The following is a 68,276-nucleotide window of genomic DNA, read 5'->3' on the forward strand; positions in this document are numbered from 1 at the left end:
CACTGAGTGCCGGGCGGAGGGGGAGGGGGGACTGCGCCCCGGTTCCTAAGGCCTAGGGGAGCCGGGCGGGGGGAGTGAGCCGGGCGGGGGGGAGTGAGCCGGCCCGGGCGGGAGGGTGCCGGGGGGGGGGTGAGCCGACCCGGGCGGGGGGTTGCCGGGGGTGTGTGTGAGCCGGCCGGGGGGGGCCCGCGGGGGGGGGTGGGGCGGGCAGGGCGGGGCTACCGCTGGGGCCGGGCCGGGCCGGGCGCATGACTGGGCTGGGCACTGGCAGGAGGGCGCAGAACAGAGCGGGACAGGACGGACACACCGACGCCGGCCGGACAGAGGGACGCGGCCGGACACCGAGCCAGGGTCGGGAGGGGCGAGCCGAGCCGAGCTCGAGCCCAGCGGGGCCCCCCTGCGTCCCATGGGCGCGCCCCGCAGCCTCGTCTTCTGGAGCCTGCTGAGCGGTAAGGGCTGGCTGCGGGGGGAGGCGTCCCCCCCGGTCCCTCCTGCGTCTCCCACCCCTCGGCCCCCATCGCTCCTGCACCCCCAGATCCCCCGCGCTCTCCTGCGTCCCCCCTCCCCAGACCCCCGGTCCCTCCTGCGTCTCCCATCCCTCGGCCCCCATCGCTCCTGCACCCCCAGATCCCCCGCGCTCTCCTGCGTCTCCCATCCCCAGACCCCCGGTCCCTCCTGCGTCTCCCATCCCCAGACCCCCGGTCCCTCCTGCGTCTCCCATCCCTCGGCCCCCATCGCTCCTGCACCCCAGATCCCCCGCGCTCTCCTGCGTCCCCCCTCCCCAGACCCCCGGTCCCTCCTGCATCTCCCATCCCTCCTGCACCCCCAGATCCCCCGCGCTCTCCTGCGTCCCCCCTCCCCAGATATCCCGGTCCCTCCTGCGTCTCCCACCCCTCGGCCCCCATCGCTCCTGCACCCCCAGATCTCCCGGTCCCTCCTGCGCCCCCCCTCCCCAGACCCCCGGTCCCTCCTGCGTCTCCCATCCCTCGGCCCCCATCGCTCCTGCACCCCCAGATCCCCCGATCCCTCCTGCGCCGACCCCCACACTCGCTCCCGTCCCTGCATCTCCAACTTCAGGCTTTGCTATGCCCCCCCCCCCCCGTTCTGCCGCCTCACTCCTGTCCCGCGCCCCCCTCGGCCCTGCCCCCAACCCCGGCCCTTGGCCTCTGCCGCCCCCCCCCCGATAAACTTTCTCTGTTCCCAAGATGGCGAGGTTCAGGGAACCTGTTTCTCTGGCTGGGTGCCCGGAGGGGGGCGTAGCCTTCGGACTCTGCTCAACTGAAGTGTGTGTGTGGGGGGCAGTGCCTATTATTCCCCTTCCGCCCTAAGGAATGTGGGGAATTTCAGCCCGAAAGGGGGAAACCTCATTTACCCTGGCAGCTCCCCACACTGGAGCATGGGGGTGGGGACCTGCCCCCCCCCCCATTGTCCCGGGGTGCGTAGCTGCTGGGGGATGGGGTGAGGGTGCTTGTGTCTGTCCCAGACCCTGGCTGTTGTGTGGTTGCTGGGATATCGCGTCCCGCCCCCCTCCCCTGTGAAGTGCTTTACTCACAGCCCCGAACCAGGCCATAGGGGCAGGACAGCGGCTGATGGCGCAGGGGCCGGCTCCGCCTTGGCTCTGGGGGCTGGGTCCTGTGAGAACAGCTGTGTGAAGTCACCGGATCCCAGGCGAGCCCGGGGCGTTGGCGCAAGAGAAAAAAGGTATCGCAGAAACTGTGGATCTAGGGAAAAGTGAACTACCTGGAACCGAAACTGGCCAACAGGGAGTGACTCTGCTAAACTCACTCTGCTTTCATCTCCGTGTAAACACTAGGCTGGCAGAAGGCCCCTAAACCTGACACCGACCCCTCCCCCATGCTCCAGCTTGTAGTGGGACACCTGGGGCTGGGACACCTGGGGTCGGTTGTTCTGCCCCCTGTGACATAGGCCTTGTCCATATTAGAAGGTTTTGCCTCTGTCACTAAACTGGTCTAGCTAACATGGCAACCAGGATTGGCGATTCCTTGGCCCAGTCCTGCCCTGGGTGGGCCCCCATCCGTTCTGAGTGGGTCCCACATTCTGGGTAGAGCCTGATCCCTGTTCTGCTGGCCAAGGGACCCTGCAGTCCAGCTGTCTCGGACCCCAGAACCGGTGCCCCACCCCTCCGGAGCCTGCAGCTGCGTCAACAGGACCTGGGAGTTCTGTTATCCGTGGTATCAGCACTTCCTGTTCTGCGAAGCAGGAGCTCTGTGGGTGGCACCTTTATCCTGGTCTGTGTCCCTGCTAGGCCTTACCCCGGTGCAACTATTCAGACTGGAAATAAGGTGAACCTGTTCGCTGGGGGGAAGGGGACTAACCATTGCCTGGAGCAATTCACCAAGGAGTGTGGTGGGGTTTTAAATCAAGGTGGTGATTTTTAAATCTAGATGGGATTAAAAAATGACTGTACTTCAATCGGAATTATTGTGGGGCAGGTCTTTGGCCTGTGTCGTCCAGGAGGTTAGACCAGTTGATCCCAAGGGCCCTTCTCGCCTTGGGCTCTATTGTACCACTGGTTTCTAGTGGAGACCAGGTGTGTGCGTGTGTGTGCACACCACAGACTTCGGCCAGCACAGCTGTGCCACTCAGGGATGCAAAGGGGTCACTGTCCTGGTCCAGCCCACGCTGCCGCTCAATCAATGAAAGCTCTGCCTGTGTGTGCTGCAGTCACACCCAATTGCTGTGTAGACGCACCCCACGCCCGTGTCTCGGTTCCCCACCTGTAATATGGGGACGTGCTCTTTTCCCCAGCTCACGGGGCGTGGGGGATAAACATATGAGAAGCTCGGCTAGGACAGCAAAGGAGGCCATATAATGGCATAGCGCAGCCCTGTCCTTATTTCCTATAGGGCTGCTCTGCCATTTTAGCTAGAAACAAATCTTGCCTCTGAAGTATTTTTTTTCTTAGTCTAAACAGCCCCTCGGCTTTTCAAGGGAAACGGGAACTCCTGGGAAAATTTCATTTTCTTTGTGGGTTTTTGACAAAATGGATTGAAAATTTGCATTTTGTTTTGGATTTTTCTGGGTTGACCTGGAGGGAAAACAGCAAAACAACCCCACCACCATACACCCCAGGAAACTGGAATCTTAGCTTGGTTGGAAAATGCTTTAGAACATAAGAACCGCTGTACTGGGTCAGACCAAAAGTCCATCTAGCCCAGTGTCCTGTCTTCTGACAGTGGCCAGTGCCAGGTGCCCCAGAGGGAATGAACAGAACAGGGAATCATCAAGTGATCCATCCCCTGTCGCCCATTCCCAGCTTCTGGCAAACTGAGGCTAGAGACACCATCCCTGCCCAGCCTGGCTTTGTGGAATGAAAACTCCTGTTTTCCAGCACCCCCAGTTCCAGCACCTACGCATTGGTCTGACCCCGCTTGGCCGCCCCGAGCACCCCAGCTATTCTTGCGAGAGACGTGCGGGTCCTGGCATCGGTATGTCCCTCACTGCTGCTGGAAATGACTTCAATCGCTGAAAGGGAGGGAGGGGAAGCCAAATGTAACGGACTCGGGGGCTGAATTGTGTCATGTCCCCATCGCGCTGCCTGCCCCTGTGTGTACAGGGGATGTTAAAATGGACCCTACATGCACGTGGCTCCTTTCTGCAGCACCTGCATGCACTCCGCTTCAGTCCCGTGTGACTATTGGCCTGAGGCAGGTCTAGCAGAGAGAGGGCCCCTTGGCCGGTGACAGCCGGGCACACCCTACCCTGGACTGACCCTCTGCCAGCTGGCTGCCTGTCTCCCGGGTCTGGTGGCAGGCTGCTGGGTTGAGGGCCGGTACGGGTGCTGTCTAGGGACACTGGGCATACCCTCTGCACAGGGCAGTTCTGCAGGAGGGTGGGGGGCTTTTGCAATACACCCAGGTGCTCTAGATGTATCCTGCTGAGAGGAAGGCAGGGTGCGTGCGGTGTCTGTGGGCACAGGCCCTACTGGCGACTCCCAGTCACTGTGTGTACAGCTATGCTGTAGGGATACAGGTTGTGTCTGGAGGAGGGTGTGTAGGAATGTAGGGTGTGTACTGTTTGTATTGGGCACCGGGTGTGCCGGGGGGGGGGGGGGGGGCCTTGTGTCTAGGAAGTGCAGGTCTGCCTGCTCCAGGGGGTCCCCGTGTGCTCTAGCCCACAGGTTCCCAAACTTCTCTTGCCGCGCTCTCTTTTGGAGTTTGGTGTCCCATGAAGGCCCCCGTCCCGCTGGGGAGAGAATCCCGCTGGGGAGAGAAACACAGCCCTTGTGTGGAGGGGAGAGCTGGAAAAGGAGGACAGTCAGGTGGGGGAGGGGGACGGAGAGCAAGTCCCCACCCACCCACTACACCCACCAGGCAGCAGCTGCTCCAGTGGCCCACAGGGCTGGGCCCCACTGCTGGTCTGGGCTTTTGACCTGCTGGGCTCGGTTGCAGCACGGGTTTGGCACCATGACGGGGGCAGTTGGGCCAAACCCGAGCCATGCTGAGCCCTGCGTGCCAGCTTGTCCTTTTTAACCCAGGGCTCTGCCCAGCCCCAGTCTGGTCCCTGGAAACCTCAGGTGCTTTGGTCATTGAAAACCCAGCAGCCCCACTCCCCTCCCCCTGAGCCCAGCACACCCTGCCTGAGCCAGACATGCAGGCCCGGCATTAGCATGAGAAAGGCAGGCTCAGGGCCCAGCCTGGGAGCATTAACCCCTTCCTGTCCTGCAGGCCATGTGGCCCTGGGAAACCCCTGGACGCTCAGGGAATTGGAGCTCATGAAAAGCCCCTGGACTGCCCCCTCTGGGCTCCTGTGACAGCATTCATCCTGCTCCATGAATCACACCCCTCCACCCCCTCTGTTGGGGGGGCGGGGTTCTGTATGCACTGGTGCAAACACTAGAGTCTGTCCCAAAAGTAGCTGTTTTCCTTGGGAAATTTAGAAAATAAACCCCCTCCAAATGTCTTGTGAAAGTTTCCCCTGAAGAATGTTTGGGGTTTTGACAGAAAAATTAAATCTGTTTGGGAGGGATGGAGACTGGGCTCTGGGGCAGGGTTAAAGAGAAAGGGGCTTTCTGAAAATCAGTTTTTTTTCAATCTATTTTCGTCAAAAGTGGAGAGGAATTGGTCAAACCCAGACATCGCACTGGGCAGCTCCTTGTTTTTGACAAAGCTGGGTTTGCAAAAACCACGTTTCAATGGGAGAAGACTCGCAGCTGGCTCTAGTGGGGCAGGAATGGCGTGTCGACACCCCCGCCCCCAGTGCAGACTGGGTCAGAATCCCCATCAGGCGAAGGTCCAGGTTTCCCCCAGCGCTGCACTTCTGCCCCCTTCTGCCTGGGGTGACGGGGCCAATGTTCAGGCCGTGGTCTCCCTGCTGACGCCGCAGCCGGGCCGTAGAAGGGTCTGTGTCGTAGCTGCTGCACACCAGCATGTTGAGTTGGCGTGAATCCCGGAGGTCCTGTCCACTGGGCGGGATTTGAGCCTGGAGCATCCAGGCGCTTGCAAAGCTCCGTGGACTTGGCTGGCCTCCCTGCACCCCTGTGAGGTTGGGAACTGTCCCAATCCACAGATGGGGAAACAGAGGCACAGGGAGATTCAGTGACTTATACAAGGAGCTGAGACTAGACCCCAGGCTTGGCACCTCGCCTACGGGCAGAGCTGGTGAGCCTGGCGTCATTTGTATTGTGACAGCACCTGTCCACCCCCATTGTGCCGGGTGCTGCAGGGGTCCCGGGGGTGGTCTCTACCCAAAGAGTGCAGTCTGAATAGCCAGAGGGGATCGCCCTCCCCTCGCTGCCCGTGGGATCGGCGGCCCAGGAAGAGGCAGCGGCTGGCTGGTGACAGAGCTGGTATTTCACGGCCCAGACTGTACCAATAGTTAGAAGCCAGACACCAAAGAGACCACTGGTGCCAGGGACGGTGCTGGAGGCTGGGGAGGTTGCAGGGCCATGGCAGAGATGTTGCCTGCATTGGCCCCTTTGCGCTGGGGCCCTGCTGCATTGGGACACGCAGCCAATGCAAAGCCCATTGACTTTGTTTGCACTGGCCCAAGGGAGTGGGAGAGGCTGCAGGGAGCAGCTGCATCCCAGTACTGTCCATCCCTGGGTACAGCCCACTCCGTACTTCCCCCTGCTGCCGCCCTGTGCAGTGCACCCCCCTGCCCCTGCACCCCCCTCCCACTCTCTGCCTTTCAGCAGCCACTCCCCCGCCTCCTTGTTCCAGCCCTAATCCTAGCTCCGCCCTGCCTTTGTCTCCAATGCACCAACATTCCTGAGATACCCTGGCCAGGGGACAGCATGCCCACCGCCTGCATTAGTGGGGAATGGGGGCTGGGAGCCTGGACTCCTGGGTTCTGTCCCAGCTCTGGGAGGGGAGTAGGGTCTGGTGGGTTAGAGTGGGGGGCTGGGAGCCAGGACTCCTGGGTTCTCTCCCAGCTCTGGGAGGGGAGTGGGGGCTGGTGGGTTAAAGCGGGGGGCTGGGAGCCAGGACTCCTGGGTTCTGTCCCAGCTCTGGGAGGGGAGTAGGGTCTGGTGGGTTAGAGTGGGGGGCTGGGAGCCAGGACTCCTGGGTTCTCTCCCAGCTCTGGGAGGGGAGTGGGGGCTGGTGGGTTAGAGCGGGGGGCTGGGAGCCAGGACTCCTGGGTTCTGTCCCAGCTCTGGGAGGGGAGTAGGGTCTGGTGGGTTAGAGCAGGGGGGCTGGGAGCCCGGACTCCTGGCTTCTCTCAATGGGTTGGTGTTTAGAGCGGGGGTTGTGTTGTAGCTCTGTTTGCTGTGTCTGGCAGTGGCAGGCATACAGGCCCTGGTGTGGGGGAGGGAGAAGGAGCGGGTTCCTCGATAATGAACTGAAGAGATGAGCTGTGAAGCGCTGTCTCTGCTTGTTGAGATCTCCCTGAACTGCGTGGTCCCCCTGGGCCCTGCGGGACAAGGAGCGTAATCCTGGCGGACGTGCAACCCCCACCCCGCGCCTCAGCTGCGATGCTGCCTTCCTGGAAGTGTCTCTTGGACAGAGATGGGGGCTCGCTGCAGTGGCAAGGCAAGGGACATGGCTGCATAATGCTGGAGAGACTGCTCTGTCCTCTGCAGCGACAGTCCTGAGCCAGGACTCCTGGGTTCTCTCCCCAGCTCTGGGAAGGGAGCGGGGGCTGGTGGTTAGAGTGGGGGGGACTGAGAGCCAGGATGCCTGGGTTCTCTCCCTGGCTCTGGGAGGGCAGTGGGGGCTGGTGGGTTAGAGCAGGGGGTCTGGGAGCCAGGACTCCTGGGTTCTCGCCCCAGCTCTGGGAGGGTAGTGGGGTCTAGTGGTTAGAGTGGGGGGGGGGCTGAGAGCCAGGACTCCTGGGTTCTATCCCCAGCTCTGGGAGGGGAGTGGGGGCTGGTGGTTAGAGCAGGGGGGGCTGGGAGCCAGGACGCCTGGGTTCTCTCCCTGGCTCTGGGAGGCAGTGGGGGCTGGTGGGTTAGAGCAGGGGGTCTGGGAGCTAGGACTCCTGGGTTCTCTCCCCAGCTCTGGGAGGGGACTGGGGGCTGGTGGGTTAGAGCAGGGGACTGAGAGCCAGGACTCCTGGGTTCTCTCCCCAGCTCTGGCACTGTAAGGTTAGCCAAGTGTCCTTCCTGCTTGTCCCTCGGTTTCCTGTCTGTAAAATGGGGATACCCTCCCCCCTTGTCATTGGGCACCTGCCTCTCTGAAGTGCAGAGTTGCGTCTCATTGATCCTTCAGGGCTGGCCTTGGCGTGGCAGGGCTGTGACTGGCTTCCCAGGGAAGGGACTCAGGGAGCAGGGACAGGTCTGCCAGGGTGGTGGGTGCAGTCGTGGGGAGATTGCAGGGAGCCCCCCCTTCCGTTACTCTCTCAAGGGCTCCTCTGTCCCCCTGCTGACCTGCGGGCAGCTCCGCCTTCTCCCAGCCTATCACCTGCCCGCAACCTCTGGTCTGCCTTCCAGCAGGTTAGTTCTCTCCCCCACCCTGTCCGCAGTCTGGCACCAGGCAATTAGGTGAATGGATGTTGCTGCTGCCAGACCCCGCTCCATTGAAACCCTTTGTCTGCCTGCTGCGACTACATCAAACAGCACTTCCCTCTGCCCCGCTGCACTGCTCCGCCCTCCCCATGCAGGCAGCTTCCTGGTGGGTGACCTACTTCTCCCCTCCCCCATCATTTGCATGTATTTAAAAAACCAGGAAGAATCCAACTCCCCCCCTGCCCCAGGGGCCGCTTTCTGCATCTTGTGGGTTATATTTTATTAAGCCGAATCGATTGGCCTGGGACCCCCCCCCCCCCCTCCCCGGATTCCCCAGGGCTGCAGCCTCTTCTCCAGCCAATCGCGCAGGACTGGGTGGCCTTTATGGTTCAGACGCTGGGTTCAGCTGGGTTCTCTCCCAGCTCTGGGAGCGGAGTGGGGTCTAGTTAGGGTGACCAGACAGCAAGTGTGAAAAATTGGGACGGGGTGGCGGGTAATAGGTGCCTATATAAGACAAAGCCCAGAATATCGGGACTGTCCCTATGAAATCGGGACAGCTGATCCCCCTAGGTCTAGCGGTTAGGGGAGGGAGAGTCAGGAGCCAGGACTCCTGGTTTCTTTCCCAGCTTTGGGCCACTGGGTGGCCATGGGCAAGTCACAATCCTCAGGTGTATAAATAGGGGAGCTGAGAGGAGGAGCAGGGAGGCGATTTTACCTCTGTCTTGGTGAGAGGGATCCTGGAATCCTGCGTCCTGTTCTGGGGGCGCATGTGGAAAAGCTGAAGAAGGGACAGAGAAGAGCCCCAGAAACGATCTTTGGCTGGAGAAAAAGGTCTGATGGGGAGAGATGGACGCAGCCCAATCTCCTGAGCGTCTCAGATGCCGGTTGAGAGCTGACTTGGTTATGGGGTCTGAGCACCGTCCCGGGGAGAAATCCTGCGAGCTGAAGCCTCTGCGCTAGCAAAGAAAGGCGGAGGAGCCAGTGGCTGGCAGCTGCAGCCAGACAAATCCCAGCTGAGACAGGAGGCACCAGTCTGACACTGAGGGGGAGTCACTCAGGGAACAAACTCCCGAGGGCCGTGGCTCCATCTCGGACCCAGAACGGGGCCTTTCTGGAAGGGGCTTTCACCAAATGCGGTTATTGGTCTCAGTGCAGGGTCATTGGGTGAAACTCACTGGCCTGCGATGGCCTCTCTGGGGATGGGGAATGGCCCCTCTGGCCTCAAAATCTGTACAAATGACAGTTGCTGCCTCGCGTGGTTTCCCCACCTGTTGGATGTAAAGAATGTGGCTCAGGCTGGCGGCTTGACCCTCGAAACCTTTCCAGGATACATCTGGACATGAGCTGCCGGCGCGATGCTGTAGCTAATCATAGAATCGTAGGACTGGAAGGGACTTCGAGGTCCTCCAGTCCAGTCCCCTGCACTCAAGGCAGGATGAGATATTACCCAGACCATCCCTGACAGGTGTTTGTCTAACCTGCTCTTAAAAACCTCCAATGATGGAGATTCCACAACCTTCCTGGGCAATTTATTCCAGTGCTTAACCACCCTGACAGTTAGGACGTTTTTTCTAATGTCTAACCTAAACCGCCCTTGCTGCAAGTCCTTTGCTTCTTGTCCTATCCTGAGAGGTTATGGAGAATATCTTTTCTCCCTCCTCCTTGTAACAATCTTTTATGTACTTGAAAACCGTTATCGTGTCCCCTCTCAGGCTTCTCTTCTCCAGACCAAACAAATCCAATTTTTTCATCTTCCCTCATAGGTCATGTTTTCTAGACCTTTAATCATTTTTGTTGCTCTTCTCTGGACTTTCTCCAATTTGTCCACATCTTTCCTGAAATGTGGCGCCCAGAACTGGACACAATACTCCAGTTGAGGCCTAATCAGCACGGAGTAGAGCGGAAGAATTACTTCTCGTGTCTTGTTTACAACACTCCTGCTAAGACATCCCAGAATGATGTTTGCTTTTTATGCAACTGTTACATGGTTTACTCGTATTTAGCTTGTGATCCACTATAACCCCAAGATCCCTTTCCGCAGTACTCCTTCCTGGGCAGTCATTTCCCATTTATTGTGTATGCAACTGGTTGTTCCTTCCTAAGTGGAGTACTTTGCATTTGTCCTTATTGAATTTCATCCTATTTACTTCAGACCATTTCTCTGGTTCGTCCAGATCATTTTGAATTTTCATCCTATCCTCCAAAGCACTTGCAACCCCTCCCAGCTTGGTATGGTCCACATACTTTGTAAGTGTACTGTACTCTCTGTGCCATTATCTAAATGATTGAGGAAGAATATTGAACAGAACAGGACCCAGGACCGATCCCTGTGGATAGCTGGCATTCAGTCTGTATTCATTAAGGATTAGTGTCTCCTTTGTATAGTCGTGGCTGCGAGGGGCATGCCCGGCGCCCATTGTGCTAGGCATTGCACAGACCAGTCTAAAGGTCATCTGAGCGCAGTCGAGGAAGGGGAATGCGCTCAGGTCCCCCAGAACCCTTCGGGGTGACTCCCTGCTCCCATCCCGGATCAGAGATCACCCCCTTGAGATGGTTGGTGGCCAGGGAACTGGGACCTGCCTCCTGCCAGCCCACGGACACTGCAAGTCTCGTGTTTGGTTCCCTGCATCATAGCAGAGCTGGGAATGTGAAGGGCTCCTGTGTCGGGGCCCCCTCTCGCTGCTGTTTCCTGTGCGGGCTGCTCACCCTTTGCAGTAGTGCCGAGAGGCTGCATCTGGGGGGAGAGATACAGGATGAGACAGTCCCTGCCCCGCAGACCTGAGGGCCTCAGTGCGCGTTAGTGTCACCCCTGTGTTAACGCTCGGCTGCAGAGGATGAGTCGCTGTGTGTCGTTCCCTGGCCTGGGTTATTCATAGATCGTCCAAGCCAGAAGGGACTGTTGTGAATATCTCGTCTGACCTGCCGTGTGAGGCAGGCCAGGAGGGCAAACTAGTTAACAGTGGGCCCCCATCCATTCTTGTAGCTAGAGCTATTGGACCCCTGCTCCTCCCAGAGCCAGGAGTCCTGGCTCCCCTGCTCAAACCCACTAAACCCCACTCCCCTCCCAGAGCCGGGATAGAACCCAGGAGTCCTGGCTCCCAGCCCCCTTGGTCCAACCACTAGACCCCACTCCCCTCCCAGAGGTGGAGGTAGAACCCAGGAGTCCTGGCTCCCAGCCCCTAACAATGGCTGGAGTGCCGCCTCCCCCATCTATGTGCATGGGTGTCTCTTGTCATCCTCTCTTCCCAATGCCTGTTTCCATCTGGCTGCTGTCCCACCCCACGCCCCTGCCTCACACTTGAGCACCCAGCACTTCAGGGCCTTGTCAGTCCTCCTCCCCCTGGTCGGCCAAGACGGGCACCTGGTGCCTGAACTGCCCAGTGGGAAGGGGCCTTTTATATGTAACCTGCCCCTTCCTGCTGTCCGTAGTGAGCCCTCCCCTGTCCCTGTGCTGCGGTGTGGAGCCAGCATTGTCCACAGAGCTCTGCAGCGGCATGGGGGCGGCAGGGGTGCCGCTAGCCCCCTCCCTGGCTCACCCACTGTGGTGGGAATCTTATGGGGGGCATGCAGCTGCTGGGGGAATCGCGATGGCTTCCGCTTGTGCATTTGCAGCCCGGCTGCTGCTGTCTGATCCTGTTGACTCAGCTGGAGGCCCCGTTCCTGCAGGGAGAGGGAAAATCAGAGACAGTCCTGGTCCCCCTTCTCTGTTTGCTTCCCCTTCCCTACACCCTACCCAAATGTTCCTGATGAGGAACAGGTGCCTCTTGCCACCACAGTTTGGGGGCGTGGGCGTGGCTGGCAATACCAGCTGCTTGCCTTTACCGTGTACCTGCTGTGCTGAGTTGCGGCTGCTTCTGGGGTGGGGCATGGGGGCTGTTTATACAGGGCTCTCTTGCCTGGCTCTGAGATGCACCTCTGGGGGACCATTTAACAGCAACACAACAGTGCTATTTAGCAATGTAGATCTGAGAAGGGAAGAGAGAGGGAGATTTGGGTTAGAGACTGTAATTATAAAGCCAGGAAAAAGGGGTTAACCAAGCCCCTACTAAGTCCAGGTTGATCTCAGCTCAGTCGGGGTCTCTGGGAGCTTCCCCGAGCAGTGGAGGATATAATGCAGCTCTCCAATTACCCTCCGCCGCCTCCTTTTCGGTTTCAGGTTTTTGTTTTTCCCCTCATGTAAAACTGAATTTTTAATGCTCCCGCCTCACGCTCAATCTGGTTTCTTATTAAATTAGGGGCCGCTTCATTCACGCTCTTAGAATTAGACTGACTGTGGCGCGCAGCTCGAGATGGCTCTGTCGCTTCCCATTACGGGCAGGGGGTCTGTGTGCCCGGCTCACTGGGATAATCGTCCTACAGAGGGACGAAGCCTAAGAGAGGGCTCTGAAAACTGGGGCGGAGCGGAGAGTGGCTTGGGGGTGGGGGTGTTTGCCAGGCTCGTCCCTCAGCAGCTATGGCTATTTTTAAAAAGTGAAACTGTCTGTGTGTCTGTCCCATTGGCCGTCTGTCCTTTGTTTGCCTCTTTCTCTCTTGCAAAGATCCCTTAGCTGACTGGGAACAAAAAAAGCCTTTTCTAATGCAGCAAAATCATCAGGCAAAAAATCTGCCTGGAGCCTTTTTCCTCTCTCGTTTCTCAAACTGATCTAAGTGGAGCACAGAGATGGTGCAATTAGGGTTTGTTTGTTCCACAGGGCTAAGGGGCCCCACTCCCCCGTCACGCCGGGTGCTGCACAGACCTCGCCCTCCCAGCCGAAATGCAGTGGAGGGACTGGGCATGATTCTGGTGGGGGAGGGGGGTGCCAGTCGTGTTGGGCGCTGTATAGGCTCCCACCGGCCGAGATCGAAATGGGTCCTCCCCATTGTGCCGGATGCTGTTCAGTCCCCCAAGCAGAGATCGGGGACCCCTATTGTGCTGGGTGTTGGTCCCCAGACTGAGCTTGGGGGGGCCCCCCCTTGTGCCTGGTGCTGCCCCCCTTGGCAGAGATCGGAAGGGCCCCCCAGTGAGGCTCGGTGCTGGGCAGACACATAGCTAGGCGCAATCCTTGGCCCAAAATGCTCGCAGTCTAAGTGGCCCAAGGCAGAATCATCTCCCCACGTTACATCTGGGAAGTGAGGTTCTGGGAGACGCAGGAACTGGCCCTGGTCACACGGAGAGCTAGCAGCAGGGCTGGGAAGTGAACCCAGGTGTCCTGAGCCCCAGCCCACAACGCGGGTTTTCTTTGAAGGGGCTGAAGAGGGGAAATTGCAGCCCAAAAGGTTATGGTTCGGCAGAGCTAGCAGAGGGAGGGAGCCTTGAGTGGATCCCACAGCCAGCCTGAGAGAGGGATGCTGGGAGGAGAGTGGGGTCTAGTGGTTAGAGCCGGGGGGGGCTGGGAGCCAGGACTCCTGGGTTCTATCCAGGCTGTAGTGTGCTGAGTCAGGCCAGCCACAGTGATTAAAGTATGACCAATTCTTTCCCCATCCCTGTTCAGGGAGTGGGAGCTTCCCCAGCTCCAATCTCTCTGTCCTTTACTCCCTGCTGGCCCAGGCAGGTTGCTTTCCCTTTTCAGCATTTTCTGGGTGGAGGGTGTGTGTATCTGTGTGTGTGTGCGTGGAAACAAAATGTCCCATGTCCTCCCAGCCGAACAGGAAGAAAGCTGTGGCAGGGACAATAGGTTACTGTCTGTGAAGCAGAGGAGCTGGCACCTTACCCAGCAGCCTGGAAATGCTGCGAGAACTGGGCTGCATCACCCCGAGCCGTCTGCTGTCCTCACCTCTGCAGCAGGGGTGTGTGTGTGTGTTGGATTGGCATCCATGTCCCCCAAATCCCTGCCCAGATACCACGCTCTGAGTGCTCCCAGCCTGGATGGACACAGGCTCACAGCTCTGCTGGAGGAGGAGAATGGGCCAGTCGTTAAGGGGCTGGACTGGGAGCCAGGACTCCTGGGTTCTGTCCCTGGCTCTGGGAGGGGGGTGGTGTCTAGTGGTTAGAGCAGGGGGCTGGGAGCCAGGACTCCTGGGTTCCATTCGTAGCTTTGCTGCCAACTCACTATGTGATGGTGGTGAGTCATTTACTAGCTGTGTCTGGTGAGTAACAGGTTTTCTGAGAGATGAAGCATTTATTAGCAGTTTGTTTCCCCCCCCCCCCCCTCCCGGGGCCAGCAGGGAACTGACGGCACCAGGCCTGGGACTGGCACAGGGCTGTAGTACAAGATGTTGGTCAGTTCCCGTGAGCCAGGTTGGGGTGGGAGCCATGTGATCTCTCAAAGGATGAGTGGGGCTGTGTGTGTGAGTCACATCAAGGGGGAATCCCCATCTGGGAGCTGCAGCCGGGTGGGGGCGGGGAATGGGACTGGCTGGCTCAGGGAGTGAGGCCTTTCCTATCCATGGGGGATTCGAAGTCTTGCCGTGGTCTGGGACAGGGTGCGTGTAAGGGAGGTGGTGGCTGGCAGGCCCCGTACTGCTGTCTGCATTGGCACAAGGAGATAAGCTGCAGCTCTGGGGCAAACCCAAACCATGCTGGGAGACACCCATCCCAGGACACCCGCAGAGCTGGCACGTCTTCAGCTGTGAACGAGCCTGGGCCCCGTGGTGCGTCTGCTGCGTGGGGCTGGTACCGCTGGAGCTGGGGCCTTTGGGGCTAATCTGTGTCTGGGCCCTCTGACCTCAGACCCAAGGCTCTTACCTGCTTAACTGGAAGCAGGCGGCTCCCGATCTGCAGCGCGGCCTCCTGGCTGGGGGGCTCATGAAATCAGGGCAATGTCTTGGGCATGTGAGGGCAAAGCTGAATCAATGGAAGTGGCTCAGACAGCGAAGTCCGAGCCGGACCGGCTTTAGCAGCCTGAAAACGCACCGTGCCTTCAGCCCGCACGCCTGTGTGTGGAAACACGCAGTCTGTATGGATACAGCCGTGCAGGTACGGGGGGAGCAGGGATGTCTGCATAGAGATGCACATGTGGGGTGTGGAGATGCACACTGGGGGGGAGATCCAGCACTGTGGCTGACTTGTGCTGTTGTCACGACTCTTGTGGATTCTGGTGTTTCTTCATAAAGACCCAGCTCCCAGGGTCATGTGATTTATTTGAGACTCACCGCTTGTGTTTGGAAAAAGTCCATTCTGGCTCTCCTGGCTGGGAGGGGGGGGGTGTGTGTGTCAGGAGACAAGAAAACAGCTCAGAAAGCCGAAGGCAAAACGAGTCGAATTGGGGCAGGGGAGAAGAGTTTAAGAAACAAAAACAGTGGTTTTTTTGTGGCCCTGAGTCAGGAAAATCTCAGATTAGTGACTGTCCAGGGAGAGGAGGAAGCCTTTGTGTGAGAGGGTTGGACAGGTGTGTATCTGTGCATGCAGGGGTGGGTGTGTGGATAGAACTTGTGTCTGTCTGTGTTGGAATACAACGGCACGTTGGACAGACAGACGGCCGAGGGAGGCTCCCAGACCCTGCATGGGTCTCCTTGGGAGAGCAGCGCTGCTCTCCCAAGTTAGTGGGATGAACCAATCGGGTGCGGGGGAGCCTGTTAAATAGACTGCATTTGATCAGCACCTGTAGCAGCGCTCAGTTGCCTGGGCTAAAATTTTCGCCATGTCCCACTGCTGGCAGCCTCTGCTCGATTCTCCCTCACTCTGGATCGGGGTGCGGAAGGGTGACGGCTCTTTAAACTGCTCGCTTGCTCCTTTCTTCATCCATGGCGGCAGTCAGAAGAGATCTTCATCTGGTGCAGCCCCTGGCGCGCTGGGCTTGCGAAACACAGAGAGTCCAGCTCCCCATCGCATCCCTGACAGGGTGGGGAGTGGGGCTATTTATACAGGGACCCCTGGCCCAATGTTGGGGCTCCCAGCTCTTCCTTTGGGGAGACAATTCCCCAGCCTGATCCATCTCTCTGTCGTGATATTTTCCCATGGTATGCAGCCTAGCTTTTCCCTTTTCTGAACTGGCCCCAGTTGTCCCTTGGCTTTGTCTATATGCAGAGCTGCACCTGTTTAAGATCTGGGTTTAAATGGATTCAGGTAACTGGTGTAAACGGCCCTGTGGACACTCCGGGTTGGCTGGAGGCAGGCTTAGGTCTAAGCATGCAGTTGTACCGTTTACAAAGCTGCCGCGTTCAGTTCTATCGGTGCAATTCCCTGTGCAGCCCTTGCCCAGGCGTCGTTACTTGGGCAAACGACCCAGGAACAGGAGCGTTTGTTTGCGTGCCCCAAACCCATTGAGTTAAACCCGGGGTCAGAGAAGAGCCGCAGAAATTATCTGAGGGCTGGAGAAGATGCCTTGGAGTGAGACTGAGCGTGCTCGGTCTGGCTAGCGTCCCACAAGGGTCACGAGGTGCAGCGGTCGGGGGGTCCAAGTGGTTTCTATCATATGCAGAGTTTACAGTTTGGTTCAGTGGCTCTTGGCACCCCGCTATACACACTGCTCCAACGCCCCTGGGGAGGTGACTGTCCCAGGCACTGAAAGACTCTCTGAGCCTAGCGGAGAAGCAGAACAGGAGCCAGTGACTGGACGGTAAAGCCAGACACGGTGCAATTGGAAACAAGGCACCAGTTCTGAGTGGATTGGGAGGGACTCCCATGGGAAGCAGTGGGTTCTCACTGAGATGCGGGCTTGTGCAGGGGGACGCGTGGAAGTCCCTGGCCTGTGATTTACAGCAGGTCAGACTGCAAGACCGAATGGTCCCTTCTGACCTGAATCGCTCTGGATCTGTGGGTAGAAGGATCCCTGGCGGGCAAGTAAAGCAGGCCCATAGGCGGAGGGACCATTAGATCGTCTAGTCAGACCCCAGAATAACACCTGCAACTTAAATGGCTCCTATCGGAATTATCCCTCCAAACCCACCAGTAACTCCCTGGGTTTGTGGCTCCCAGACTTCCACATCTCCCTGCCAGAGGGGCGTCCCCAGCGAGGAGCTGGCCAGCTCTGGGCTGCAGGGGCTTGGAGCTCAGAGTGGGATACTCATGGGGGTGTGTCTCTCTTGTTCTTCCCCCCCCAATCACTAACCAGCTGAGTCTCTCTCTAGGCTGTGAATCAGGACATCTGGGTCTGTCCTGGCTCTGGGAAGGACTTGGGGTCTAGTGGTTAGAGCCGGGGGGCTGGGTTCTCTTCCTGGCTCTGAGCGGGGAGTGGGGTTTAGTGGTCAGAGCAGGGAGGCTCCTGGGTTCTATTCTGGCTCTGTGAGAGGAATGGGGTCCAGTGGGTCAAATCAGGAGGGTCTGGGAGAGCAGACTCCTGGGTTCCATCCCAACTCTGGGAGTGGCGTTGGGTCTAGCGGCTGGAGTAGGCCATTCCCTCCCGCTCCTGCTAACTGGCTCTGTCTCTCCCCACACAGTGGTGCTGACGCAGCGGGTGAAGGTCCGGAATGAGGTCACGGGCTACGTGGGCGATGAGGCCATGCTGCAATGCCTCTTCCCCGCCACCAGCCCCGACATCAAAGTCAGCCAGGTTACCTGGATGAAGGAGATGGGGGGCAAGAAGCAGAACGTGGCTGTCTATCTCCCAGACCACAAGCCCAACTTCCCCTTGGACAACAGCGGCAGGATCCGGTTTCTGAACGTCTCCCTGCAGGATGCCACGCTGATCATCCAGCCCTTGCGCATGAGTGACGAGGGCACCTACGTCTGTGAATTCGCCACCTACCCTCATGGCAACGAGGATGGGGTCACCACGCTCAGCATTCTGGGTGAGGGGTGCACAGGGTTTGTCCCTGGGGGCTCCCAAGGTGGGGAACTGGTTGGGGGGGGGGAATGGCACATGGGGCCTTCCCCTCTAGGGTGTGCCAATCCCACCCCAGGGCAGGGGACTGGCTGGGGTGGGGGTGGGGGAATGAGATACAGGCCTTCCCCTCTAGGGGCCGCTGGCTCTGATCTGGGGAAGGGCGTATGGGGCTGATGGTTTGGCCTGTGGGTCCCATCTTCTCAGAGAATGGTCTGTGAGGACACCCCTGGGATCAGATGCAGCCTGTGCCGCTCCCAGGGCAGGGGAAGTGGTGAAATCGGTGCCTCGGGGTTCCTCATACCTGTGTCTGACATGAGCAGAACTGCCTGTGCTAATTGCTTTAATTAACGATGGGGAAAGCATCATAAAGCATGGCTACCAAGACGCTCTCGGTGGGCAGCTGCTGGGAAAGGGATTTTCGCTAGGAGGGTCCGGGGGGCTGGGACTCAGGACTCCTGGTTCTGCTACCATGGAGCTTGGCCAAGTGCAATCTCTGTGCAGTGCCCGGTACGATGGGGCCCCTGACCTTGGCTGGAGGCGCCTGGGGAACACCACTAGCTAACCCTGCCCTCTGGTCCCCCCAGCCAGGCCCACCAACACGGCGGAGTCGCGGAAGGTGGTGGCGGGTAACACCACGATCCCGGTGGCCGTCTGCACCTCAGCCAATGGCAAACCCCCTGCCCAGATCAAGTGGGACTCTCCCCTCTCTGGCAACTTCAATGCCTCCGAGGTGACCAATGGAGACGGCACCATCACCGTCACCAGCCAGTTCAACATGGTGCCCACGGCGGCGGCAGACCAGCAGCAAATCACCTGCGTCATCAGCCAGAGGACACTGGCTGCGCCGGAGAACATCCCGGTCGTGCTGTCCGTGCTGTGTGAGTGATGGGGCCGGGGCTCATGGATCTCATCCGCCGCTCTGGGAGGGGAGTGCGGGCTGGTGGGTTAGAGCAGGAGGGCTGGGAGCCAGGACTCCTGGGTTCTATCCCTGTCCCTGGTGGGGGAGTGGGGTCTAGTGGGTTAGAGGGGGGGCAGGGGCTGGGAGCCGGGACTCCTGGGTTCTCTCCATGGCTGTGGGGCAGGGATAACTCGGGCCCCAAAGGCAGCCGGCAGAGTCTGACCAACTCCTCTGCTCTCTCCACAGACCCCCCCCAAGTCACTATCGATGGCTATGATGACAACTGGTACGTGAGCCGGAGTGAGGCCGTGCTGAGATGCGCGGCCAAAGGGAACCCCAAACCCACCCATTACTCCTGGAGCACGTGAGTCCCTGCACAGGCCCATGGGGGAGGAGAGGCTGCTGTTAGACCCCCCCCTCCACAAACACACTGGCTGACTCCTAGGTTGGGGTCTAGTGGGTTAGAGCAGGGGGAGCTGGGAGCCAGGACTCCTGGGTTCTATCCCTGGCTCTGGGAGGCAAGTGGGGCCTAGCGGGTTAGAGCATGCGGGGCTGGAAGGCAGTGTTCCCTCTAATTTTTCCTACCCATGTGCAGAATGAATTTTGTTATGTACACCAATATGGAGGTGATGTGTCACACCTCCCCTCCATATTGGTGTACGGTACATAACAAAATTCATGTGGGGGTGGGGCCAAGGGATTCAGAGTATGGGAGGGGGCTCAGGGCTGGGGCGGGGGTGTGAAGTCTCCAGCTGGGGGTGCAGGCTCTGGAGTGAGGCCGAGGATGAGGGGTTTGGGGTGCAGGCTGCCCTGGGGCTACGGCAGGGAGAGAGGACTCCCCTCAGCCCTCTCTCCCCGCAGCAGCACCTGGGCTGGGGGGGAGGGGCGCCTTTCCCACAGCCGTGGCACCTGCCCGGGCTGGGTTGGGACCCGGGGAGCGGTGCGTCTCCCTCGGCCACAGCAGGTCTGTGACGGGGCTGGGCTGGGCCCAGGCCTGGGGGAGAGGAATCTTAGGCTGGGAGCCAGGACTCCTGGGTTCTGTCCTTGGCTCTGGGAGGGGAGTGGGGTCTCGAGGGTTAGAGCAGGGGGGCTGGGTGCCAGGACTCCTGGGTTCTGCCCCCATCGTGGGAGAAGGGATGTTCCAGGGTCCAAAGAGATTACGTTAAAAGGAGGGGTGGCAGGTCCTGGGTCACTGTGCTGCTCCCATCGGGAGGAGGAAATGAAAACATAAACCAGCTCGCAAACCTGTTTTTCTAGGTTGTAAGAGGCCTCAGGTCCTGTTCTGCTGGGTAGCGGGGCCCCAAACTCCCCAGAGCCAGGGTAGCGAGGGGCACTGTCTGTAGGCAGGCCCCTCACCCTGGGCTGGCCTGTCCCTGTGGCAGACTCGGCTGGCTGGGAGGGGGCTGTCTCTTTGGAGGCTGATGGGTCTGAACCCACCCGGGAGGAACAGCTGCACCCGCCCCCCCACCCCCTACCACTGCTAGGAGCAGGGCAGCCGGCTGCTGGGTCACTCGGAGCCCGGGCTGAAAGGAGAGCGGCTGGGGTGGGGGTCGGTGTATGGCAGCCACGCTTACGTTGCGCATCGGAGGGGTTATCTGGGGGGCCCCACCCAGCCCCTGGCACAGAGCTCAGAACTGTTGTGCCAGTGGCAGCCCCCCACTCCCCATGGTGTGACGGCAGCAAGTATGGGGGGGTTGTTCCTGCTTTGAATGCACAGCTGAAGGAGTCAAATGGCTAGAGCCGGGGGGGGGGGGGGGGGAGGGGGAGGGGAGGGGGGCGGCTGGGAGCCAGGACTCCTGGGTTCTATCCCAGCTCTGGGAGGGGTGTGGGGTCTAGTGGGTTAGAGCAGGGGGAGGGGAGGCTGGGAGCCAGGACTCCTGGGTTCTATCCCCAGCTCTGGGAGGGGTGTGGGGTCTAGTGGGTTAGAGCAGGGGGTGGGGGGGCTGGGAGCCAGGACTCCTGGGTTCTATCCCAGCTCTGGGAGGGGTGTGGGGTCTAGTGGGTTAGAGCAGGGGGAGGGGAGGCTGGGAGCCAGGACTCCTGGGTTCTATCCCCAGCTCTGGGAGGGGTGTGGGGTCTAGTGGGTTAGAGCAGGGGGTGGGGGGGCTGGGAGCCAGGACTCCTGGGTTCTATCCCAGCTCTGGGAGGGAAGTGGGGTCTAGTAGGTAGAGCATGGGAGGGAGCTGGAAGCCAGGACAAACCCGAGGTCTGAGAAGGGTGTGGGGTGGGTATGCTGGGAGTCAGACCCCCCTGCCCTGGTCTCTAACCAGTCTCTCCTCTCCCCTCCCTTCCCCCAGCCCCAGTGGGCCGCTGCCCCCCACGGTGCAGGTACAGGGCGACCGGCTGGTGGTGCAGTCGGTGGACGTGGCGGTGAACACGACCTTCATCTGCCAGGTCACTAATAGCGTGGGGACGACACGGGTCGAGCAGACCGTCCTGGTGCGAGGTGAGTGCGCGGGGGTCCTTCCCCGGTGGCTGAGAATGGGGGGTGTCCCCTCCCCCAGCAGGGTGAAGGGTGTGTGATCTGGGTCCAGGGTCTGTTCAAAGGGCTGGAGGAGGGCAGGGTAGGGGTGGGAGGCTCGTCCAGGGCTGGGGGTGTCTGTGTGCCAGGGGGTGGGGGGCTCCCAGGGGAAGGTGGCAGGGTCTCATGCAGGGATATTGGGTAAGTTCCAGGGGGTGGGGCTCCCAGGGGTGCAGGAAGGGTGTCTGTGTCATGCCCTGGGAGGCGAAGGGGGCCATCCTGGGGGAGAGAAGGTGTCCCTGCAAATCCCCCCCCCCCCCCCCCCCCCGCGCTTCATCCCCTCTCCCCAAGGCATTGCTCTGGTTCCTGCTTGAGCCTGTGCCCTGGGAGGGAGGGAGGGGCTGCGAGGGGGTGCAAAGGCCTGCTTAGCTGATGGAAGCTGCTTGGGGAATGTGTTACACCTCATTGTCTTTTCTGGGGGTGTGGTGGGCTCTCCCACACCCCTGCTGGCTTCCCCCCACTCCCCCACCTCCTCAGGGGTCCCACAGCCCGGGAGCTGGGGTAATCTTCCCCCAACTTCAGCTTCTCCTAATGAGTCGGGGCTGGGCTGGCCTCAGGACTCCTGGGTTCTCTCTCTGGTTCTTAGGGGTGGGAGGCAGGGGCGGGGCTGGGCTGGCCTCAGGACTCCTGGGTTCTCTCTCTGGTTCTTAGGGGTGGGAGGCAGGGGCGGGGCTGGGCTGGCCTCAGGACTCCTGGGTTCTCTCTCTGGTTCTTAGGGGTGGGAGGCAGGGGCGGGGCTGGGCTGGCCTCAGGACTCCTGGGTTCTCTCTCTGGTTCTTAGGGGTGGGAGGCAGGGGCGGGGCTGGGCTGGCCTCAGGACTCCTGGGTTCTCTCTCTGGTTCTTAGGGGTGATGGGGATGCCTGTGACTGTCCTGTGCCAAATAATTATCTGCCCTGAGGATTTGCACCCAGGTGCAAGGCTCCTGCAGCAGCCAGGCAGCATGTGTGAGCATTAGTATGGGGTCAAGGGGGTGGGGGGGGGGCAGTTAATACCCAAGTGCATTGTGGGAGGGCAGGGCAAACCAGGTGCATTGTGGGGGAGTGTGTGTGGCATATATCACTAACCAGGTGCATTGTGGGGCAGGGGATGGGGGATGTGCCATTAGCCAGGTGCATTGTGGGGCAGGGGGTGGGGCATGTGCCAACAGCCAGGTGCATTGTGGGGGATGGGGATGCAGGGGCCCAGGTGCATTGTGGGGAGGGGTCGTGCAGGGGCCCAGGTGCATTGTGGGGACGGGTCGTGCAGGGGCCCAAGTGCATTGTGGGCTTGGGCGGGGTGTGAGTTTGTGGGGCGCTGGGCAGAGCGGGGAAGGGAGGGAAGACCCCGTCTTGGCCCCAGGAGGACCCGGCTCTGCATGGAAGCGCCGCTTCAGATGACAAAGGGGTCGCCACGACCCTCCCCCCGCCCCCAACGGCTCCATCCGTGGCTCTTCTGCCCAGCGGCACGTGGCGAGCAACACCCCCTCCCCTGAAGCTTGGAGAGTGACCCCCTGCCCCCGTCTTTTCTCTACTCCAGAGCACCCCGTGAGGCTGCAGAGCAGTGCCGGAGCCGTGGCTGGGGGCCTCGTCGGGGGCATCCTGGCCCTCGCCCTGCTGGGGGCTCTGGTATTTTTCCTGCTCCGCCGGCGCCGCGCCCGGCCCCCTCTCAAGGGCGTCTATGACCCCACCACCCGTGTCTTCGGCAATGGGGCCGCCCCGCCCCCCAACTTAATCTACCGCCCCGACTCGGAGCTGGACCGGCCCCTCAAGGCCACGCCAGGCGAGGGAGCCCCTGGGGAGCGGCCCGGCCCCTACAGCTACCCCGGCCAGCGGCACGAGGAGGAGGAGGAGGAGCGGCTTGACGAGGTGGGGCCCATGTTGCGGCTCAGCACCCACCCCGGGCACGGCGCTCCGAGCGGCTACGAGGAGGACGACATGGAGTCGCAGCACGACGGGTCCATCATCTCCAAGACGGCTGTCTACGTGTGACCGCCCTGCCCTGGGGGGAGCCGAGACAATGGGGGGTGAACCCCTCGCGGGCGAGGACGAGAGTGTCTGGGGAGCAGAGATGGATTAACTCAGGGGGCTGCGAAAACTCCCAGGGGGCGACAAGCTGCTGGGGGGCCATGGACGCTGGACTTCTGACGCGTGATCCCGCCAGCCCCAGGCAGTAGGCGGGTCTCGGCTGCCTGGCCAGGTGGGGGGAGATGCGCCCTTATGTCGGGGGAAAGGCTCCGTTGACACCCATGTGCTGGGATGGGGATGCTCTGCTCGGGGTGAACACATGGGGCTGGGGACCCTGGAGTGCCGGGAAGGGGGGCAGGATGGGGAGATGACAACCCCCCGCCCCCCCAACAGGAAGGTTCGTGCTGATGCCTTGGTTTTTGTACAATAGAGTAGTTCCTGAGCCAGGCGTCGGCATGGCGGGGGGGGGACTGGGGCTGTGCTGGGGTGCCCCAGCCTGGCTGGAAATGGGGGAACACAGACCCTCCCGCTTTAAAAGATGACCCACGCAGCTCCCTGGATTCAAGATGTGATTTGCCTGATTCTGCCCCACCTGGAATGAGAGCGGGAGAGTCTGTGACTCCCTCTCCATTTGGGGGGGCTTCCCCGAGGCGCACCCTCTGTCTGTGACCTCCCAGCTTTGGGGGTGGATGGCCCTGGGGCGCCCAGTATGCACGTGCCCTAGGGAGTGCCATTTCTCCCTTGTCTCCCAGTGTCTGTGTGACACACTGTTTACACCCCCCCCCCCCACGCACTCTTCCCCCCACTGTGTCTTCGGTGCCAGCTCCTCCGCCCCCTCGTGTAAATATCCTGAGCCCCCGAGAGCGGTTATTTTCATAGTGTACTGGTTGCTATGGCACCGTCACCGTCTGTCTCCATTTTGTGTGTAATAAAGTCTCCTTGGAACCCAGGCCCAGCCCTGTCTCTTCTCATTGCTGGGGGGGCTGAAAAGAGTATTGATGGGGACTCGGGGGGCAGGGCACAGCACCAAGGGCTGTGTGGGTGGTGGGGGGAAGAGTCTGCATTATTGGGGGGGGGCATGTGCATGAAGGCAGGTGTGTTTGGGAGGGCAGCTGTGTATGGGGCCAAGGAGGGCGTGCTGGGGGGCGCTGTGTTGGCGCACGTGGCATCAAGGCGGGCATGCTGGGGGGGTGCAGTGCCAAGGAGGATGTGCTGGGGGGGCACGTGGCACCATGAAGGGTGTGTATGGGGAGTCACATAGTGCCAAGGCGGGCGTGCTGTGGGGGTCGCAGTGTCAAGGGGGGCATGCTGGGAGGGGCAGGGTGCCAAGGCGGGCGTGCTGGGGGCTCATACAGGAGGTGAGTGGGGGAGGGCACGTGCATTATTGCAGGGCGTGCTGGGGGGCACAGTGCCAAGGCGGGCGTGCTGGGGGGCACGGTGCCAAGGCGGGCGTGCTGGGGGCTCATACAGGAGGTGAGTGGGGGAGGGCACGTGCATTACTGCAGGCCGTGCTGGGGGGGCACGGTGCCAAGGTGGGTGTGCTGGGGGGCACGATGTCAAGGCGTGCGTGCTGGGGGCTCATACAGGAGGTGAGTGTGGGAGGGCGCGTGCATTACTGCAGGCCGTGCTGGGGGGGGCATGGTGCCAAGGCAGGTGTGCTGGGGGCTCATACAGGAGGTGAGTTGGGGAGGGCGCGTGCATTACTGCAGGGTGGGCGTGGGAGGGAGCCGGCCGGGGGCACACTGGAAATGCATTGTTAGCGGGGTGAGGGGTGTCTATGGGGCATTGCGCTGGAGGGGTATAGAAGGTGGGGTGTATGGGGACAGCGAATCGCCGACCATCTAGAGATGGCCAGAAACGACTTCTGTGGGCAGGAAAAAAACCCAAACTTTCCAACCGAAACAGCTGGTGCTTTTCGTTGTGCGGTCACAGAAATTTCCTTTTTAATCAACACACAAAAAAAAAACCCCTGGGGGGGGGGGAGGGGTGGGAACATCAGACCCCCCCCTCCCAGCTTACAGGCAGTGTCTGGGGCGACGGAAAGCGTCAGTGGGACCCACTTCCCAAACCCAGCCTGCTCTGGGGTGGTTGGAAAACCTGGGAAGTGCCCATTTTATTGGTAGCTGCCAGGTCGGTGGCCAGCTCGAGGGGGGGGGGGGTCACCCGGCTCTGTCAGCACCGCACACGTTCTGCCGTTCTCGTGCCCTGCTCCCTGTTGTGCCTTCCTAGACTCCGGGCCGGGCGGGAGCCCGTCTGACGGGGGAAGGGTCGGCCTGGTGGGCTGGGGGCCCATTGCCCCTGGCTGGGGCCTGGGCCCACCCTGTGGGACTGGGGAGGCCTGTGGGTGTTGCTGCAGGTGTCTGTGGTTTCAGGCCCGCATCATCACAAGCGACATCCGCTCAGGTGTGAAATGTGGTTTATGGTTCGTGCAGAGGCCACGTTGAGAGGAGCTGGGGCCACATGTCAGGGGTGGGGGAGCCGGGACTCCAGTAAGGGGCCCCCAGACTACTTGCTCTCCTGGGTTCTGTATTGGGGCTCCTCCCCCCACTCCTCCCTAATTCTCTGCTGCCCCCCTCCCCCGCTGCCAGAATTCCCCCTCTTCCCCTCTGCCACCCACCTCCCCCACTGCCGGGATCCCCCTAATTCTCTGTGACCTGCGCTGCCAGTGCCGCCCACCCAGGCTGGAGGAGCTGGGGAGACCCGGGCTCTGCGATCTGTTGTGGGACTTGTCCCCACCCACCCCCCGTGCTGCTCTGGCATGGCTTTGCAGGCCTGGGGCAGCCCCCCTCCAGCTCCCATGCCCCTTGGGAGCTTGTGGTGTCAGTTCAGCAGAGCTGCGGTTGGTTTTTGGCCGACCTGGCCCTGACCTGGCAGCTGTTCCACGCTTGCTGGGACTGGGCGGTAGCCGACAGTTCCCTAATGCTACCTCACAGCACTGGAAAGGCCTGGGACCCGCCCGGACCCGCCCCCAGCCCAGGCTCGGATCTGCTGCCTTATAACTGAGGTTTGGAATCCCGTCTAGCCCAGCATCCTGTCTCCCATCCGGTGCTGTGTGTCAGAGGGGAGGTGTGAGACCCTGCAGGGTGGTGATCGGCCACTCCTCCCACCCCTCATCCTGACCCTCCTCGAGATCGGGGTCACACCAACGCTGGGGTGTATAAGGGGGTTAGTACCTTGCCAGAAGTTGCTGGTGTTCTTTCCCTGGGTGCAGGGCCGGCTCCAGGGTTTTGGCCGCCCCAAGCAGCCAAAAAAAAAAAAAAAAAGCCGCGATCGCGATCTGCGGCGGCAATTCGGCGGGAGGTCCTTTGCTCCCAGCGGGAGTGAGGGACCATCCGCCGAATTGCCGCCGAATACCTGGACGTGCCGCCCATCTCCGGAGCGGCCGCCCCAAGCACCTGCTTGCCAGGCTGATGCCTGGAGCTGGCCCTGCCTGGGTGACTGCCCATGTCTGGTAGCAGTGAGTTCCACTGGCTCATGTGCCTTGAGTGGGAGTCGCTTCCTTTCATCCGTTGGGAATCTCCTGCCTGATGCTCTTGCTGAGCGTCCCCTTGGCTAAGCAAGGGGTTGGGGGCAGACAGGGACCCCCTCCCCCGCAGGACCCTCAGTCTTGCTGAATCACAGCAGGGGGCTGGGACACCTGTCTTGCCCGGCTGCAGCCCCAAGGGTAGCATGCGGCAGGGGTCTGAGGGCAGCTTTTGTAGGTGCCTAAAGACCAATTAACTGAAGCCCTCCTAAGGGCTGGGAGCTGAAGGGTAACAGCAGCCGTAATGGGGCCATTCCCCTTTTACATGAGTGCAGCCCCCCCATGCCCCCCATCCTCCCCGCAGGGGACCGGCCCTGGCTCCCTTTCCAGCCGCTGAGCTGAGGCTGAAGCTGCCTGAGTTAAAAATAGCACCTGCCTCTCTCCCAGCCCTGAGCTGGGCTCTAGATTTGGGGGGATGGGCTGGTCACAGCCTGCGGGGTGGGTGCAGGCTGGGTGAGGGCATACCAGGCAGCATGCAGGGACGGGGTGTATGCCAGGTAGGGGACTTCTGTGCAGGATGATGTCATGACAACAGGATGGGGTGCACGCTACGCAGGGGGTCTCTGTGGGGTTGGTGGGGTGCACGCTACGCAGGGGATCTCTGTGGGGTTGGTGGAGTGCACGCTACACTGGGGGTCTCTGTGGGGTTGGTGGGGTGCATGCTAGGCAGGGGGTCTCTGGGGTTGGGGGGTGCATGTTAGGCAGGGGGTCTTTGTGGGATTTGTAGGGTGCTTGCTAGGCAGGGGATCTCTGTGGGGTTGGTGGAGTGCATGCTAGGCAGGGGGTCTCTGGGGGTGCATGCTAGGCAGGGGGTCTCTGGGGTTGGGTTGCATGCTAGGCAGGGGGTCTGTGTGGGGTTCGGGTGCATGTTAGGCAGGGGGTCTGTCCGGGGTTGGTGGGGATGCATGCTAGGCAGGGGCTCTCTGGGGGTTGGGGGTGCATGCTAGGCAGGGGGTCTCTGTGGGGGTGCATGTTAGGCAGGGGGTCTCTGTGGGGTTGGGGGTGCATGCTAGGCAGGGGGTCTGTGTGGGGTTGGTGGAGTGCATGCTAGGCAGGGGGTCTCTGGGGTTGGGGGGTGCATGTTAGGCAGGGGGTCTCTGTGGGGTTGGGGGTGCATGCTAGGCAGGGGGTCTGTGTGGGGTTGGTGGAGTGCATGCTAGACAGGGGGTCTCTGGGGGTGCATGCTAGACAGGGGGTCTCTGGAGTTGGGGGTGCATGCTAGGCAGGGGGTCTCTGGGGTTGGGTTGCATGCTAAGCAGGGGGTCTGTGTGGGGTTGGGTTGCATGCTAAGCAGGGGGTCTGTGGGGTTGGGGTGCATGCTAGTCAGGGGGTCTCTGGGGGGTTGGTGGGGGTGCATGCTAGGCAGGGGGTCTCAGTGGGGGTGCATGCTAGGCAGGGGGTCTCTGGGGTTGGGTTGCATGCTAGGCAGGGGGTCTGTGTGGGGTTCGGGTGCATGTTAGGCAGGGGGTCTGTCCGGGGTTGGTGGGGGTGCATGCTAGGCAGGGGGTCTGTGTGGGATTGGTGGAGTGCATGCTAGGCAGGGGGTATCTGGGGGTGCATGCTAGGCAGGGGGGTCTCTGGAGTTGGGGGTGCATGCTAGACAGGGGGTCTGTGTGGGGTTGGGTTGCATGCTAAGCAGGGGGTCTGTGTGGGGTTGGGGTGCATGCTAGGCAGGGGATCTCTGGGGGGTTGGTGGGGGTGCATGCTAGGCAGGGGGTCTCAGTGGGGGTGCATGCTAGGCAGGGGGTTGCTGTAGGGCAGGGGGGGTGCCGGGACTGTGCTCAGCTCCATGCCTGCTGCTCTCTGCAGCCCAAGGGGAATCCCTTGGGGTGAAGGCAGAAGTGAAAGGGTGAGTCCTCAAGCACAGGTGGGTGACGCCATCCCCGACTCTCCCTCCCCTGTCTCTGTCCGTTCCTGGAAGTCCTGTGACTTCCTCTCTGCAGCTCTTCTGAGCTGCGGGCGTAGTTCTAAGTGGCTGTGGTGTATAAATAGCCCATGTTTATTCCTGGCAGGGGAGTGGGGCTGCAGGGAGAAGCCGGGATTTTCCCAGGGCTCAATGGCAAGGGGTTGCTGGGAGGATGCCTGGAGGTTAGAGACACGTGTAGCCCATCTGTGTTTGTGCAGCGCCCGGCACGGGGGGCTCCTGCTCTGTGACCTCTCTCTGGCGTCTGTCTGAGCCTGTAGGGGTCGCACTCCATGTCGTGTAGCTTTTCTCCCCAAAAACCGCAGGCTAGAACTTCCCTTTTGTAAAGTGCGCAAGCCGAGCCCCTCCCCTCAGCCCGTGACTCCGGGAGCTGGGGGGTTATGGGACATCCCTCCACCTTGGCCCATCTCTCCGGGGGGCTGTGGAGTTAGCGGGGAGCTGTTGGATTCTGCAGCTGCCTGTAGCAATTGCTCTGCTGCTGAAGGATCGGCAGATGGTTCAATAATGTGTGGACCCTTTGGATCCACCTGTAGCAAAGCGCAGGTGGGACTGACCAGGAGCCAGTTCCTGTCCCGCTTCGAGGCTCTTTCCCCAGTGTCTGTAAATGCTGAGTCACATGGAACAGGTTTGTTTTTCTGTTTATGCAAAGGGGGAAACACCAAGCCAAAGCCTGGTGTCCTATTTCGGTTTCATCAAAACATTTCTAGGGAAACACCATTTCCCCCCACACACCCTGGCTGTTTCCTGCCAAGAGAGGGGAGGGTGGGAGAAACTGTCCAGCCAGCTCTTACCTAGCGCTGCTCAGCCGGGGATCTCAGCGCACTTTGCTGTACTGCTCCTCCCCCCAGGGGCTGTCCCATACAGAGCGCGAGCCCCCGGCTGAGCTCGGAGACTCACCACTGCAGGGGCTTTGCCCCATGGGCCCACCCTAAGGGACATGCCCTCCTAGGCACATGAAGGCTGGGGGGAGCAGGGCTCCTGAGTCCTAGGCAAGGGCCTAACCATTGGACCATCCTGCCTTTCCTTTGGGAGGGGGTCACTAGCCCGGCATCCTATCACCCTCCCGGCCCAGTGCCTGTGGCCTCTGGTCCCTGAATCTCAGGTCGGGGAGCTGGGGGACCGGGGTTCTCAAAGTTGGGGGTCTCAACTGGGGGAGTCTTGGGCCCCACAGCCCAGGAGGGGGCTGGGGGTCTCAGCTGGGCGGGGTCTCTGGGCCCCAGAGCCCGAGAGATAGGAATGGGGGGGTTCACAGCTGGGGGGCCTTGGAGCCCCAGAGCCCAGGGAGGAGCTGGGGAACCAGGGGTTCACAGCTGGGGGGTCTCAGGGCCACAGAGCTGAGGAGGGAGATGGGGAGTGGAGGGATGGGGGGGGGTCACAGCTGGGGAGTCTCAGGGCCCCACAGCCTGGGAAGGAGCTGGGGGGCAGGGGTTCACAGCTGGGGGGGGGTCTCAGCTGGGGGGGGGTCTCAGCTGGGGGGGGGTCTCGGCCCCAGAGCCCAGGAGGGAGATGGGGAGGCCAAGGGTCTGGGCTGTGGGGTCCCAGGCCCATGGCACCTGGGGGGGCAGGGGCTGAGGGGCGGATGAGAGCTGGGCAACAGCCCAAGGCTGAAGGTGAAACCTGAAGTGCCCCAGTCCAGCTGCACCTGCGCAGGGCCACGTAGGGGGGTGCTAAGTCTGGGGTCAGGTAAACACCAGTTTGGAGCCTATGGGGGGGGGAAGAGCCAGTGCTTGTCTGCAGGTGGGGTGGGGGTGGTGCGAGAAGGGGGGACCGTGGGGGGATGGGAGTTATGGGGGGATGGGGGGGCTGGCTGCAGGCCCAGCTGCAGGCCCGATGGAGTGAAGCCAAGGGAGTCGGACTTTGTTCCCACGGGGCTGGCAGCGAGATAAGATAAGGGGACTGCTGCATTCCCGGCCCTGGAGATGGGGGGCCCTGGATGAGTGTTTCATTGCTTTGGTATGTCACCTCCAGCACACAGTGAAACTTGGCTCCGATTTCCCCCCACGTCAGTGGCGGGGGAGGGGGAACGCTGAGACAGCCCCTCCCCCGGTGAGAGCTGATGGGTTTCGGATCCCATGAGTCATCAGCTGGCATCCCTGCACAGGCACCAAAAGCCTCCCCCCCCCCCCCCCAGTGTCTCAGCAGAGACCTGGCTGTGCTCTCGGGAGTGGGGGCTAGTGGTTAGAGCTGGGAAGGGAGCCGGGAGCCAGGACTCCTGGGTTCTATCCTGGCTCTGGGAGGGGAGTGGGGGCTGGGAGCCAGGACTCCTGGGTTCTATCCTGACTCTGGGAGGGGAGTGGGGGCTGGGAGCCAGGACTCCTGGGTTCTATCCTGGCTCTGGGAGGGGAGAGGTGCTAAGTACTGAGCATCTGTCCTGTGAAAAACCAGGCTCCCTTTCCAGGGGTGTTGAGGTGGGTGCCCCAAATGACCAGGCCCTTTTGGAAATCTCGGCCACTGTCTGTAACGTGGGGAGAGTGTCGTTCTTACTGACATGTGTTGTGGGAGGCTCGAGGGGCCTCACGTGGTGCCAGGCACTGCACAGACCCCAGCTGAGATGGGGGCTCCCTGTCAGGCTGGGTACTGAATTGCTCCTGGTCTAAGTTGGGAAGTCAGCCAGAGCTCTTACCCCCCTTTCCCAGCTGAGAACTGGCTCCAGAGAGGCGGGGACTGGACCAAGGTTAGCCAGGGAGTCAGCCACAGCTGGGAACAGCACCCAGGAGTCCTGAGACCCGGCCCTGTTGCTTACGCTCTCCCCTGCGTGGGAGGAGACTCCACTGATGTAACCGCCCAGGGCAGCTATAGAGTCAGAGTTACAGTTACAAGTGCATGTTAAACCCTCTGCTTTGGGCCACGTGTCAGCTCTCACCTGGTGCGAATTAGGAGGGGCTTTCCCCATGGCCAGGGACCCCCCATAACTGCAGGGTTTCCAGGGCAGCCTTTGGGGACGTCTCGCTAAGGGAGCCTGACGCAGGTTGCTGGATGGGTCAAGGCCAGGCCCAGACCAGCCTGTCCCTGCTGGCTCTGAGATCTCTGGCTCCACGGGGGTTTCTGCAACATGGCAACTTGAAAGCCTCCCCCCCGACACACACACACACAAAATGAAACGGCCTGGCTGAGTTGCGGCAAAGCAGCCGGTGCTCCCAGCTGCTTGTGCATAATGCACGCGGCTGTGTGTAATTCTGGGTTCTCCCTGGAGAGCAGGGGGAAGGGGAGTTTGCAGGCTGGAGAACTGGGAGGTGGGGGGGTTTCTGCACCCCCCCCCTCCAAGCCTTGTGCTCAGGAACAGAACCCAGGAGTCCTGGCTCCCACCCCCCGGCTCTAACCCACTAGACCCCACTCCCTTCTCAGAGCTGGGAATGGGACCCAGGAGTCCCGTTCTCCTCCCTCTCCCCCCCCCCCCCGCCCCCCAGCCATGGGTAGAATCCTGTTCCCAGCCCATCACTCTCATGCAATGACACCCCCCCCCCCCCCCGCCCCCTGCTACACTGAGCGGAGCCAGGCTGGCCAGGGTCAGCTCCTTTGGTGGGGTCCCACCTGGTCCAGCACCTGGTGCTGGGCCCACAGACTTGCTGCTGCCTGGATAGCGCAGCCTGCGGCGCCACCTGGTGGGCTCCTGAGGGTTGGGCCAGAGTGAGCAGCTGGGACCCCAGGGGGCTGGGGGTGCCTGGCGCAATGGGTCAAGGGTTAGGGCTGGGGGAGGGGTTAGAGTGAGGGGTAGAGGTTAGATTTCAGTGGGGGGCTAGGGGGGACTGGAGGGTGGGTGAGGTTAGGGACAGGTCTGTGATGCTGGGGCTGTGGAGGGGATGCAGGATCCTGAGGAAGGGTCCTCCATGCCCATGGGACGTCCTGGGGGGCCACATAGAGGCCAGGGGGGTGACCGCCCCTCCCCCCGGCGCCGCCCCTCCCCCGCTCACGCCCCCTCTTCCCCTCTCTCCTAGCTCAGCCCAACATGGCTGGCGCGGGCACCACGGGAGGCATCATCGGCGGCATCATTGCTGCCATCGTGGCCGTGGCCGTGGTGGCCACTGGGGTCTTGATTTTCCGCCAGCAGCAGAAGAATCGCACAGAGCAGGACAATGACGAGTGAGCGACTCGGGGCTCGGCGAACAGGGCGGTGTCTGGGGATGCAGGGGTCGGGGTTTGGGGAACAGGGCAGTGTCTGGGGATGCAGGGGTCAGGGTTCAGGGAACAGGGCAGTATCTGTGGGTGCAGAGGTTGGGGCTCAGCGAACAGGGCGGTGTCTGGGGGCGCAGGGGTCAGGGTTCAGGGAACAGGGCAGTATCTGGGGGTGCAGGGGTTGGGGCTTGGCGAACAGGGTGGTGTCTGGGGGTGCAGGGGTCGGGGTTTGGGGAACAGGGCAGTGTCTGGGGACGCAGGGTTCAGGGAACAGGGCAGTGTCTGGGGGTGCAGGGGTCAGGGTTCAGGGAACAGGGCAGTATCTGGGGGCGCAGGGGTCAGGGGTCAGGGAACAGGGTGGTGTCTGGGGGTGCAGGGATTGGGGTTCAGGGAACAGGACAGTGCCTGGGGCGCAGGGGTCAGGGTTTGGGGAACAGGGCAGTGTCTGGGGGTGCAGGGGTTGGGGTTCAGGGAACAGGGTGGTACGTGGGGCACAGGGGTCCGGGTTTGGGGAACAGGGCAGTGTCTGGGGGCATAGGGGTTGAGGTTCAGGGAAACAGGGCTGTGCCTGGGGCACAGGGGTCAGGGTTTGGGGGTTCGGGGAACAGGGTGGTGTCTGGGGGTGCAGGGGTTGGGGAAAAGGGTGGTGTCTGGGGGTACAGGGATCAGGGTTCAGGGAACAGGGCAGTGTCTGGGGCGCAGGGGTCAGGGTTTGGGGAACAGGGCAGTGTCTGGGGGTGCAGGGTTTGGGGAAAAGGGTGGTGTCTGGGGGTAAAGGGGTCGGGGTTTGGGCAGGAAGATCAGGGGAGGGGGCTCGGAGAGCTTGGGGGATGGAATCTGGGGGCCAGAGATATAGAGGGGGTTTGGGGGTTCTGAGGGGTGGAGGAGGAGAGGGGTGGAAGAGAGGAAGGGGAGGGGGTCAGTGTGGGGGAAGGGTGATGAGGGTCAGGAAGACGATTTGGGTAGGGGTTCGGGGACATGCTTTCCCCTCCCTGACCCCACCCACACTAACCTCTCTGCCTCCATCTCCCCCGCCCCCCAGCCTGGATGGGCCTCCAGCCTACAAGCCGCCCCCGCCCCAGAAGAAGATTGAGGACCCTGAGTTGGTAGGTGCCACATCTCTGCTACCTCCAGGGAGCAGGGGGGATGTATCTAGCGGGGAGCAGGGTGGGGGCTGGGAGGCAGGACTCCTGGGTTCTCTCCCCGGCTCGGATAAGCAGCCCAGCACACTGCTGGCTCTGGCCTGGTTCAATGTATCTGGTTCATTCCAGGTCTCTAATCCCCCCGAGGCTGAGAACATCCCACTGAAAGCTGTCTACTTCGAGCCCAGCATTGCGGCAGATCCCACAGAGCCGGTAATTACTGGGACGGGGACGGGGGGCGGGGGGGGAAATCAGGTGCCCAATCCTCTCAACTAGGATTACACCTGACAAGAACAACCAGCTCGGATTGGAAACTCCTCTGGGAATCTCTGCCCCAGCTCTAACCAAAACACCCCTCTCCCCTTTCAGAGCTGGGGACAGAACTCAGGAGTTCTGGCTCCCAGCCCCCCTACTCTAACCCACTAGACTCCACTTCCCTCCCATAGCTGAGCATAGAACCCAGGAGTTCTAGCCCCCCCTGCTCTAACCCACTAAACCCCACTCCTGTCCCACAGCTGGGCATAGAACTCAGGAGTCCTGGCTCCCAGCCTCCGCTGCTCTAACCCACTAGTCCATCCATTTGTCTGTGAGCCCAGAGGATCCCCTAGGGGTCAGTGACCCTGCTGCCCACCCCATCTGTCCATCCATCTCCTTGCAGGACCTACCGCGGTACCACGAGCTGCCTACGCTGGAGGACAAGGAGCCAGCGGCAACAACGGGGCTCAGCCTGGAGGATGAATACCTGGACCAGATCAACCCAATCTATGACGCCCTGTCCTTCGCCTCTGGGGAGGGTGCCCCCGAGCAGGGCTTCATTATGTCCCGGGCCTTGTACGTCTGACAGCCTGGCACAGATGGACACGTGTCTTCCTGGATAGACAGACAGCTCCCTTCCCCACTCCCTGCAGCTCCCCCGGCCCTGTACTTGAGACCCCAACGTAGGTGCTCCCTGGGGTTTTGGGGAAGTTATCTGGCCTGTTATATGGGACATCAGGCTAGATGATCCCAATGGGCCCTTCTGGCCTTGAAATCTATTAGTCCCCACCCCTACCACTCCCTGGGATCCCCAGTCTGGGACAGACACATGGCTCTCCGGACAGGTGTACAGCTCCCTGCCCCACCCCCACTGCTCCCTGAGCCATGTATGTCTGAGATTGCCCCACCCAGATGGACACAGGGGGCCCCTTTGAGACGCCTGGCTCTGCCCGCGGCTCCCTGGACTGACACTGGTGCCTGGTTCACCACCCCAACTGGGCTCCTATCCTGTCTGCTCCCAGTGGGGTCAGTGGGGCTGCAGCCCTCAGCAGGTCTGGGGGTCTGGCCTGAGGGGGAAGCAGGGTGTTGGGGTCTGGGAGAGCGGTCTGGAGGCCTCAGTGCCAGAAGTCTGGATTTGCCAAAGGTCAGAACTCATCCTCCCCCTCTCCATGCCAGGGGAACAGTCTCTCCTTGCCTTGTGTCTGAGCCATGACGGGCGGGAGGCAGCATCTTCCCCTGGCCGGGCATGAGGGTGACTGTAGCTACTGTAGGAGCAGCTCCCTGCTGCTGCTGCTAGCGGGAGAGGGTGTGTGAGAGGGGGTGGGGGAGTAGAGTCGCTGTGGGGCTGGTTCCCTGTCCACACACCGGTGGGTCAGTCCATTCACTGCTGCGAGGAGCTGCCATCTATTGCAAGGAGCAAGTGTGGGGAGGATGCAAACTCAGCCTGGATTCTCTACTTGAATTTCATCATCGGCTCCGACAGGATCCCTGCCTCAGTGACTCCCCAGCCCAGCTGAGTTGGGGGCCCTGCCATCAGCCCCTCCTCCCTCCTGCTTCTGAGCCCTGTCCCGGTCCCTGCTGTACAGCCACCTTTCATGGGGGATCTGATAATGTGAAGGTTTTTTTGTGTTACTAACTTGATTGGTCTCTAAATAAATCCGCTGCTGCTGCTTCTTTCTCCCTCCACACAGGTGTCAAATTAGAGATGGGGGGTTAGCAGCTTCTTTTTGTGCCTTTGCAGACACCCTGAGTGAACAGGGTGATTAGTGGGTTCAGTACCACTACTGAGCAAATGGGCCTGGGGCTTTAGCTGCTGCCCTGGTGCCTTCGGAACCACTACTGAGTGACTGGGTTTGGGGTTTTAGCTGCTGCCTTCGGAACCACTACTGAGCGACTGGGTTTGGGGTTTTAGCTGCTGCCTTCGGAACCACTACTGAGCGACTGGGTTTGGGGTTTTAGCTACTGCCTTCGGAAACACTACTGAGCGACTGGGTTTGGGGTTTTAGCTACTGCCTTCGGAAACACTACTGAGCGACTGGGTTTGGGGGTTTAGCTGCTGCCTTCGGAACCACTACTGAGCGACTGGGTTTGGATTGGGATTTTGTTTTTTGTATTTGCTGTTTCTTAAAATAAATGTTTCTAAACCAGTGCTGGTGGCATTTCTCCCTCTTTGAATGGGAACAGCCACAAGAGCTGCTGTCTTGGGAGTGGGGGAGGGCAGTGGGCAGGGCCTTGAAACTGACATCCATGGGAGGGGGGTAGCTATGGGTGGCAGGATGCTGCTGGGTGTGAGCCTAAAATCCAGTGTCCCTCTGGACTCTGGAGGACCCCCTATTAATATTATGTGGAGGAGCTGGACACTGCCATGCTCTGGTGGGAGGGGCTGGACACTGACATTTTCTGGGTGCTGCTGCACCTTGCCATTTTAGGGCTCTGAGGGGGAGCTTGGACACTGCCATAATCTGGGGAGGGGGCCCTGCCATCCGGGGGAGGGCAGGGGGCTGGACAGTGACAGTCTCTGGGGGACCCAGGGGGCTGAACACTGCTATGGGGGGGGGGGGGGCGGGGGAGCAAGACACAGCTATTCCCTGCGGGGGGCCTGGACACTGCCATTCCCGGGGGGGGGGGAGCCTGGACACTGCCATAATCTGGGGGGGGGGGAGCCTGGACACTGCCATAATCTGGGGGGGGGGGAGCCTGGACACTGCCATAATCTGGGGAGGGCAGGGGGCTGGACAATGACAGTCTCTGGGGGACCCAGGGGGCTGAACACTGCTATGGGGGGGGGCGGGGGAGCAAGACACAGCTATTCCCTGCGGGGGGCCTGGACACTGCCATTCCCGGGGGGGGGGGGGAACTGGCCACGCCCAGCCTCTGGGAAGAAAACTAGAATCCAGGCCCCGGGAGGTTCCCTCACTCCCGCCCCCAATACCTATGGGGGGGCCTGGAAACCGCTCCCTCTCGGGGGCGGGGCTGGTGTTTGGCTCCGCCTCCAAAATGGCGACGCCGCACGCCCCCGCAGACTCTATGGCTGCCGCGGTGCATGCCGAGACCATGCCGGCGCCGTGACCTTGCGGCCGCACCGAGCAACCGAACTTGCTGCCCTCGGGCCCCGCCTCTGGGGGGGGGCGGCCAATCAGGGGCAGCTTCTGGGCCTGGCCTCGCCTCGCCTCCTATGGAATCAGCCAACGGGAAGGCGGCATGGGGAAGGGGCAAGGTACGGTGACACAGTGGCCAATAGAGATGTGGTATCGCGGGGAGGGGCGGGGCACACCCAGGTCTGTCCAATAGCGATGGCTCATATGGGCGGGGCCCGTGGAGACTCTACCCAATGATAATCCGTCATACGCCGGAACAGGCGGGACATGGAGGGGCAACAGCCCATGAGGTCAGGGAACCCGGAAGTGGGCGGAGCTTTCTCCACCCTTAGCCAATGGATATACGCGATAGAGGCTGAAGGGGCAGAGTCGAAGTCGGAGCTGGCCAATGGCGGCGTGGAGGGGGCGGGGCGCAGCGGAGGCAGCGGTGCAGGCGGGTTCGGGTGTCTCCCGGCTCCGGCTGCTGCTGCGGCCGCCTCGTGAGTCTGGGGCCAGGCGGGTATCGCTGGAGGGATAAGTGGCCCCCGGGAAGGTACCGGAGGGGGGCCGATGTGGGGGGTGTAGGGGCGGGGGGGGCGCGGGGCAGGTGAACTCGAGGGAGGGATCGAGGGGCGCGGGGCAGGTGAACTCGGGGCGGGGGGGGCCGAGGGGCGCGGGGCAGGTGAACTCGGGGCGGGGGGGGCGAGGGGCGCGGGGCAGGTGAACTCGGGGCGGGAGGGGCCGAGGGGCGCGGGGCAGGTGAACTCGGGGCGGGAGGGGGCCGAGGGGCGCGGGGCAGGTGAACTCGGGGCGGGGGGGGGCCGAGGGGCGCGGGGCAGGTGAACTCGGGGCGGGAGGGGCCGAGGGGCGCGGGGCAGGTGAACTCGGGGCGGGGGGAGGATCGAGGGGCGCGGGGCAGGTGAACTCGGGGCGGGAGGGGCCGAGGGGCGCGGGGCAGGTGAACTCGGGGCGGGGGGAGGATCGAGGGGCGCGGGGCAGGTGAACTCGGGGCGGGAGGGGCCGAGGGGCGCGGGGCAGGTGAAATCGGGGCGGGGGGAGGGTCGAGGGGCGGGGGGCAGGTGAACTCGGGGCGGGGGGAGGATCGAGGGGCGCGGGGCAGGTGAACTCGGGGCGGGGGGGGCCGAGGGGCGCGGGGCAGGTGAACTCGGGGCGGGGGGGGCCGAGGGGCGCGGGGCAGGTGAACTCGGGGCGGGAGGGGCCGAGGGGCGCGGGGCAGGTGAACTCGGGGCGGGGGGAGGATCGAGGGGCGCGGGGCAGGTGAACTCGGGGCGGGGGGAGGATCGAGGGGCGCGGGGCAGGTGAACTCGGGGCGGGGGGAGGATCGAGGGGCGCGGGGCAGGTGAACTCGGGGCGGGGGGGGCCGAGGGGCGCGGGGCAGGTGAACTCGGGGCGGGGGGGGCCGAGGGGCGCGGGGCAGGTGAACTCGGGGCGGGGGGGGCCGAGGGGCGCGGGGCAGGTGAACTCGGGGCGGGGGGGCCGAGGGGCGCGGGGCAGGTGAACTCGGGGCGGGAGGGGGTCGAGGGGCGCGGGGCAGGTGAACTCGGGGCGGGAGGGGGTCGAGGGGCGCGGGGCAGGTGAACTCGGGGCGGGAGGGGGTCGAGGGGCGCGGGGCAGGTGAACTCGGGGCGGGAGGGGGCCGAGGGGCGCGGGGCAGGTGAACTCGAGGGGGGTCGAGGGGCGCGGGGCAGGTGAACTCGGGGCGGGGGGAGGATCGAGGGGCGCGGGGCAGGTGAACTCGAGGGGGGGGGCCGAGGGGCGCGGGGCAGGTGAACTCTGGGAGGATCGAGGGGCGCGGGGCAGGTGAATTCGGGGGGGGGGGGTCGAGGGGCGCGGGGCAGGTGAACTCGGGGCGGGGGGAGGATCGAGGGGCGCGGGGCAGGTGAACTCGGGGCGGGGGGGGGTCGAGGGGCGCGGGGCAGGTGAACTCGGGGAGGATCGAGGGGCGCGGGGCAGGTGAATTCGGGGGGGGGTCGAGGGGCGCGGGGCAGGTGAACTCGGGGCGGGGGGGGCCGAGGGGCGCGGGGCAGGTGAATTCGGGGGGGGGGTCGAGGGGCGCGGGGCAGGTGAACTCGGGGCGGGGGGGCCGAGGGGCGCGGGGCAGGTGAATTCGGGGGGGGTCGAGGGGCGCGGGGCAGGTGAACTCGGGGTGGGGGGGATCGAGGGGCGTGGGGCAGGTGAACTTGGGGCGGGGGGGGCCGAGGGGCGTGGGGCAGGTGAACTCGAGGGGGGGGTCGAGGGGCGCGGGGCAGGTGAACTCGGGGAGGATCGAGGGGCGTGGGGCAGGTTAACTCGGGGGGGGTCGAGGGGCGCGGGGCAGGTGAACTCGGGGTGGGGGGGATCGAGGGGCGTGGGGCAGGTGAACTTGGGGCGGGGGGGATTGAGGGGCGCCGGGCAGGTGGGGTCACTGCTGATTCAGGGGGACCCTGGGAGTGGCAGGTGTCTGGGGAGCAGGAAGCTGTTGGGACACACCAGGGGGCATCAGACGGGATGGGTTGTTGGTGGGATAGATACACCAATGGGGGGTTTTGGGGTGTTGCAATAGTCAGACCCTGTTGGGGGCAGGGTGGGTGATGTGGGCCGTGGGGAGCCAGTGTCAAGAGGGGTATTGTGGCAGATGTACCTGGAGCTTGGGGGCCAGCCTGTTTGGGGAGGGGGTATTGAGGTTGACAGTCTCAGGAGGGAATATTGGAGAGTGGGGGGTCACTGAAGGGGTGGGGGGCAGATGGACCTGGGGATACATGGGGTCTATTGGAGACCAGTATCAGGGCAGACTGGAGGAGGTATCAGTTTGGGATGCATATCCTGGACAGATGGGGTAGTATGGATTGTGGGGTATTCAGGGCATGGGGGGTATATTGGGAGGTATCTGGCGCTGCTCACCCCTTCTCAACACTGCTATCTGTTCTCTCCACAGCCCCCCACCATGGGTAACGTCCTGGCTGCCAGCTCCCCCACACCCTCCCCCACCATGCCGAGTCCTGGATCTGGGCTGGTGTCAGTGCCGCCTGGCTTCACCATGCCCCCCGTCAGCGGGCTGGGCCCCCCTGCGCAGGAGCGGCCGGAGGAGAAGGGGGATCGGCTCCCCAACCCTGGCACCTTTGAGGAATGTCACCGCAAGTGCAAAGGTGAAAGCCTGGAACCCACTGTCTACACACACACGCACACCCACCTCCGTCCTGGCACCTTCAAGGAATGTTACCCCAAGTGCAGAGGTTGGGAGCACAGCATGGGGGACCCCAGTACACAGCCAGGTGGGCAGGTCCCTGGGGGAGCAGGGAGGGTACCAGGCTGGACAGCCCAGGGGTCTGATTGGGGGAAAGGCGTTACCAGCAGGCTGGAGGGACCCATGGGGTGAAGGATGCTGGGCTGGACGGGCTCAGTGCTGATTGTTGCAGTCTCTTCCCCAGAATTGTTCCCCATCCAGATGGAAGGTGTGAAACTGACAGTGAATAAAGGTCTTAGCAACCATTTCCAGGTAAGGGCTGTGCCCTCTAGTGAGGCAGGGTACGGGGTGGAGGGGGGTGAGGCTATAGCCCAGGAGGATGTGGGGTCTGAGCGGGCTGGGCAGAGACATGCCTGCTGGGGGGGCGGGGGTGCAGATTGAGGGCAGCTGGCTTCAGCAATGTTACTGAGCATTCTCTACAAGCCAAGCAGTAAATGTGGGGGCACGTGACCCCAAACCTCCTGATCCCATGTGTCGCATCTGGGGCTGGGTGAGGTTGTGGGTTGGTGCTTTCTGTGTGAGGTACTTATCTGGCGCCCTTCATCCCTGTATCTGACCCCTTGCAGTCTAATGCATTCATCCCCATGCTTCCTGAGAGGCAGGCAAGGTGACTGTCTGCATGTGAGATGGGAGCCAAGGCCCAGAGAGATGCAGTCACTTTAGGTACCTGAACCCGGGTCTCCCATGCCAGCGCCCCTGGGCTGCCCTTCCCCTCTGGCTGCAGGTATAGAACCAGGGGGCTAGAAGGGACCGCAAGGGTGGTCTAGGGCAGGGGTTCTCAACCTTTTTCTTTCTGAGGCCGCCCAACAGGCTGTAAAAATTCCATGGCCCATCTATGCCACAACAACTGTTTTTCTGCATATAAAAGCCAGGGCCAGTGTTGGGGGTAGCAAGCAGGGCAATTGTCCTGGGTTCCATGCCACGGGGGGCCCCGTGAAGCTAATTTGCTCGGGCTTCGGTTTTCTGTCCTGGGCCCCCACAAGTCTAATGCTGGCCCTGCTTGGCGGACACCCTGAAACCTGCTCATGGTCCCCCAGTGGATCCCAGACCCCTGGTTGAGAACCACTAGACTAGTGTAACCCCTGCCAAGACACAGGATTTGGTGGGCCCTGCTTACTCTGCTTGCTTTCCCCAGGTGAGTCACAGCGTCACCCTCAGCACTGTTGGTGACTCCAACTATCACTTCGGGGTCACCTACGTGGGCACCAAGCAGCTCAGCCCCACAGAGGTGAGTGCGGGGTGGGAGTGGACTTAGCTGGCCGGAAGCCAGCACTGAGGAGCCACCTCTGATGTTGGGAGAGGGGCAGTGTGTGTTTGGGGGGAGAGTTGTTAATCTGGACATTGGGGTTGGGGCTGTCAATTCAGACAGTGGGGAAGTTTGGGGCGAGGCAGGCTGCTCTTGGTGGGGGTGGGGCAGAGGGATGCTGTTGTCCTGATATGGGGTGGGGTTGTTATTCAACTATATTTCACCCCCTCGTGCCCCTTCTAGGCCTTCCCGGTGCTGGTGGGCGACATGGACAACAGTGGCAGCCTCAATGCCCAGATCATCCACCAGCTCTCGACCCGGCTGCGCTCCAAGGTGGCCTTCCAGGTATGCTGCACACCGCGGGTCCTTCTCTCAGCCCTCCCCTTCATGGCTGTGTGTGTGTCAGAGCATCTGTGCCCCCCCCCCCCGAATACACACCCACACCCCTCGGGTCCTTCTCTCAGCTCGCCCGTGCGTCAGAGCGTCTGTGTATTCTCTTCTCTTCCCCCCCCCCCCCCCCCCCCCCCAGGGTCCTTACCTCAGTCTGCCCCTTTGCGGGGTGCATATGGGTTTGTGTGTGTCAGAGCATCTGTGTAGTCTTCTCTTTCCCCAGCCCCCCCATGCAGGTCTTTCCCTCAGCCCTCCCCTTTTGGGGGGCGGGTGGTGGGGGTGTCAGAGCGTCCGTATATACTTCCCGTGGGTCCTTCTCTCAGCCTTCCCCTTCATGGGGGTGTCACGGAGTGTGGGGGAGTCAGGGCCCTGCACCCCCCACTTCCTGCGATTCACCGTGACTCTCAGCCAGCCAGTAAAACAGAAGGTTTATTAGACGACAGGAACACAGTCCCAAGCAGGGCTTGTAGGTACAACCAGGACCCCTCAGCCAGGTCCCTCTCGGGGGCAAGGAGCTTAGACCCCAGACTTGGGGTTTCCTGCCTCTTCCGAGCCAGCCCAAAACTGAAACCAAAAACCCCTCCAGCAGACTTTCCCCCTCCTTCTCTCCCCCTCTCCCTTTGTCCAGCTTCCCAGGCAAAGGTGTCGACTCCCCCCCCCCCCCCCCCCCCCCCCCCCCTTCTCAGGTTACAGGCTCAGGTACTGTCCCCACCTAAAGTCACCCCCTGCTCTCCCATCCCCCATGCAGACAGTCCCAGTAAAACTAAAAGACATTCCCAGGTCAATCCACCCCGCTCCCTACTGCGTCACAGGGGGGGTGTGCGTGGATGTGTCAGAGCATCTATGTATCTTCCCCCCCACCCTGCAGGTCCATCTCTCAGCCCGTCCCTTTGCGGGGTGTGCGTGTCAGAGCATCTGTGTATTCCCCCCCCCCCCCATCCCCTGTGGGTCCTTCTATCCACCCTCCCCTTCGTGGGGGCCGGGGTGGTGGGGGTGTCAGAGTGTCTATGTATACCCCCCCGCAGGTCCGTCTCTCAGCCGGTCCCTTTGCGGGGGGGGGGATCAGAACGTCTGTGTATACCCCCTGCCAGTCTGTCTCTCAGCCCGTCCCTTTGCGGGGGGGGGGATCAGAACGTCTGTGTATACCCCCTGCCAGTCTGTCTCTCAGCCCATCCCTTTGCGGGAGGGGGGGATCAGAACGTCTGTGTATACCCCCTGCCAGTCTGTCTCTCAGCCCATCCCTTTGCGGGAGGGGGGAATCAGAGCGTCTGTGTATACCCCCTGCCAGTCTGTCTCTCAGCCCATCCCTTTGCGGGAGGGGGGAATCAGAGCGTCTGTGTATACCCCCTGCCAGTCTGTCTCTCAGCCCATCCCTTTGCGGGGGGGGGGAATCAGAGCGTCTGTGTATACCCCCTGCCAGTCTGTCTCTCAGCCGGTCCCTTTGCGGGAGGGGGGAATCAGAGCGTCTGTGTATACCCCCTGCCAGTCTGTCTCTCAGCCGGTCCCTTTGCGGGAGGGGGGAATCAGAGCGTCTGTGTATACCCCTGTCAGAGTTCTGGCTGGGGAGGGGAGTGAGTGCAGTGTGGCTGCTCCCTCACAGTTTAAGGGAGTGGTGTTAACTGGTAAAAGGTAGTGGGGATGTCAGTGGCGGATTTAGAGTTAGTGGGGCCCCACCTCGGGACCCAGCCAAGAGAGAGAACATTCTCTCTTATCTCCCCTCTATTTTTCATTTATTTTTTTCTTCATCCTTCTCCTATATTATAACTAATAGGAAGTAAATGAAAATAAAGTGAGGTACCTTGATTGGGGCAGGGGGTTGGGGTGCAGGAGGGGCTTGGGGTGTGGGGATTGGGCTCTGGGAGGGAGTTTGGGGGTGGGCTTGGGGCAGGGAGTTGGGGTGCGGGAGGGGTTGGGGGGGGCGGCGCTTACCTTGGGCGGTGCGGCTCCCAAAGTGACTGGCACACTCCTCTGGCAGGGGGGCCAGGGGAATCTCTGTGCGCCACTGCCCACAGGTGTGGCCCCTGCAGCTCCCATTGGCTGCAGTTCCTGGCCAATGGGAGCTGTGGAGTCAGTGCTCCGGGTGGGGACAATGCACAGAGACACCACACACCTCTCCCCCCAGAGGCCGAAGGGACATGCCGGCCGCTTCTGGGAGTGGAGGGAGGGAGGCAGCGCGGACAGGGAGCTGCCTTTGCACTGCTGGTGGCACGTCTCTGCGTACCCCTCGGGGTGGGGGGGAGCGGCTCTCTGTGTGCTGGTGGGGGCAGGACGCAGAGCCGCCTCCAGCAGCCGGGTGCTTCCGGGAGTGGCATGGGGCCACTGGCCACCGAATGCAGGCAGCCAGCCTGCCTGATCCCTGCTGCGCTGCCGGCCAGGCCTCGGGGGCAGGTTGTCGATGAGATTTGTCCTGCATTTTGGGTCGTCTCCCCCCGTCATTGGGGACCCCATGCCACCGCACTGTTTTTCGTGGTAAATCCGCCTCTGGGGGATGTGTGCCTCCTGGGGGTTGCCGCAGTCTCCTCATGTCCCCCCACTCTCATTCCAGACGCAGCAGTCCAAGTTCGTGAACTGGCAGGTGGATGGAGAGTATCGGGGGGAGGATTTCACGGCGGCAGTGACGCTGGGAAACCCCGACGTCCTGGTGGGCTCAGGTGAGAGCCTCGTTCCCACCTCTGAAGCCCCTGCTCTGAAATTCTACCCCGTCTCTGAAGTCCCCCACCAGCTTGACTCCTGCCTCCCCTTCTCCAGTCCCAGCCCCTGACACCTCCACTTTCCCTCCCTCCACCTCCCCAACCTGGCCCCTGCCTACCATCACCACTAGTCTGAACCCTGCCCCTCGTAACCTCCTGGGCCCAGCCCCAGCTGACGAGTCTCTCTTCGCAGGGATCCTGGTAGCCCATTACCTACAGAGCATCACACCCTGCCTGGCGCTGGGCGGCGAGCTGGTCTATCACCGCCGGCCAGGAGAGGAGGGCACCGTCATGTCTCTGGCTGGGAAATACACAGGTACTGAGGGAGCTGGGGCAGGACTCCTGGGTTATATTCCGAGCTCCAGCAGGGGAGTGGGGTCTAGTGGGTTAGAGCAAGGGAGCTGGGAGTCGAGACTCCTGGGTTCTCTTCCCTAGCTCAGGGCTTCGGTGGGGCCCTACTCGGACACTCACCCACTCTTCCCTTCTCCCCACAGCACCTAACTGGATTGGGACCTTGACGGTGGGGCAAGCCGGGGCCCATGCAACCTACTACCATAAAGCCAATGACCAGGTATGTGGCGCTCAGAGGCTCACGTTCCCATCTGGCTCCCCCTTTGACATGAGGGTGGGGCTTTGGCTCCCAGTCTGGGAGCAAGGGGTGGGGGCAGGTGATGTGTGGAGAGCTATGTATAAGCGATCTGCTGCGGTGCACAGCTGAGAGCCTGGGCAGGCAAGGGAGTGGGGGGGTGTCCTGCCCCAGGAACAGTTGATGCTGCTCCAAATTGTCTGTAAGCCTGGAAGCTGCCATCCCATTGGGGAAGGCTGGGGGCTGGGTTTGGGTGGTGAGGGCTGGGATAGTGTTTTGGGAGGGTGGGATCACATTGGGAGGGTGGAAGCCAGGGGGCTGGGGTCCCATGGAGGTGGGATGGAAGCCAGGGGGCTGGGTCCTGTGGGGGAGGGGTGGAAGCTGGGGGGCTGGGATCCTACTGGGCGATTGGCAGCTCTGCTCGCCAGACTAACCCTGCTCCCCTCAGCTGCAGGTGGGCGTGGAGTTTGAGGCCAGCACGCGCATGCAGGACACTAGCGTCTCCTTTGGCTACCAGCTTGACTTGCCCAAGGCCAACCTGCTCTTCAAAGGTACGGCAGCCCCAGGCCGCCCTTCCCCTCTGTGCCCGCGCCCCAGCCTCTCCCAGTGCCACTAACTTTGCTCTCTGCCGCAGGCTCTGTGGACAGTAATTGGATTGTGGGTGCGGTGCTGGAGAAGAAGCTGCTGCCGCTGCCCCTGACGCTGGCCATGGGGGCCTTCCTGAACCACCGCAAGAACAAGTTCCAGTGCGGCTTCGGCCTCACCATTGGCTAGAACCCTCCTCCTCCTCCCCCCCACTCCAGTGTCCCCAGCCCAGTCTGCCGGGCAGTGTGAGCCGCTCTGGGACCCTTTGCCCCACCCATCCATGCTGGTGCTGCCCAGTTAAGCCCTGGAGTGTGGGGCTCCAGCCCCTTTACTGCCCCACACAGGCACCTCCCCGAGGGCCACGGGATAGGTCCTGACAGAGCCCAGGGGTCTGATCCCCAGGGCGAGCCCCTTAGTGTGGCGGTTCTGGCACTGTCCTGTTCCAGTCACCTCGTCTGCCCCTCGGGACAGGTCCCTGGTGGCTGTTCAGCCCCAAACACAAGGTTCGACCCGCTGTCCCCAGGGGCTGCTGGAAAATGGGGAGCTGGCTGGTGCAGGGGCAGCGGCTGCTGGGGCCGTCAGGTGGTGCCTGGTCTCTCCCAGCAGCCCCTGGTGGGAGGGGAGGCGCAACCCTCCCTGCCTCGGGGAGGGGACCCAGTGTCCCATCTCTTCCCGTGGCTTGGACTTGGGGCTGCGGGCACCAGGTAGGTGAACCCAGTGACGGGTGTAAAATGCCCTCTTCTCCCTGGTTCCCTGTGCTGACATCCTTCCTCACCAGAGGGCGCTGTGACCTCAGGAACTGTCCTTCCCCCGGAGCAATGGGAGAGGGACCGGCTCTGTCCTGGGGGCGGGGTCGCTTGGCCTGTTGCACTGATTGGGGATCGGGGCTGGGCGGATCCCCTCAGGAATGGATTGTCCCAGCTGGTGGGGGTGCACTGACCCCACAACTGTCTGCCAGGAGGGGTTGGATCCCTCCCCAAACACCCCCCCCCCCCATCTTGGTGCAGCTGTGGGGAGATTCCCTCTCTCTCTGCGCCAATTACACCCCTCCCTTGGATCGCTGGGGTACCAGTGGCTCTGCAGCCTCTTACCTCACACCCCAGGGAGCTGTGGGGCAGACTCTACACCTGGGGTAATGGGGCCACAACCTCTCTGGCTGCTGCACCCCAGCTCCCCTGCTCAGCCCTACCCCGCCCCTCCCAGCCTACACTGATCCAAAGAGACACAAGGGACCTATTGAGTGCTCTCTGCACCCACCACGGATTGGGGGTCTGTCTGTGCCCCCCCTGACAGGAGCAGCAGTAGTTTGGGGGGCCCTGCCTGCATCCCATCCCCACCCAGCAGCACTGAGGAAGACCAGCGCTTTGAGGGAGGGGTCCTGTCAGCCCCCCAAACAGCACCAAGAGGAGCAGCGGTTTGGGGTTTCCCCCCAGCAGCACCAGGAGGAGCAACGGTTTGGGGAATCTCAGCAGCACCTGGAGGAGCAGTGGATTGGTGGGTCCCTCTCAGCCCCCCCAGCAGTACCAGGAGGAGCAGTGGATTGGGGGGTTCCCCCCAGCAGCACCAGGAGAAGCGGTGGATTGGGGGTTCCTCCGCCCCGCCGTTAGAGACTCTGCGTGTAAATCATGTTTATAAGTTATGGGAACTGAAGGATCTTTTATAGAGACCCTCAAAACACCGCCCCCTCCCCCCATGATGTTGGAAATGTCCTGTCTGAATAAACCCCCCAGCACTGGGCACCATCTTCAACTGCTTCTGTCTCACGAGGGGGTGGGGGTGTGTGTGTGTGTGTGTGTGTGTGTGTGTGTGTGTGTGTGTGTGAGAGAAGCACTGCTGGAGACCTCTCCCTCCCATGGGGGTGGCGGGGGGCTGTTGCTGAGTCCTGCGTATAAGCCCCCCAAACCCTTTGAGAAATGGGCCTGAGGAGGGGCAGGGCGTGGATCTGTCACTGAGTAGAGCTGAGGGGGAAGGGGGTGATAAGGAGAGCCTGGGGTGGGGGGGAGCCTAGACAGGGAGTGTGAAGGGGGAGGGTTGGGGAGGAGGGGGTTTGAGATCTGGGGGGCGGTAGTAGGAGAGGAAGCCCAAGGGGGTGGGGACCAGCTCCAGTGTCCTTTTTGGAGGCCTGAAAGCTGGCATTTCTGGCCCCAGTGCCCCATGGCAGGGATCCTCGTGGATACCCATCTGGGAGCGCACACACCCTGGCTAATCGTGAATGCAGGCATTGGGACGGGGGCCTGGTGAGTAGAGGCAGGCGGTTGATGAGACTGATACTGGCCACCATGTCCAATTCTGGTGCTCATGCTGCCATAGGGTGGGGGTTGGAGAGCCCCCTGAACAAGCTGAGAGGATCGAGCTGAGGCCAGGGGTTTGGCCAGCAGAGGGCTGTCCAGGCTCGCTGGCAGGGCGGCTCCGGGGAGAGGAATAACTGGGGGGGTTCTGAGTCCAGAGGGCAGCAGCGGATGAGCAATCTGCTCTGGCTCAGCCTGGGGTGGGGGGGGAGCGCCCTGCCTGGGTTGTGCAGGGGTTCTCACAGTGGTGGGTCAATGCGCCTGTCTGGACTGGCTGCCGTACCAAGGGCTGCATGGCAATAGGGCTGGTGCACAGGAACGCGGAGAGCAGAGGGGTCGGTGTGATGGGACCGTGCACCCCAGTGGTGGGGCTGGGAAGCATTATCGGCAGGGTGAGCGATTCACCTGTTGCTAGCGAGCGAAAAGCGCTGACCCTTGGCTCCATTGGGGCAGGTGAGAGCCACCCTCCAGCAAGGCTCAGGTGCTGCCATTTGGGATTGAGCCCTGGGTTTCTCTCAGTCATGTCTGTAGCCGAGGCCAGGCTGCTCCATGGCACAGGACTTTCTCGCCATCTCCTGGGGCTGGGGCAGTTCCGCATTGCCCAGACATTGCCCCTGAGAGTGGTGAGGCTTGGCGAGGGGAAGGGACGGAGCCCGATGGGTTTCATGAGTGGGAAGTCAGGTAGTGCTAGGAATGGAGGGGTGCACAGGTTTAAGGGAAAGTCTGGTGGTGGAGGATTGAAGCACATGGAGACCAGGGCCCCTGCAGCCTGGGCTCCCTGCACAATGGGCTCAGGGCAGGATTTTTTTACAAGGAATTTTTTAAAATTTATTTAATCAAAACCCCTTTTCCTGGCATGAGGTGCTTAGAATCCCCCCCCCCCCCCCCCGAGCTGTTGAAGCGAATGATGGGGGTGCTGCAGTCCTGCCCCAGGAATGGTACCACCGTAGCGCAGGTTGCTGCATGCAGCAGAGAATCACCCGCTCCCCCCCCCCCCCAGAATTGTGCAAGGAGCGGTGCAGAGACGTTTTGCCATCAGAATGGTGAGGAAGCCGGCGCTGCTGCCTTGAACTTCCAGGCCCCCGGTCTCCAGGCCTCCTCTCCCAAGTCCTGGCAGTAGCTCTTGGCAGCGGGGTAAGTGGCAGCACAAGGGGCAGGGCTTTGGTGTACAACCATTCCCAAGACCTGCCCTGGTGCTCGGATTGCATCTCCCCCCATTGGCTTCCAACTCCCCTTCCTGTCACAAGGTGAGGCTGTGGCCTGTCCCCACCCCAGAATTGGGTGCAGAGGGGTGAGGAGGCGGAGGCAAGGTGTGTGAGCAGATGGCCCTGACCAATGCCAGGCCTGATTGGTGGTCACCCCAAGAGCCCCCCCACACGCTCTCCCGGTGCGGTGCAGGTGCCAGTGTCTGACCGCTCACCTGCTTTGGAAGGGCCCCCACTGTCAGGGAGCAGTCAGCCCCGGGGTACAGAGCAGCCCAGGCTACGCAGCCCTGCCGGGCCCTGCACCGATGACAAGCCGCATGAGGCAGGACTAGGTTGAATGGGGGTTATGACTTTTTACTGGGCTGTCCCTCAGGGCCTGAGGCCTGGCCAGACTTTTCAAAGGGCTCTCTCTGTACGTCGGGTGCTGCACACGTAAAATCCAGCCCTTTGCATAGCAAAATGTGGGGATTCCCAGCTGTCGCAGCCAGAAAGGACTGGCTAACCCAGGCTGCAGAATCCCCACCCTGCAGCTGCTCTTGCAGCCAGCTCAGAGACTGGCGCCCCCTCGCCCTTTTAAAGACTCCAAGTACTGGAGAAGCGAAACCAGGATCCAGCTAGCCTGGCAGTCTGTCCACAAGAGCCGCCAGTGGCAGAGGAGGGTGAAAGCCCCACAAAAGCTATGTGGGATACTCAGCCCCTAGTGCAGGTATCATCCTTACCCCACTGGAAATCGGCTTGACCCTGGAATAGGCAGATTTATATTCCTGCTGAAATGAAGGCACTAGCCCAGGGGTAGGCAACCTATGGCACGTGTGCCGAACGTGGCACGTGAGCTGATTTTCAGTGGCACTCACACTGCCAGGTCCTGGCCACCGGTCTGGGGGGCTCTGCATTTTAATTTAATTTTAAATGAAGCTTCTTAAACATTTTAAAAACCTTATTTACTTTGCACACAACAATAGTTTAGTTCTATATTATAGACTTCTAGAAAGAGACCTTCTAAAAACGTTAAAATGTATGACTGGCACGCGAAACCTTAAATTAGAGTGAATAAATGAAGACTCGGCACACCACTTCTGAAAGGTTGCCAACCCCTGCGCTAGCCTAACCCTGGCCGGCTCGTCCATCTGGGGAATGAGCCAAGCTTTTGGCCTCAACCACATCCTCTGGCAATGAGTTCCACAGTGAAACTAGGAGAAGCCACTTTTCCATCCCCCCCCATACCCCACTCTGGTCTATCAGTCCTAAGAATGGCCACACTGGGTCAGACCAAGGGTCCATCTAGCCCAGTATCCTGTCTTCCGACAGTGGCCAGTGCCAGGTGCCCCAGAGGGAAGGAACAGAACAGGTAACATCCAGTGATCATCCCCTGTCACCCATTTACAGCTTCTGGCAAACAGAGGCTAAGGACACCATCCCTGCCCATCCTGGCTAATAGCCATTGATGGACCTATCCTCCATGAATGTGTCTAGTTCTGTTTTGAACCCTGTTCAAAAAAGGCACTGGGGGTTTGCTCCAATTACAGCCGAGGGGCCTGGCCCTCGGGCCAAGCCCCTCTCAGCAGCAGGCAAAGCCGCAACTGGCACTAGCACCCCTGGCCCTGTACCACGCCGGGCTGCGCTGCCTTGGTACAGATTGCAGCTGGGCTGTCCGGCGCAGACAGGAACGCCAAGGAGGCAGCGGGTGGGAGAACCTCTGGGAGGGCCGTGGAAACATGCTGCTGACAGGAGAGCAGTCACCCCATGCACCATCCAGTAACCACACCCTGTCGCCGGCTGTGTAACCAGCCAGCCTCGCTCCTCCTGGCGGAGCCGGGAAAGGGAAGTGAGAGGGGCACAGGGCAGCTGTGCCGCCCGCCCCCTGTCTGTACCTCTCCCTGCACTGCTGGCTCAGCCCAGCTCCCCAGAGCCAGCCGGCCTTGCTCCTCCCTGCTGCAGCACTTTGACCCACTGAGCCTGGAGAACATGGCCCAGCCGTGACTCCCCCGTGAGCTGAGTGGGCGGCGCGGGGAGGTTACTGGCGGGTAAAGCCCTGTATCCCTGCTCCAGGCTGGGGGTGGAGTGTGCTGAGTGAGGGCGGCTGGGCCCCGGCCCCACTGGGGTCACTGAGTGAGACTCAGCGCTGGGTCAGACAGTCTGTGATAAGCCAGGACCAGCGCTGCGGCAGGAGAGGGGTGGCCAGGGCTAATGGGGGAAGGAGGAGACACTTGTACCAGGGCCCTGAGCTTGGGGGACCCCAAAACATCTGCAATCGAGTGAAATGCCTCAGCCCGCATGCTGTGCCTGGCCAGTGACGCAGGCCAGGAAGGTGGGGGCCGGGATCAGCCATCCCTGCTCCTTGCTGCCTCGATGTGGCCATAATGCCGCAGCCTTGGCACTGCACTGGCCCCTCCTGTGAGCTGGGCCCGGTGGACTCTGGCCAGGCCAGGCTGTTTCAGTGCCACGTTGGAGGGTGAAGTGGATGGGCCAGGAGGGAACCAAAGGACACTTTGTGATAAGGTCCCAGGCAGGTGGGGGGGGGGGGGTGGAGTGAGGAAGGAGAGAGGAGGGGAGGGGAGGGGCGGAGAGCTGGCTGTGGGGGGAGGGCAGGCAATATCAGGGCATGACAAGCCAACGGGAAAGGCTAGGAGTCTGTCCCCCCCCACAGTGGGGGCAGTGACAGATTTCCCCCCCCCCCATGCAACCCTGAGACCAGCTGAGGGAATGTAGTGGTTACTGGGGGAGGGGCTGGGAGCCAGGACTCCTGGGTTCTCACCCTGGCTCTGGGCTGGGAGTGGGGACCAGTGGGTTTAAGCATGACGGTACTTTAAGATCTGTCATTCCCATTCTCTCCGGGTGGACACTGGACCTCAGTGGAGCTGGGCCAGTTTACACCAGCAGAGAATCTGGCCCAGGATGACTTGGCTGGGGGCAGCTGCTCTACTCCCATAGCCAGGCTAGGCTCAGCCTGGGGGCAGGACGGGGCTCCAAGGATGTCGCCCTGGATTACAAACCTAGCAGAGGCACACCCCACGCCTTAGCGCTCTGCTCTGACTGGCTGCCCCTGCAGCCCTGTGCCAGGGGCTGACCAGGCCTTGAGAGGAGATAAGAGGGAATTCTCTCTGGTTATTGCCTGTCCCTGGGTTATAAATACCAGGAGCAGTGCGGCAGGAGGGCCTACGGCAGGAGACAGGGACCTGGCAGCCGGCAGAGCAAGGTAAGGCCAGCCACAGCTTGGAGAGGGGCTGAGCAGCTTGTCTGCTTGGCGCAGGTCTCATGGAGTCGCTGCTGGACTCAGGCAGGATATAAATGCTGTTGGTTTGTGCGGAGAACGGCATCTCGTGGTGGGGTGGGTCCCTCAAACTGGGGCTCAGGCTGTCCGGGCAGAGCCACCCTGTTCTTCAGCGCTGGCAATACAAGGGGCTGCGGATCCCAAACTGCTCAGCCCCTCGCATGCTACGGGCCCTCCTGAAAAGCCAGACACTTATTTTGGTGCCTAATCGGGGGCCGTGCTTTCTGGGCATCCTGGCACCCAAGTGCCCAGTTCACCCCACACTGTTGTTTGCATCAGGGTAGAATGCTGCCATCCCAGGGCGTGGCATTTTGCCCTTTGCACAGGTATAAATGGTGCCCGGTGACCAACGCCAGCCCCAGCAGAGAGAGCTGCTTTCACCCCCAGGCAGGGGGGTGGTTCCCTCTGGGTCCTTGTGACCCCAGATTTACAAGGAGCTGCTGGGTGGGAGAAGGCCCCTGGAAAGATTTTAAAGCAACACTTTTGAAAGACCCCCCCACACCCCGTGACTAAACCCAGCTATGATCGATTAACTCCCCCCCCCCCCAATGATTCTAATCAAGGCTGCAGAGCTTTCGGTTCAATTATTCACTGCCCACCACCCCCCGGGACTGACTCTGTTTCCCCTCCTGCCCGAGCCCAGGGGCTGCAGCCAGGGATTCCCTGCAGTCTCCTCCAGCACTGGTCTAGGATGGCAGAAAGAGCTTGTGACCAGGTGCGAGGGTAACGTGTGACAAGAGGTGCTGGCGGCAGGGCCGTCAGAACCCCCATCCCAGTCTGCTCCCCCTCTACTCTAACCCTCTTTCCTCCATCGCACCAGGGTCTCAGGGAGCTCCCAGCATGAAGCTTTTCGCCCTCGTCCTGACGCTGGCCGTCCTGGCAGGTGAGTGCATCTTGGTGCAGGCCTGCCCCTGCCCCTGCCCCACTAGGGAAGCCCCATAAGGGATCTTCTGCCTGGGAACCTACACTTAGTTACCCAGCGGCCTCGAGCCCACAGACACACCTAGAGCCCACGCACGCAGGGAGAGAATTGGGAGCTGGGACTTGTGGTAAATACACTGGGCTGGGGCTCAGGACTTCTTGGTTCAGTTCCCTGCTCTGCTGCAGACTCCCTGGGTAGCCTTGGAGATGCCCCTGAATCTCTCTGGGCCTCAGCTCCCATCTGTAAAATACGGAGAATAATCCTGCCTGTCTCTATTAGGGCAGCTATTCAGGGCAGGGGCCATCTCTCACTGTGTGTGTGCAGCACCCGGCGCGGTGGGGAGCCCCGGGCTCGGCCGGGGTCAGGGCGGCCCCCGGCGCGGTGGGGAGCCCCGGGCTCGGCCGGGGTCAGGGCGGCCCCCGGCGCGGTGGGGAGCCCCGGGCTCGGCCGGGGTCTGGGCGGCCCCCGGCGCGGTGGGGAGCCCCGGGCTCGGCCGGGGTCAGGGCGGCCCTCAGTGCGGTGGGGGCTCCTGATTTCCAATAAGAACCTGAAAATTTCCCAAAGTGACTCTCATCAAGCCACATGGGGAGTCGATTGCAGAGCCTGGAATTGGCCCAGGAATCCTGAGCCCCAGCCCCTCCTTGCAGAGCAAGGTAGCTCTGTAGAGTCCCTTCTCTGAGTCTCTCCAGGGCGGGTCTGCGGCCTCCAATGACAGGGTCTTGCTGGGGATTTCTGTCACCCCACAGGCAGCCAGGCCTCTCTCCTCAGCGATGAGCCCACACCGAGGTTGGAGCAGGTCCGGGAAGCCTTCTGGGAGTACGTGGCCAAAGCCGAGAAAACCAAGGAGCTGATCCGTAAATCTGAGCTGGGCCGGGAGATCAAGTGAGAACCCGGCACTGACTTGTGGGGGGAGCCCTACCTTGGGGGCTGGGAGCCTCCCATCCTCCCCATGGACCCAGAGCAGATGGGGGAGGTTAGTCGCCCCCCTGACTGCAGCCCCCACACCTCGGCTTCCGGGCTCAGCAAACCCCTGGCCCTCACCGGGATCCAGCAGCAGCTGCTCTGCTCTCTGAGTCAGAACTGAGCCCATGTCCAGGATGACAGGGCCCCGTGTCCCCACCCGGCCACCCCTCTGAGCCGCCAGTCCCCCCGACCCTGGGGCTGGATCGGAGTCAGAGCCCCATAGAGGGAGAGGCCCCATTCCCCTGGGCCAGCCAGTCCCCCCGACCCTGGGGCTGGATCGGAGCCAGAGCCCCATAGAGGGGCAAGGCCCTGTCCCCCATTCCCCTGGGCCAGCCAGTCCCCCGACCCTGGGGCCGGATCGGAGCCAGAGCCCCACAGAGGGGCAAGGCCCTGTCCCCCATTCCCCTGGGCCAGCCAGTCCCCCGACCCTGGGGCCGGATCGGAGCCAGAGCCCCACAGAGGGGCAAGGCCCCATGTCCCCCATTCCCCTGGGCCAGCCAGTTCCCCCGACCCTGGGGCTGGATCGGAGCCAGAGCCCCATAGAGGGGCAAGGCCCTGTCCCCCATTCCCCTGGGCCAGCCAGTCCCCCGACCCTGGGGCCGGATCGGAGCCAGAGCCCCACAGAGGGGCAAGGCCCTGTCCCCCATTCCCTTCTCATCCGCTCCCCCGTCCCCACAGCAGCCGCATCAGCCACAGCCTGCTGGCTGCCCACAGCTATGGCACAGAGGTGCTTAGGCTGCTGCCCCCTGTGGCCCAGGAGCTGGTGACCAAGCTGAGCAAGGACAAGGACCTGCTGGTGCAGAAGGTTTCCGGGGACCTGCGGGAGCTGAACCAGAAGGTGCAGCCATACATTGAGGAGCTGCAGCAGAGCGTGGAGGAGCTGCAGGCTGGGCTGGCGCCCTATGCCGAGGGGCTGCTGGAGCAGGTGCACCGCCCGCTGGGTCCCTACGCCCAGGACCTGCAGGGGCGGCTGGGCTCCCTCTGGGCCTCCTTCCTGCAGCACTTCCAGTGAGGGGTCTGCGCTGGTGGGGAGATGGGAACACAGAGCCAGGCGGGCGGGGGCGAGACATGGAGCCCATCCATCCATGGAGCCCATGGGACTGGGAGCACAGACCCCATCCATGCACGGAGCCTTCAGGGGTCACAGGTGCTCGAGAGGGGGCAGCCTCCTCTCTCTAAGGGCCCCTGACATGCCCAGGGTCCCCGTCCCATCACCCCTAGTCTCTCCCTGTGTCTGTAACAACCTCCCAGGGGCTCAATAAACCACCTGCTGATTAATCACCCCGTGTGCTGCTGCTGCTGCTGCATCCCTGGGGGAGGGGAGCAGCTGTTATAATCCAGCTCGGGGCTCTGCCCCAGGCAGGGTCGTGCAGCCCCGCTCCGTGAGGGAGAACGGCTCTTAGCCAAGTGACATGTGGGGGCGCAAGCCAGGGGCATGATCATGGACATGTGACGGGGGGAAATAGGGCTGTCTCCTGGGTGGGTGGGGGGGCCTTTCCCCTTCGAAACTCTCCCCACGGTGATCCCCGTAAACCTCTCCCCTAGGGCTTGCGCTATCCCTGCCCTGCTGTGACCTCCCGATAAACAGCTCTGCCCAGTGTTACTCACCAACTTTCCTCACCATGCTGTCTGCAGTGCAGGCCCAATGGGGCTGGCACTGCCTGTGAGTGGGGAGCCCCCCCCCCCACTGAGCCTCCCCACTGCTCTGCAGCACAGCCCCCCTGGCACTGCATTGGAGCCAGCACTGCCTGTGAGGGGGGAGCACCTCCTACTGAGCCCCCCACACATACACCCCGCTCTGCAGCACAGGTCCCCAGGCACTAGAGTTGCCAACTGTCTAATCACAGAAACCCAAACACCCTTGCCCTGCCCTGCCCTGCCCTGCCCTGGATCTGGGCTGGGGTCGAGGGGTTCGGAGTGTGGAAGGGGGCTCCGGGCTGAGCCTGGGGTTTGGGGTGCAGGAGGGGGTATGGGGTGCAAGCTCTGGGAGGGAGTTTGAGTGCTGGAGGGGGCTAAGGGCTGGGGCAGGGGGTTGGGGGTGCGGGATGCAGGCTCCGGGCGGAGGCTCAGGGCTGGGGCAGGGAATTGGGGTACAGAAGGGGTGTTTAGCTGCTGGTGGGAGGCTGGCTGAACAGAAAGGGCTTCTGGCTCTGGTTGGCCATTGGGCACATCAAACACCACAATATTTACCTGGCAGCAGGGAGCACCGGGTGCAGAGGGCTGTCGGGACCTTTATTTAAGGCACCGCCGTGACTAGATGCTGTTGGCAGTCCTGCTCCCGCATGGGTGTGCGCAGCACCCTTCTGCTGCCACAGGCAACAGTGTGGGGCGGGGCTACTCTCTCATGACATTTTTTTTCTTTAACTTTGCAAATCCGAGGGTCTGTGGGCAGGGGGCGAGATTGCCCTGCTAACAGTGACTCTGCTGTTGCGGCATCCTTCGGGGGGGGGGGGGGGGAAGGCATCATTGCTGCCAGTGGCATAGGTGGGATGGGGAATGGGGCACCAGCTCTGATCCAGCCCAAGGGCAGGGACGTGGCTGGCTCAGGGTGTCAGGGAATGGGACATGGGCCTTTTCCCTCTAGGCGGCGCGGGCGCTGAGCTGTCAGAAGGATGGGGACTGGCTGATGCAGGGGAGGGAATATGGCACCTTTTGCATCCTGGGGGCTCCAACGCTAAGCCTGCCCAAGGGCGGGGGATGGAGGCTGGGGAAGGGGGGTGTTACAGGAGGTGGCTCCTCGGTGGGACACTGCACGGACACCCGGTTGTGCCTTCACTACCCCCTTTTATTTTAAGTGCCCTCCTCCATTTCTACAACAATCCCCATGTGCCAGCCCAGACAGCACCAAGCGCGCTTCTCGGCCCTCTCCCCAGGCCCTCCCTTGAGGCCTCTGTGTTACTGGATCAACTAGCGCTGATCAGGGCCGGATTAACTTTTTGTGGGCCCTGCGCCAAACATATTGGTGGGCCCCCATGTGGTTGTGATGAACCCCTTCCAGATATGGTCCTAGCGTGACGGCACCATTGATGCCATAGTAAATGTGGTATTGCTGGGATGGGAATGAAAACATTTATTCAAAAACAAAATAAGATATTTGAAGCCAAACTGAGACCTCCACTCAGCCCATAGAGAACAAACTGGGCTAACATCGATGTACGCAGAACACCACTGAATTTGGTTTGTGTGGGAGGGGGATTGTTTGTTAGTTTTGTTTTTTTTCTTTAAACACTCAGGGCCTGCTTAGGGCCCTGAACACAAGTGCTTAATTAGCACACTTATGAGCCATATTAAGCCCGGATGCAGCAGTCAGTGGTGTCGCACCTGCATCTCCCCACCACCACCTCCTCCACCCAAAGTTATGTTTCCTAAATACATTTTTTGAAAGCTGCATTTTCTACTTTGGTACAATAATGTTTACAAAACTTTGGGGCAGGGTGTGGGGAGGAAAATTGCTGGTGCCCATCTTTTTCAGGGAGAAAGGACCACTGAAACAGACACACTTTACCACAAAGGCTACCACAATCCAGCCTCAAGTTCCTACCCCAATCTTCACACCTGGGCTCTCCTCCCATCCCTCCTACTGTCCCCATCCCACACAACTAACCCCCTAACAAAGGCTCTCCTCAATCTCCCTGCTATTGCCCACTCCCTACACACTTTCACCCCAGGGCTGTCACCTCCCTCTCTTCTACTACCCCCCTTCTACACACACATACACTGAGCCAACCCCCACCTTCAACCCAGACTCTCCCCTCCCTCCCTCTGCCCCCTGCCACACCAACCCCCACCTTAACACCCTGCTTCTCCTACACCCCCCACACGGAGTCACCACCAGCTCCCCCATTGCACCCGGACTTGCCTCACAACTGCCCCTTTCCCCCAAAACTGGGCAGCGCCCCGTCACCTCCCCGGAGTGCAGGGAGGTAGTTTCTGGGCATTCCCACTGGCAGGGGGCATGGCAGTCAGCACTGACAAGTCCCGCTGTCACTGCCCCCCCTGCTCCCAGGCACCACAGACAATCCGTGTGTGGGGGTGCTGAGGAGGTGTGAGGGGAGTGCAGGGTCAGGGCAGGGCCAGGGGCTCAGGGGGCTGGGGGGGTGCAGGGGTTAGGGTGGGCAGGGGGTTGGGGGTTGCAGGGGTTAGGGTGGGCAGGGGGCTGCGGGGTGGGCTGGGGTCGGGGGTGTGCTCACGCAGGGGGCTGGAGGGGAGTGCAGGGGTTAGGGTGGGCAGGGGGCTGCGGGGTGGGCTGGGGTCAGGGGGGTGCTCACGCAGGGGGCTGGAGGGGGTATGCCTGGCTTGTCTGCTCCTCCTCCCCGGAGTGGCGTGCTGCGGCTCACTCCTCCTTGCCCCCCTCCTGCCTGCAAGCCTGATCCAACTGACCAGCGCCGGGGGAGGGGGGGGACGGGGGACGGGGACGTAACACGCTGGGGAAAGAGGTGGGGGACAGGCCTCCTCCCCCCCAGACTCGGAGCTGCGTGCTGCGGCTCCCCCCGGCAAGACGTACGTAGCATGCTGGGGAAAGCGGCGGGGCAGGAGTCAGGCTGCCGGCAGAGGCTGCCACAGAGCCGCAATATCAAGCTCTGACCCCACAGGAGAGCGCGCCGGGGGGGCGGAGGAGAGCGCACCGGGGCCCCTTTCGACCAAGGGCCCGGCGCCATTATCAATCCGGTATTGGCGCTGATCCCTCTCGCGGGGCTTCCTGCCTCCTCCTTGGCCCAGCCAGCCTGAGTGTCTAATTCCCGCCACCAGCCTTCTCAAGGAGAGCTCATTAACGCTGGAGTGAGCAGAGCAAGGGCTCACGTGTTCACAGGGGCTATCGGGCCTTATTTTCCCTCTGAGCGGCAACATCTCACCGGGAGGGTGGGGGGCACTTTAAAAGGGGCGGCGATAGGGCTTTACTGAACTTGAGGGAGCTTCTCGGGAAGTGGGGACTTGTTGCTACAGCTCTGTGCAGAACTTGACATGGTGGCCCTGGAACGCTTTTTACAGTGGGGGTGCTGAAAGCCCAAATTTTTTACTTTGCACCCCCCCTTATCTCTGTCCATGTCCCCTCTCCCCAGAGCTGGGGCCAGGACTGGGTTGTGGCTCTGGGAGGGGTGGGGGGGCTGAGGCTGGGACCACAGCTGGGACTGGGAGCAGAGCCCCAGGTGTGGGGCTGGTGGCTGGGACCCCATGCAAAAGCTGGGGGTGCTGCAGCACGCCCTGCATCCCTAGTTCCCATGCCTATGGGCCAGGGTGGTGCAGTGTAGGGGAAGAGGTGGAGCGAGAGCAGTTTAGAATGTAAGCTGGGGGATGCACTGGGGTGGGGCAGTTTAAAGGGAGCACAGGGGTGGGGCATGTTTAAGGGGGGGATGGTTTAGGGGGAGCATTGGGGGGGAGGTTGAGCAGTTTGTGGGGAGTGGGTAATTGGGGCCATGCCCCTCTACAGGCCTGGTGACCTCCTGCGCTGTGGAGGGATTGACACCACAAGCCCCCTTCCCCAGAGATGCAGCAGGACCACACATCACTGCATGATTAAACAGCTGGTTTATTGAGCGATGGATGGCTGTATGGGGCAGGGAGCCTGCTGCGGGGTGCCTTACAGCGGAGCTGTCCCCACTCAATCCTGGGGGATCGCCTTGGGCTCCAGGTATGGACAGGGCCTATGAGGCACCCCCACTGGTCTCTTCACTGAAACATTGCATGAAGGCGTCCCAGCGGGAGTTCAGCCAGCCATGCAAGTCCTCAGCATAGGGGCTGAGCTTCTGGTGCAGGTCCCTGGCGTAGGCTGCCAGGCTGCGCTCGAACTCCTGCAGCCCCAGCTCCTGGGCATAGGAGCCCAGCTGCTCCTGCAGCTCCACCCTAGACGCCTGGCTACCAAGCAGGGGCTTGCAGTAGTGCTCCACCATCTCCAGCAGCCCCTCGGTGGAGGACACCAGGACATCATGCAGCTGGTTCATGTAGGGCTGCACCTTCCTCTCCAGTTCCCACAGCATTCTCACACTTTCGTCCACCGGCCTGCTCAGGTTCCTCAGCTGCTCCTGGGCCTTGGGGGGCACCTTACGGTTTAGGTCATCAAAGAAGTTATAAATTTTCCTTTCAAGTCTCCACTCCCTGCAAAGAAAGGGAAGCAGCTTACAGTGACTCACCCTCTGGGCTGCTGGCTCTGTCTGACCCCAAGGCAGAAGGATTGGCTGGATTGGGAGGTGTCTGGGATGGGAATGTGGTCCCAGGGCAGGAGGACTGGCTGGCTCATGGGGGTTGGGAATGTGATATGGGTCCTCCCCACCCCCAGTGTTGCTGGCTTTGATCTGGCCCCAGCTCCCAGGTCCCAGCGGCATCGGGCCCTGCCATGCCAAATAATGGACACAATTCTGCACCCGTTGCTGAATCGCCAACGTCCCTGGGGTTGGCCAGGCCAATCCCTGCTGAGCTCGTGGGGCTTGCTGGGCCCAGAAGCAGAGGTGTGGGTCCTGCAGTCAGGGGTGACTCTAACCCCTCTACTCTGGGTCCCTGGCATGGATGGGGGGGCTCCCAAACCCTGCCTCCAAGTCAGGGCAGGCGCCTCACTCGATCTCCTGGCCCAGCTCGGATTTCTGGACCAGCTCCGTGGTCATTCTGATAAGTTGCTCCAAGTTACGTTCGATGGCGTCTGCAACCTGGTCCAGCCTTGGCGTGGGTTCCTTGCCGAGGGGAGAGGCCTTGGAGCCTGGGAAAGGAAAGGGATCCCCAGTGAGATAGTGTCACTGCAGGCCCCGGGGCTGCCCTGGCCTGGAGAGACCCACTGAGCTACCGCTCCGTGGAAGGAGGGGCACATGGTAACTACACTGGGATGCGGCTCAGGACTCCTGGGTTCCAACCAGCTCTGGGAGGGGAAGGGGGTCTAGTGGTTACTGCAGAGGGGCTGGGAGCCCGGACTCCTGGCTTCTATCCCAGCTTTGCCACAGACTCCTGATAAGGCATTGGGACACTGGGATTGGCAGACTGGATCAGCCCCATGGTTTGTCAAGGCCAGTATCTAGAAGCTGGCACCCAGTGGTTCAGGGGAATGTGCAAGAACCCCTCAGTAGCAGATGTGGGTATTTTTCCTCCTCACCCTAATAGTTAGCACTGGGGCAGCCGGGTTTATGCGCCTCCCAAATCTCTAACTATGGTCATTCTGGATACTCCCGTTATCCATAGAAACGCCTCTGTGAATCCTGTGAAGATCTTGGCATCAGCAACTTCCTGTGACAGTCGTTCCACTGGTTCTGAATTCATCACCTGCACTGCCATTGACTGTCCCCCGTCCTAAGGGTAGGAGCTGGGGGAACAGAGTATCCTGATCCCCTGCAGTCGATCACAGACCTGATTATTGGAGATGAGTTCCCTGAGCACCCTTCACCCTGCTGAGCACCTAGAGGATAATAGGCTTCTAAGGCAAATGTTCTCAAACTGTGGTCCATGGACCACCAGTGGACCGCAAGCTCCACTAATTAGGTGACTGGACCCTGGAGAAGACACACATATAAGGTGAGGGGGTGGCCTTGGGGGGAATAGGGGGTAGATGGGAGGGGTCAGTGGGGTCAGAAGAGCGGGTGGGAGGAATTTGGGACATGCAGGGCTGCGGCCGGCAGAGAAAGAGGCGACTTTCCCCAACTCCAGGGCTGCGGCTGCCGGGGAGAGACGTCCGTCTTTTCCAACCTCAGCTCGGGGGCTGGTGTGGTGGGGGAGATACCCCCTCCTTCCCAGCCCCAGCTCAGCGGCTGCGTGGCTCCTGAGACCCCCCACCCGTCCCAGCCCAGGCAGAGAGGGCACATCTATCGCCTTAGAAAGGTAAGACTACTGATGTTAAAATATGAGTTGTGTGATTTTATTTGTAGAACAAAAAAAATTATTAAGTTTATTTTTATATAGCGCTTTTATCCAAAGCGCTTTACAATAGTTAGCTAATCGTACAAACGACATTTGAAAAGAGCATTAAGTGGTCCGCCGAGACCCTCAGCAATTTTCAAGTGGTCTGTGAAAAAAAAACGTTGCGAACCACTGTTCTAAGAAATAGCCAACAGAGATTTGTCAAGAAGAAATCATGCCCAGACAGTTCCTTCTTTGTCAGGGTTACTGGGCTAGTGGCCAGAGGGGAAGCTGTAGCTGTGATTATAGCTTGATTTTTTCATAAGGCTTTTGATAGAGTCCCATGTGACATTCTCAGAAGCAAACCAGGGAAGTGTGGTCTAGAGGAAATTGCTATAAGGTGGGTGCAAAAGTGGCTGAAAGATCACCCTCAAAGGGTGGTTATCAATGAGGCACTTGTCAAACTGGAAGGGGTCCCATAGGGTCCCAGTGGGGTTCCAAAGGGTCCCAGTGGGGTCCCAAAGGGGTCTGTCCTGGGTTCAGTACTAGTCAATATTATAATTAATGACTTGGAGAATGGAGTGGGTAATATGCTTAAACATTTGCAGATGACACCAAGCTGGGAGGGGTTGCAAGCACTTTGGAGGACAGGATTAGAATTCAAAACGACCTTGTTGATTTCTGTCCAATTCTCCAATTTATCATGATTAAATTCAATAAAGGCAAGTGCAAAGTACTTAATTTAGGAAGGAAAAGTGAAATGAACAACAACAAAATGGGGAATAACTGGCTAGGCAGTAGTACTACTGAAAAGGATCTGGGGATTAGAGTGGATCACAAATTGAATATGAGCCAACAATGTGATGCAGCTGCAAAAAAGGTTTATATCATTCTGGGGTGTATTAATAGGAGTGTGCTATGTAAGACATAGGAGGTAACTGTCCCACTCTATTTAGCACTGGTGAGCTCTAGGTTTACTTGGAGTTGCCTCGGAACAGGGGGCTGCACTAGATGAACTCTTAAGGTGCCTTCCAGGGTTCATTTCTCTGATTCATTCAGACTGACAGAAAGAGCAATTAAATATCCCTTTTTGTAATGAGAACTGATACCAGAGAAGCCACTGCCCAAGGCACTCACCAGAAGGGCAAGGCCTGAGCAGAAGCTTAGCCGTGTGGGCCAAGGGGTTTCCCTAGTGACTGATTTCAAACGCAGGGGATGGGGCACTGGTTGGCAGCAGCTGTGTATGTCTGTGTGTATCAAAGACACAAAGCTGGCAGACAGGGAGAGACGCTGTTGTGAGCATTGGCCTGGGAGGGAACAGAGTTAGGGCTCCTTGGAGCACAGAGCTGGTGGAGAGGCAAGCTTGGATTTCTGGAAAAGGAAACCACCTGCTGTTGTATGTTCCTGCTGTGTTCAGGGGAAAGGAATTCTGTGCCCATTCTCTGTAAATCAACAGGATTGTACCAAAAACGAGACCTGACGCTTACCATCAATTTGGGGCCTTGCCAGAGAGATATTCTGCCTGTTGTAGAAGGGAACAATACGTTTATCACATCCCCTTTTATCTGTCTCCTTTTTAGACAACACTCCCAGTGTTTTCATCCTGTCCTCCCAGGGCATTTCCCCAGACCCTGACTCCCTCTCATTGCCTGTCTTTGAGCCCCCACCGATTCTCCAATATCCTTTTTACACCAGTGCAAAGTGTTTACACCGGGGGTGTGTGTGTGTGGATTTTTCCGCTGCCCTGACAGTGTTCCAGTCAGCCAGCGTTCACACCCGTGAGGCACACCACAGTTCTGATCTGGATGTGTCTTACGCCGGATGCAAACTGTTTTACACACTAAAGGGTTAGACCAGTGCCAGAAACATCCAATGTAGACAAGTCCTGAGACTCCCCAGCCGGCGCTCTGCCTGATTGAATGGATCGGGACCCAGGAAACAGAGCGCCTCGCTGAATGCTTAGCAAAGCAGGGTGTTCCCAGAGCTGGGAAAGGCTCAGTCGGCTACACTGTTTCTAATTCATGTTTCCTGCTCCCCCCAAATCCAAGCTGCATTCCCTCCCCTCTCCCCCGCTCCTGTGACCGAGTCTCTATCAGGTACTTTAGTGGTTTCCACTTGGAAAGTCAAAGTTGATTCCTGTGGGAGAGGGTGCCCAAAAGACCTGGCTTCCAGGCAGAGGGATCCCCACACACACTGTCAGCCAGCGCCCAAAGGGGCAGGCGTGGGGCTGCACCGAGACACACTCACCTAGCACGGCCAGGAACAGGACAGCAGTGAGAAGCTTCATGCTGGGAGTTTCCCGGAGAACCTGGCAGGATGGAGGAAAGAGAGAAGTTAGAGCCAAGGGGGAGTAGATGGGGTAACAGCCCTGTCATCCCCGCCTCCTCCTGTCACTCATTAACCTCAGCACCATCCCCACATGACCTGGCCATGAGTTCTGTCTACAGTCCAGTGCTGGGGGTAGGGCTTTGGGCTCCCAGCCCCCGAAATGAAACTGCCTGGGCTGGTGCTGCCCAGAAAGCCCTGATCTGAGACTAAAAGAACAGGAGTACTTGTGGCACCTTAGAGACTAACACATTTATTTGAGCATAAGCTTTCGTGGGCTGAGACTGTTTCTCTCCATCCCCACAGCTAAAGCTCTCATCATCTCACGGTTCAATTGCTGCTGCAGCCTTCTCTCTGGCCTGACAAATGCAGTCTGGCCCCACTCATATCCATTCAGAATGCTGCCTGCTGCAAAGATCATGTTCTTTTGGCCAAAACAATGGGCTATCTCTCCGCTCTGGCTGGCTCCTCTTCTCTATGGTAGTGTTACACCTCTGACCCAAGCAGCTAATCCAAGTTCGGGGCCCTGGCGATGTCCCAGCTGGGAGTACAAATTCATGATGGAGTCCGATATTGTCTTGAATGCAGGCTTGTTTATTCACAGAGTGTACAAAGTCCTGCTTCTGCAAACTAGCACTAGCAGGAGGAATAAAAACCCCAAACAATACTCAGAGCTTGTCTGCACTTCAAGCACTGCAGCTGCACCGCTGAAGCGTGTAGTGAAGACACTATGTATGTGGGCGGTAGCGCTTCTCCCACCTGTGTAGGTACTCCACCTCCCCAAGAGGCGGTAGCTATGTCCACAGGAGAAGCCCTCCCATCGACATAACGCTGTCTACAGGGGGAGTTCGGTCAGTATAACTGCATTGTCCGGCTTTTCCACACCCCTGAGTGACGTAATTAGACTAACGTAAGTTCAGCATGTAGACCAGGGCTCGGCCAAAGGCCCTTTCCCCATCCAGTTTAAAACTCTCTAGGGGGTTCACAACGCCTTGGTTTTAGGTGTGGGGGCTTGTAATTAATGTACCTTGACAGTTATATTAATTGAAGGTGAGTTCACACCAGTCTCAGAGGTCTGTGACCCGTGCAGTCCCCAGTTTCTCTCAGCATAACAATACCAAGCATAAGCTATTTATTTTCACTTCCACGGCCTTCCACGTCCTAGCTTCACCCTACCTGTCAAGTTTCATTCAGTATCAGAACATCAGTCCCCACCTCCATGGGCCTGTGCTGTCCACTTCCATCACCCACCTGTCCTAATTCTAAGCACGTCCCTGGTGCTTTCTGCCATGGGCCCCTCACATGGGGGAGGCGTGCCCTATAAACACTCACAAAGCAAGTCTCAACCTCATTCTCCACCTTCACATCCCTCCTCAGCACTCACCTTCCTGATGAGGCCTACAAATGACACCGGCCAGGCCCAGACCGCAGCCTGTCATGTTGACCCCTATTGTCTCATTGTCTCCTTGTCCGGCTGTTTCCATTCGCTGTGGGCTGGGCTCCCTCTGGGCCTCCTTCCTGCAGCACTTCCAGTGAGGGGTCTGCGCTGGTGGGGAGATGGGAACACAGAGCCAGGCGGGCGGGGGCGAGACATGGACCCCATCCATCCATGGAGCCCATGGGACTGGGAGCACAGACCCCATCCATGCACGGAGCCTTCAGGGGTCACAGGTGCTCGAGAGGGGGCAGCCTCCTCTCTCTAAGGGCCCCTGACATGCCCAGGGTCCCCGTCCCATCACCCCTAGTCTCTCCCTGTGTCTGTAACAACCTCCCAGGGGCTCAATAAACCACCTGCTGATTAATCACCCCGTGTGCTGCTGCTGCTGCTGCATCCCTGGGGGAGGGGAGCAGCTGTTATAATTCAGCTCGGGGCTCTGCCCCAGGCAGGGTCGTGCAGCCCCGCTCCGTGAGGGAGAACGGCTCTTAGCCAAGTGACATGTGGGGGCGCAAGCCAGGGGCATGATCATGGACATGTGACGGGGGGAAATAGGGCTGTCTCCTGGGTGGGTGGGGGGGCCTTTCCCCTTCGAAACTCTCCCCACGGTGATCCCCGTAAACCTCTCCCCTAGGGCTTGCGCTATCCCTGCCCTGCTGTGACCTCCCGATAAACAGCTCTGCCCAGTGTTACTCACCAACTTTCCTCACCATGCTGTCTGCAGTGCAGGCCCAATGGGGCTGGCACTGCCTGTGAGTGGGGAGCCCCCCCCCACTGAGCCTCCCCACTGCTCTGCAGCACAGGCCCCCTGGCACTGCATTGGAGCCAGCACTGCCTGTGAGGGGGGAGCACCTCCTACTGAGCCTCCCACACATACACCCCGCTCTGCAGCACAGGTCCCCAGGCACTAGAGTTGCCAACTGTCTAATCACAGAAACCCAAACACCCTTGCCCTGCCCTGCCCCGCCCTGGATCTGGGCTGGGGTCGAGGGGTTCGGAGTGTAGAAGGGGGCTCCGGGCTGAGCCTGGGGTTGGGGTGCAGGAGGGGGTATGGGGTGCAAGCTCTGGGAGGGAGTTTGAGTGCTGGAGGAGGCTAAGGGCTGGGGCAGGGGGTTGGGGGTGCGGGATGCAGGCTCCGGGCGGGGGCTCAGGGCTGGGGCAGGGAATTGGGGTACAGAAGGAGTGTTTAGCTGCTGGTGGGAGGCTGGCTGAACAGAAAGGGCTTCTGGCTCTGGTTGGCCATTGGGCACATCAAACACCACAATATTTACCTGGCAGCAGGGAGCACCGGGTGCAGAGGGCTGTCGGGACCTTTATTTAAGGCACCGCCGTGACTAGATGCTGTTGGCAGTCCTGCTCCCGCATGGGTGTGCGCAGCACCCTTCTGCTGCCACAGGCAACAGTGTGGGGCGGGGCTACTCTCTCATGACATTTTTTTTTCTTTAACTTTGCAAATCCGAGGGTCTGTGGGCAGGGGGCGAGATTGCCCTGCTAACAGTGACTCTGCTGTTGCGGCATCCTTCGGGGGGGGGGGGGGGGAGGCATCATTGCTGCCAGTGGCATAGGTGGGATGGGGAATGGGGCACCAGCTCTGATCCAGCCCAAGGGCAGGGACGTGGCTGGCTCAGGGTGTCAGGGAATGGGACATGGGCCTTTTCCCTCTAGGCGGCGCGGGCGCTGAGCTGTCAGAAGGATGGGGACTGGCTGATGCAGGGGAGGGAATATGGCACCTTTTGCATCCTGGGGGCTCCAACGCTAAGCCTGCCCAAGGGCGGGGGATGGAGGCTGGGGAAGGGGGGTGTTACAGGAGGTGGCTCCTCGGTGGGACACTGCACGGACACCCGGTTGTGCCTTCACTACCCCCTTTTATTTTAAGTGCCCTCCTCCATTTCTACAACAATCCCCATGTGCCAGCCCAGACAGCACCAAGTGCGCTTCTCGGCCCTCTCCCCAGGCCCTCCCTTGAGGCCTCTGTGTTACTGGATCAACTAGCGCTGATCAGGGCCGGATTAACTTTTTGTGGGCCCTGCGCCAAACATATTGGTGGGCCCCCATGTGGTTGTGATGAACCCCTTCCAGATATGGTCCTAGCGTGACAGCACCATTGATGCCATAGTAAATGTGGTATTGCTGGGATGGGAATGAAAACATTTATTCAAAAACAAAATAAGATATTTGAAGCCAAACTGAGACCTCCACTCAGCCCATAGAGAACAAACTGGGCTAACATCGATGTACGCAGAACACCACTGAATTTGGTTTGTGTGGGAGGGGGATTGTTTGTTAGTTTTGTTTTTTTTCTTTAAACACTCAGGGCCTGCTTAGGGC

The 68,276-nt window shown here is 60.9% G+C and overlaps 2 protein-coding genes across 2 annotated transcripts; both read left to right on the forward strand.

Annotated features, from left to right (window-relative positions):
* Window positions 1-390: 390 nt before the first annotated feature.
* Window positions 391-34,495, forward strand: NECTIN2 (nectin cell adhesion molecule 2). Its single transcript, XM_065420402.1, has 9 exons — window positions 391-449; window positions 17,204-17,554; window positions 18,174-18,467; window positions 18,734-18,851; window positions 20,785-20,933; window positions 32,335-32,479; window positions 33,555-33,618; window positions 33,784-33,867; window positions 34,313-34,495. The coding sequence occupies exons 1-9, from the start codon at window positions 407-409 to the stop codon at window positions 34,493-34,495; spliced, it is 1,431 nt and encodes a 476-aa protein (XP_065276474.1). The 5' UTR covers window positions 391-406.
* A 5,435-nt stretch (window positions 34,496-39,930) lies between these two features.
* TOMM40 (translocase of outer mitochondrial membrane 40) lies at window positions 39,931-45,916 on the forward strand. The gene is made up of 9 exons (XM_065420308.1): window positions 39,931-40,132; window positions 40,415-40,482; window positions 41,366-41,458; window positions 41,720-41,821; window positions 44,412-44,517; window positions 44,750-44,872; window positions 45,051-45,127; window positions 45,591-45,693; window positions 45,777-45,916. Exons 1-9 carry the CDS (start codon window positions 39,931-39,933, stop codon window positions 45,914-45,916), a joined length of 1,014 nt encoding a protein of 337 aa, XP_065276380.1.
* The last annotated feature ends 22,360 nt before the right edge of the window (window positions 45,917-68,276 follow it).

Source organism: Emys orbicularis, chromosome 20 (genome assembly GCF_028017835.1).
Source record: "Emys orbicularis isolate rEmyOrb1 chromosome 20, rEmyOrb1.hap1, whole genome shotgun sequence".
In the NCBI taxonomy this organism is placed as follows: Eukaryota; Metazoa; Chordata; order Testudines; family Emydidae; genus Emys; species Emys orbicularis.

What these genes read in the sequence shown, in the direction of transcription:
- NECTIN2 (XM_065420402.1), top strand. Translation starts at nt 407, where the DNA reads ATGGGCGCGCCCCGCAGCCTCGTCTTCTGGAGCCTGCTGAGCG. An exon ending in AGATTGAGGACCCTGAGTTG is followed by an intron (nt 33,619 to 33,783) that starts GTAGGTGCCACA and finishes GGTTCATTCCAG; the next exon opens with GTCTCTAATCCCCCCGAGGC. An exon ending in CGGCAGATCCCACAGAGCCG is followed by an intron (nt 33,868 to 34,312) that starts GTAATTACTGGG and finishes ATCTCCTTGCAG; the next exon opens with GACCTACCGCGGTACCACGA.
- TOMM40 (XM_065420308.1), top strand. Translation starts at nt 39,931, where the DNA reads ATGGGTAACGTCCTGGCTGCCAGCTCCCCCACACCCTCCCCCACCATG. An exon ending in GTCTTAGCAACCATTTCCAG is followed by an intron (nt 40,483 to 41,365) that starts GTAAGGGCTGTG and finishes TGCTTTCCCCAG; the next exon opens with GTGAGTCACAGCGTCACCCT. An exon ending in TCTGGCTGGGAAATACACAG is followed by an intron (nt 44,873 to 45,050) that starts GTACTGAGGGAG and finishes TTCTCCCCACAG; the next exon opens with CACCTAACTGGATTGGGACC.